This window comes from Trichomycterus rosablanca, chromosome 12 (genome assembly GCF_030014385.1).
Source record: "Trichomycterus rosablanca isolate fTriRos1 chromosome 12, fTriRos1.hap1, whole genome shotgun sequence".
Classification (NCBI taxonomy): Eukaryota; Metazoa; Chordata; class Actinopteri; order Siluriformes; family Trichomycteridae; genus Trichomycterus; species Trichomycterus rosablanca.
The window spans coordinates 37,547,934-37,620,022 of NC_085999.1; the positions used below are offsets into that span (position 1 = coordinate 37,547,934).

General features: G+C 41.7%; 4 protein-coding genes and 1 long non-coding RNA gene across 7 annotated transcripts in view; 1 reads left to right on the forward strand and 4 right to left on the reverse strand.

Annotated features, from left to right (window-relative positions):
- Positions 1 to 3,055: 3,055 nt before the first annotated feature.
- On the reverse strand, positions 3,056 to 5,548 carry LOC134324628 (uncharacterized). 2 transcript variants are annotated; one of them, XM_063006528.1, is made up of 2 exons: positions 4,982 to 5,548; positions 3,056 to 3,816 (listed from the first exon to the last, which is right to left on the reverse strand). In XM_063006528.1, the coding sequence occupies exons 1-2, from the start codon at positions 5,445 to 5,447 to the stop codon at positions 3,557 to 3,559; spliced, it is 726 nt and encodes a 241-aa protein (XP_062862598.1). In that variant the 5' UTR covers positions 5,448 to 5,548; the 3' UTR covers positions 3,056 to 3,556. The 2 variants fall into 2 exon arrangements, with proteins under 2 accessions (XP_062862598.1, XP_062862597.1); XM_063006527.1 differs by having other exon boundaries at positions 3,056 to 3,822.
- A 5,241-nt stretch (positions 5,549 to 10,789) lies between these two features.
- cytip (cytohesin 1 interacting protein) lies at positions 10,790 to 19,769 on the reverse strand. The gene is made up of 8 exons (XM_063006262.1): positions 19,551 to 19,769; positions 17,568 to 17,617; positions 17,370 to 17,424; positions 16,993 to 17,095; positions 15,459 to 15,552; positions 14,177 to 14,243; positions 13,051 to 13,117; positions 10,790 to 11,665 (listed from the first exon to the last, which is right to left on the reverse strand). Exons 1-8 carry the CDS (start codon positions 19,740 to 19,742, stop codon positions 11,235 to 11,237), a joined length of 1,059 nt encoding a protein of 352 aa, XP_062862332.1. The 5' UTR covers positions 19,743 to 19,769; the 3' UTR covers positions 10,790 to 11,234.
- Positions 19,770 to 27,251: 7,482 nt separating this feature from the next.
- Positions 27,252 to 58,654, reverse strand: LOC134324443 (activin receptor type-1C). Its single transcript, XM_063006293.1, has 9 exons — positions 58,474 to 58,654; positions 49,790 to 50,020; positions 41,708 to 41,950; positions 39,447 to 39,677; positions 38,215 to 38,382; positions 32,976 to 33,132; positions 30,972 to 31,096; positions 28,273 to 28,403; positions 27,252 to 27,652 (listed from the first exon to the last, which is right to left on the reverse strand). Exons 1-9 carry the CDS (start codon positions 58,544 to 58,546, stop codon positions 27,527 to 27,529), a joined length of 1,485 nt encoding a protein of 494 aa, XP_062862363.1. The 5' UTR covers positions 58,547 to 58,654; the 3' UTR covers positions 27,252 to 27,526.
- LOC134324444 (uncharacterized) lies at positions 35,249 to 36,891 on the forward strand. The gene is made up of 3 exons (XR_010014178.1): positions 35,249 to 35,321; positions 35,627 to 35,707; positions 36,704 to 36,891. It is a non-coding gene; the product is annotated as an uncharacterized LOC134324444 (long non-coding RNA).
- Positions 58,655 to 64,508: 5,854 nt separating the features above from the next.
- The window catches only part of LOC134324442 (activin receptor type-1-like), a 51,474-nt gene continuing 43,893 nt past the window's right edge, over positions 64,509 to 72,089 (reverse strand). For both annotated transcript variants that reach the window (XM_063006291.1, XM_063006292.1), the window contains exons 9-12: positions 72,022 to 72,089; positions 68,865 to 69,062; positions 65,837 to 65,967; positions 64,509 to 65,486 (exon numbers count right to left, since the gene is read on the reverse strand). The exon at positions 72,022 to 72,089 is cut by the window's right edge and continues 208 nt beyond it. In XM_063006291.1, the coding sequence (XP_062862361.1) occupies positions 65,352 to 65,486; positions 65,837 to 65,967; positions 68,865 to 69,062; positions 72,022 to 72,089 (532 nt within the window). In that variant the 3' untranslated portion in view covers positions 64,509 to 65,351. The remainder of the gene's footprint in view (positions 65,487 to 65,836; positions 65,968 to 68,864; positions 69,063 to 72,021) is intronic.

The window sequence follows — 72,089 nt, forward strand, 5'->3', positions numbered from 1 at the left end:
AGTGAGGTGAAGTACTATCCTTTATATTAATTATTTATCATTAATATTAATATTTCTTATTAAAGTCGCAGAATGTCAGTGAATTCTTCAACTGTTCCTGTTTGGGACGACATTATTTAGGATCACGAGCCAAAAACAAAAAGGGTCGCAGAGAAAAATAATAATAATTAAATAAACTAATTTTAACACTCACGTAAACACGAAATAAACTTGTACACAAACACCCCCTTGTGGATGATTTACGTTACACCTTGTTAACCACAGTGTAAACCAGATCCCCACCATTTTCATTAATTAAGTATATTTTGTTTTGTGTTTTGGTTTGATGTGTTTGTGTTGCCTGGGTAATGGTAAAAATCATGGACAAAATGTGATGATAGATAAGTTTACTGTTTGTATTAAGTTGCTAGAGTTAGACTTGATGAACTTGAGCCCTGGATTACAGCTAAGGTTTAAGACAGAATTAAGCTGAGGGTACATCTAATGCCAAGTTCACACTACACGACTTTCCAAGTCGTCAGGTCGCTGTACAGTTCACACTACACGACTGGATCTCTTGCAATCGGGAGTCTTTTAAGTCGTATTTCACGCTACATGACTGATCGGTGATAGGGGATTTCACACCACACCATCTATCACCAGGAGCAGTCTCAGACGAATCTGTCTGGTCTCCTAAACTACGTTTTGTCACGAAAACACACGCGAGAAGTGACGAGAGGTTTAATGATACCACGTCCAAAAATGCACGTCAACAAGTAGTGAGCGATCAAAGTTGTTTGTGCGCTGATGTGCAGCATAAAAGCAAAGTGGATCTGGGTGGATTTGGCTGCGCGACCAGCAGGGGTCCTCTGTTCTGTAGTGAGCTGGAGGTTAATAAATATTTTTTAAGTATCCTGCGTTCTCATTGGCTGTAGTTCCACATAGCACTCACTGCCACTCGCGACCTGCTCACAACACCTTTCACACTACAGGATTTTGAGTCAGCGACAGGTCCAGATATTTAACATGCCGGATATTTTTTCTTGAATCAAGTTGTTGAGTAGTTCACACATAGCGATTGAGAGATGAGTTTTGAGCCCCGAGCGAATACCGAGGTGCTTCTGAGCTGCCACATCTAGCGGCGAAGAGTCAGCGAACAAAACTCAGGGCAAAAATAATGTAGTGTGAACTAGGCATAAGGTTAGCGTTACAGCTAGGTTTAGAGTTACACACAGGGCTGATCATGGCTCACAGCTTTGAGAGTTGTGTTTAGGACTGAACTAGGCCTAAAACTCAGATTGGCATAGAGTTTGGGGGGGTCTAACCTTTTCCTAAACAGGCCAACCCTGACAGTCAGACATTGATTAAATATAACCTGTATAATTTATAAACTAAATACTGCTTAAATAAGCATGATGCCCTACATACATTACAGAAGATGACTGACTATGATCAACCTTCTTACAAATCCAAAATATAGGACTCCAGGAAGTGAATAATTTCTCATTCCTGTACCTTGTAAGTAACTATTCATCAGAGTAAACAAGCCAAGTAAACAAAAACATGCCTAAATGAAACAGTGCTGTAGAAATGAACACAAAACACAGTGTAGATCCTTCTGTCATCTATTTTACTGTTATATACACTCTGTAAACAGTAAACAGAAATACAATTTATCATTATACTGACATTATTAGTTTATTGTCGTGATTATTTTTTCCATAGTGACCAGTGATTACAGTTTGTCAGTATGAGTTTAACAAAAACCTCCCAGTGTATTTAATACAGAACGATTTCAACATTAATGCACAGTAAACGTTTAGCATTAGTTCTGAGTTACTGCGCCCTGTAGCAGCGCTACGTGTTAAACTCTTGATAATGAGGATTTTAGGAGGATTACGCACCGTCAGACTCTTTAATCCGGCCGTAATGTTGTGTTTAAATACCTGCTAAAGGAACTGAAGTTATTTTCTCACATGCTTCAGCTTAGAAACACAATTAGCCGACCATGCAGCGTGTGTGCACCTACAGTGGTGCGGAAAAGTGAAGTATAGAATATGTTTTGTTGAAAAAGGGCAATTCTTGCTTTTTTACACCACTGCATGTGTGCTATTATTAGATAATTCATTAGCAAATACATTTTAAATCTATATATTTAGACAATAATCAAAAGTTGCATTCTAATATTAAATCTACACAATCAAACAATTCATTGAAATTTGTGTATGCATTGTGTGTGTGTGTATGCATGTGTGTGTGTGTGTGTGTGTGTGTGTTGTGGTGGCACATTTCCTGAATTGAAACCTATTTTAACATTTAAAAAAAGAGTAAAATGTGGATTTAATGCTGCAAAAACTGGTGTCTTAGCAAGTGAAAATACAAAAATAACAACAGGCACATTTATCTAATATACACCGATCAGCCATAACATTAAAACCATCTCCTTGTTTCTAGAAGCACTTTGTAGTTCTACAATTACTGACTGTAGTCTATCTGTTTCACTGCATGCTTTGTTAGCCCCCTTTCACCCTGTTCTTCAATGGTCAGGACCCCCGCAGGACCACCACAGAGCAGGTATTATTTAGGTGGTGGATCATTCTTAGCACTGCAGTGACACTGACATGGTGGTGGTGTGTTAGTGTGTGTTGTGCTGGTATGAGTGGATCAGACACAGTAGCGCTGCTGGAGTTTTTAAACACCTCACTGTCACTGTTGGACTGAGAATAGTCCACCAACCAAAAATATATCCAGCCAACAGCGCCCCGTGGGCAGCGTCCTGTGACCACTGATGAAGATCTCAAAGATGACCGACTCAAACAGCAGCAATAGATGAGCGATCGTCTCTGACTTTACATCTACAAGGTGGACCAACTAGGTAGGAGTGTGTAAAAGAGTGGACAGTGAGTGGACACGGTGTTTAAAAACACACTAACACACCACCACCATGTCAGTGTCACTGCAGTGCTGAGAATGATCCACCACCCAAATAATACCTGCTCTGTGGGGGTCCTGACCATTGAAGAACAGCATGAAAGGGGGCTAACAAAGCATGCAGAGAAACAGATGGACTACAGTCAGTAATTGTAGAACTAAAAAGTGCTTCAGTGTGGTAAGTGGAGCTGATAAAATGGACAGTGAGTGTAGAAACAAGGAAGTGGTTTTAATGTTATGGCTGATCAGTGTATTTAATTGTGATATTATTATCCAAACCCTTATTCTGACCTCATTTTGGTACTATTATGCCGTGTAATGACGTCACAATACTGGCAAATAATTTCATGTCCTTATAGACACGTTTGGTACAAGGTGCCAGGACAAGTGGTAGAAGATTACAGAGAGCACAGTGTGTTCCTCTACATGGAATTAAAAGTATTAAAAGTAAACGAGGGTATCACGCCTGGGTGCATGGGGGCACTGAGAGCATCCAAGCTAGCCCATACGTAAGGCATAATGACTTATACTGGAAACATGAGGTATGGTTGCCTAAATTAAAGATATTTCCACTTGCTAAGACACCATTTTCCCAGTGAAGAAACTGCAACCTGCACAGGTCCCACAACCATGTGACCGGGTGAATTCAGAACTGCATGGACTCAAACTCCTTGATTCGTTTCTTCGTGTGGCCCCGCTGAATCTGCCGGTAGGACACAGTTCCGTACTTGGCGTGCCGGAGGTGGTTAAATGGTTTGTCTGGTGTGGCTTCCATGCCGTTGTTGGACTCGCTCTGTATGTCTGGGTCAAGTTCCTGCTCCGGTTCCTCCTCCAGACTTGCATCGCTGAGTCGGTCCAGGGCTCCGAATCCTGGAGGTTCATCAGGCCCGGAGATGCTGCTCTCATCTGCAACTTAACCAAGGAGACAGCTCTTAGGTCAGACCCGTACACAACAATTACATACATAAGATGTGATCTGTTAAAAATCCACATGTATGTGTGGAACATGAAAGGTACACCGATTAGGCATAACATTATGACCACGTTCCTAATATTGTGTTGGTCCCCCTGTGGAGGCACGGACTCCACTAGACCTCTGAAGGTGTGCTGTGGTATCTGGCACCAAGGTGTCAGCAGCAGATCCTTTAACTCCTGTAAATTGTGAGGTGGAGCCTCCACAGATCGGACTTGTTTGTCCAGCACATCCCACAGATGCTCGATTGGATCGAGAGCTGGGACATTTGGAGGCAGAGTCAACACCTCAAACTGGTTGTTGTGCTCCTCAAACCGTTCCTGAAGCATTTTAGCTTTGTGGCAGGGCGCATCATCCTGCTGAAAGAGGCCACAGCCATTAGGGAACAGCGTCTCCATGAAAGGGTGAACATGGTCTGCAACAATGCTTAGGTAGGTTGTATGTGTCAATGTAACATCCACGTGGGTGGCAGGACCCAAGGTTTCCCAGCAGAACGTTGCCCAAAGCGTCACACTGCCTCCGCCAGCTTGCCTTCTTCCCATAGTGCATCCTGGTGCCATGTGTTCCCCAGGTGATGTAAAAGAAAACCTGATTTATCAGACCAGGCCACCTTCTTCCATTGCTCCGTGGTCCAGTTCCGACACTCACGTTCCCACTGTTGGCGCTTTCGGTGGTGGACAGGGGTCAGCATGGGCACCCTGACTGGTCTGCGCCTATGCAGCCCCATATGCAACAAACAGTGATGCCCTGTCTATTCTGACACCTTTCTATCAGAACCAGCATGAACTTCTTCAGCAGTTTGAGCTACAGTAGCTCGTCTGTTGGATCCGACCACACGGACCTGCCTTCGCTCCCCACGTGCATCAATGAGCCTTGGCCGCCCATGACCCTGTCACCGGTTTACCACTGTTCCTTTCTTGGACCACTTCAGACCGGGAACACCCCTCAAGAGCTGCAGTTTTGGACATGCTCTGATCTAGCCATCACAATTTGGCCCTCGTCAAACTTGCTTAAATAAAATACTTTGAAATACAAATCACTAAACTATAATTACATTTATTTCCTCGCTCACTAATCCTGTAGTTCAGAGTTTCTTACCTCTGTCCCGTGTTTGTGTACTCTCAGAGCTCTGAGTTGAGCTCTTCAGGTCCATCTTGTCCTCAACCTGTGACTCTGGATGATCATCCGCAGCAGGCATCATGAGTGGCATCTCTGGGCATTTTAAAAGCTCTTCGGTGCAACCTGCTTCTCTATTAGATGTATTTTTCATTTCAACCGGCACTTCAGAGAGTGTAGATGGTGCATGACTCACTGCATTCTCCTCTGGATTCCTTGTTTCCTCCTGCACTCCACTACTGTCATTTACAGACTCCAGTTCCATTAGACCAGAATTATTTTCAGCTCCCGAGTGTTGGATTTCTTCTTCCTCGCTGTAGAAAACAGAATCGTCTCCGTCGGTCAGAACCAGAGCTGTCTGCTTCACCGGATCTCTTAAAGCTTCGTCAGAGTTCATATCTGCTTCTGGTGTTGAGTCATTTTCTAAGATACTCTCAAGGTCTGCCATATTAAATTCTTCTTTATTTTTTTATTTAAGCTTTTATCTGAATTCTACTGCTCTATAAGATTATTCTGCCGTACTGTTCCCTGCGTTCACACTTGGGTAAATGTTCCATGGTGGATTGTTTCAGGCTGGGCTTTTGTACTCATGTGAAATGTAATTCTCCAGCCAGTGGAGAACAGGGGATTTGTATTGGCCCAAATAAACGCCCTTTTGTTTCCTGCTCTAATACAAACGAACTGTTTGTCCTGGTGTTTTAATCCTGCCCGAATGACCACTCTGACCAAGAGGTATTCAGGAGTTCAGATTAACATTCTTAGTCAAGCTCGTAATAGTTTTTTTAAGCAGAGGAATACACACAGATCAGCCATAATTAAAACCACCTCCTTGTTTGTACACTCACTGTCCATTTTATCAGCTCCACTTATCATATAGAAGCACTTTGTAGTTCTACAATTACTGACTGTAGTCCATCTGTTTCTCTGCATGCTTTGTTACCCCCTTTCACCCTGTTCTTCAATGGTCAGGACCCCCACAGGACCCCCACAGAGCAGGTATTATTTAGGTGGTGGGTCATTCTCAGCACTGCAGTGACACTGACATGGTGGTGGTGTGTTAGTGTGTGTTGTGCTGGTATGAGTGGATCAGACACAGCAGCGCCACTGGAGTTTTTAAATACCGTGTCCACTCACTGTCCACTCTGTTAGACACTCCTACCTAGTTGCTCCACCTTGTAGATGTAAAGTCAGAGACGATCGCTCATCTATTGCTGCTGTTTGAGTCAGTCATCTTCTACTGGACACTGCCCACGGGGTGCTGTTGGCTGGATATATTTTTGGTTGGTGGACTATTCTCAGTCCAGCAGTAATGGTGAGGTGTTTAAAAACTCCAGCAGCGCTGCTGTGTCTGATCCACTCATACCAGCACAACACACACTAACACACCACCACCATGTCAGTGTCACTGTAGTGCTGAGAATGATCCAACTTTATCTGTTCCTAAAAGTCATTTACATTCTGAACTCCTCGGTTTGAAACTCGGCGTTGCCACCGCTTGACTGGGCGCCATCTAGCGGGCATAATTGGCAGTGCTTGCAGCAGACACGTTTCTGCTAGGGTGGGATGGCCGGACTGTGTGGGTGACACTGATTAGCAAATAGAGAGGCGCCTGTGCAGAGTGCACGGGTGAAAAAGGTTCTGCTAATGACACCTCTTATAGCCGTGTGGCTTCTGTTATCTAATTTGTGGATGTGTGTGCAGTCTGAAACACAGATCCCGCTCTACTAAACTTTGCTCTTTATTTTTGGTTGTGGTCGCTCAGACACACAATGCAGACAGCCTCAGTGATTCGTGCTGTTCATGCAGCTGTGTGTGTGTGTGTGTGTGTGTGTGTGCGAGGGGTTTAAAGTTTCACTGTGGGAAAGAGTGTTTAGCTGTGATCTGTAAAGTCTACATTACTCAGCTAAACGTGTGTGAGAAGGTGTAATCAGGTATTTATTTCAATTTTCATCTGTATGTATTTTTATTTGGATTTTCTTTGAGAATTTTTATTTTCACCAGTTAAAACAGGCCTGTCGTGTCCACAGTTCCTCCTCTGCATCTAGTGTATCAGCAGTGATTCTGAACTCATCAGAACCCTAATCAGAATGAAGCAATAGTTCGATAAATAATTAAAATAATAATACATTTAAATTTAGCTCTTTTTTGGGTACTTTAACAGAAGATGTCATATATAGATATGTATGCCACAGACAGACAGACAGATAGGTAGATAGACAGACAGGTAGATCCAATGTATGCAATTTGTAATGATAAACAGACAGACAGACAGATAGGTAGATAGACAGACAGGTAGATCCAATTTATGCAATTTGTAATGATAAACAGACAGAGAGACAGACAGGTAGATAGATAGATAAATAGATAGTTAGACAGACAAACAGATAGATAAATAGATGATAGACAGACAGACATACAGATAGATAGATAGATAGATAGATAGATAGATAGATAGACAGACAGACAGACAGACAGACAGACAGACAGACAGACAGACATATATAGAGACAGACAGACATAAAAACGAAGCTCGGCACTTTGCTGAATTACAGGAAGTTGTTGGCAAACTGTATATCCCGCTGCCCTCTAGTGTCTAGTCTAATAATGCTAAAGAACTTTTAATAAAAAAAATAAAAAAATAAAAATAATAATAATAATAAATAATAATACTAACAGTGCTATAAATAAAGCTTCAGTAAGCAGGTAATAAGATACAATTCATCATAATACTGGCTAAACAGGAGTAAGTTTTTAATCAGGGCAGCAATGTCTCACTGTCTTATTCACTATATCTTTCAATACTTCAAGCTTCTTTTCCTTTAAATACTTTTGGCTGATTAAATTACATATAAAAGATATTTAATACTATATAAAAGCGTGTGCTCAAGCACTGAGGAGAGGCAACATGAACCTGGCATGAGCCATCACCTACAAAAAGCAAAAAATAGTAGGGTGTAGGGTAGCACCTTTCTCACGACCACATCCTGTTTTGAACATTTCTCAGATGTATGTGTGGTTAAGTGCTGTGGTGTTAAACTCATCTATCCCATCACGCACTCTTTTCTGCAGGGCCACGTTTTATTACACCCTTAAATCTACTGTCTAATGTTTAAATGTAATGTCACTTGGATGTACAGTAGATGCAGGAGCACATTTAAGAGATAAATCCCAGCATATGTTTATCTTCATTTATTTATTTATTGATATAAGTTTAGATTTTAGATGCACATTTAAGTCACACACACACATTCTCACACGTATTACACACAGACAGGTAGCACTTGTGGCTCTGTACGATCCACCCATTAAAACATTTAATGCATTTTAATAAACCTGTATTACAGACGTGGTTTGTTTTCATATCCACAAAGACTCACAGTGGTTGCAGATTTTTAAACCAATCGAGTTCAACCTTCACCAGACTGATTAATTCGTTAGCTTTTATTTGTTTTAAACTAATGATAAGTTGTATACGATGAAGCTTCTGTCTAGTTGGCAGGAAAACCTGCAGCCACTGCAGCTCTTTGTGGGTAAGAGTTCATACCAGTGCTCTACAGAAATGTAAAAAGAGGACACCAGTACTATCCAGGCTGATCTTCCACATACATTTTACCACAGACGATTCTATTCTACCATTTCTCTGTACTGAGAAGAGAAACACACTGAGCATTCCTTAAAAAAAATAAAAAATTGCTCCACTTACCATATAGAAGCACTTTGTATGTGTGAGCATACTTGGCCAATAAAGCCTGATTCAGATTCTTTGTAGTTCTACAATTACTGACTGTAGTCCATCTGTTTCTCTGCATGTTTTTAACCTGCATGCTTTTTTAACCTGCTTTCACCCTGTTCTCCGAAAACCTGCTGACCAGGGATGAAAGCCCAAAACAAAACCCCATGAAACGAAGATAAATGTTACTGCAAAAGACTTACAGGTTAACCTGATAAAGTCTGGGACAAATGTGTCAGTGGCGACCATAAGATCGCTTAAAAATCCTGTACTTCATGGCTGGAAACTCACCGCTCTTGACCAAGCGTTACAGGAAGGGTCGACTGGAATACGTCCAAGAGTATTTGAACAGGCCTGTGGAGCAGCCCTGGTTCTGGACTGCGTTGCTTGGGGGGGGGCCCAGCACCCCCATAGCGCCGGCCCTGCTTGTGTTACTTTAGTTTCGCCCTAAGCCAGATTCGAACCTAGGGCAGAAAAATATGCACGCTGCGCTCTGCCTACTGCGCTACTCAAACAGCGGTGTGTTCAACAGGTTGTTATGCTGATATAACCTGTGCACACGGCGTTACTAAGACTAAAAGTGAACACTACTTAAAATAATAACCAAACGCTTTCTAATTCCCACGGTATTGGCAGAAGCCACTTGCCCTGTTACAAGTTCAGAGATAATTAAAAAATATATAATATAAGATATAAGATAATTTGCTTGCTTTTCAGACAACAATCTTATGCTTGGTTAGGAAATCAGTCCTGGAATATCTTGGAGTCACCTTATTTAATCATCAGATTTAAATCCCATAGAAAAAGACAAAAATTGTCTATGAAAGGCTGTTAAAGCAAACAGGGGTTCCACCAGGTACTGAAGGTGTGGGTTGAATTATTGTTAACATGGACATTTATCAAGAGAACTAAATGTTTTTTTATTTAAATTACATATTATGGACACTTGTGTCTTTAAAATTCAGCAGTCCTATACGCATCACCACGTATTTTAAGTTGAGGGGGTTGAATATTTCCAGTTACAGTCGTTTTATGCCATGGATGCTTTTCACATTACACTCTGTAAGTATATAAATATATACTGCAATATCTGTAGGTACTCTGTACGTATGTCTCCTCAGTTTCACTTAACTGCTCACTGCTGCACTTTAATTGTAATATATGTAAAATAAATTCCTATCTTGCTATTCTGGTTAGATGCTGCTTCATTTCATTGGATCTGTTCTTGTTCTTGTTCTTGCAGAAACAGTTTAATCTCAATTAATATAATTTAATTTGCTTAAGAAATTGATGAAAAGTACAATTTAGTGGGAAGTAAGCAATTTAAGCACTTGCACCTTTAAATGAGGTTGAATTTGAGAAATAAGTTTGGTCGTATAGAATAAGTAAAGAATTTACCAGTTTTTTTTTTTTACACTAGTTTGCTGGCAGTCTGACTTTGCCGGATGCAGGTTTGACCCACATTTGGAGGAAAAAAGTTCACATTACTGCTATTAATGTTCACAGCTCTTAATAGTTTACGTTCTGCATACTTTTAGACAAAGAAAATACTCGGTTAGCATAGTACCATTATAAACACTCACTGCAACGATAAAATACTTTTATTTTTCTTATATTACCCATAATCCCTGGAATAGTGTTCCAGATATTATTATAAATGCAAAGTTGTCATGTTTATTTATTAAAAGAGTGGAGCTTATTTTAACTGACTATCTGCACTATTATTCTTAACACTGCTTCAATATTTATATAATATTTAATAGATTTATTCATGCTTAGTTTCATAGAAATGATTGTATTTACTTTGTTTAGATGAATGTATAGAATGTTTATAGGTATGATGAATTAGGTCCAGTGATTGTTTTTCATAGTTCTATAATATTGATGATGATGTTTTCATATTCCAGATTGGTTATGCCTCGTGCATAGTGCTAAAATAATAAGAGAGGTTTGATGAGAACAAAAATGAAGTCAAGTGCCCTCCATTGCCTGCCGGCTCACCAAATCTAAAATTCATGAAACCCTTATGGGAAATGATGGAGCACAGGGTGAAAAGCAGATACCCACAGATAGCTGCTTTATTCCTTAAAGAGCATTAAGATTTTCATTCCACTCAGTACCGTTTGGAGAAACCCCTGTACTTTTCCTGTCATGCAGCCTGAAAGTGTAAAACTGTTTATCAAACAGAAAAGAATAAGCATTAAGACACTCAGATCTTTAGTTTCACTCGCAGCAGTGTGCAAGTGTGTGACCACGCCTTATTCTGCACCCTGCTCTGTCTTCTCATCACTTTTTTTTTTTTGACAGTGAGATGCAGAAGTGTGTAATGCTAATGTGTGACTCGATCTGTTAGACTCAAGCCATTGAGGGGTCAGTTCTACACCACTGGTACCAGTAAACCAGCCATTCTAAAATGCATGAAATATACATAAAACGTCATAACGTCTCAAAGTCTCTGGAACATCAGTCCACTTTTTACACATTCATCACTCCTGTACCGTGGTCTCAGTTGGCCTCCTCCTCGACCGAGTGGTTCAGGCCGGGTAAATACTTCAGCAGGTTTTTCCTCATGCTCGTCTTCCTTCCTCTCCGTGGCAGCGTCCCGAACAGTGAGCTGGACGTCAAGGCTCGGCCGTTGTCGTACGTCGGGGACTGGCAGCTGCTGCTGCTGCTGCTGATGCTGCGGGTTCGGGACAGGGTCGGCCTCGCCGGGGGCCCGTCCTGCTGGAACAGGCTCAGGAAGTCCGGTCTGGTGGGGCTGCATGAACCGAAGTCATCGAACACTGAAGAATGGAAGGCGGCGTCTTCGCCGTCGTCCGTCACCATACTCAGACAGCTGCTGTCGCTGGAGAAGCGCTGACCACACCGACCGGTGGGGGACATGAGGGACATAAGGGAGTCTATCGAAGGATGCTCGGAGCTGACGTTTAGGTTTCCTGGAGAGATTAAATAAAACATCAAGGATAATTAAAATTTATCATGAATTATTAGTTGCATTTTTGTAATTTTTAATTGTATTTGGGTTTTTTTACAGTGTTTCCCTGTATTTGATATAATGGTAATATTATTATAAATTTTTTATTGAATTGAATGAAACACTTCTAGGAAACTATAGTGGTCCTGAGATTGTAGTCCATCTGTTTCTCTGCATGCTTTGTTACCCCCTTTCACCCTGTTCTTCAATGGTCAGGACCCCCACAGGACCACCACAGAGCAGGTATTATTTAGGTGGTGGATCGTTCTCAGCACTGCAGTGACACTGACATGGTGGTAGTGTGTTAGTGTGTGTTGTGCTGGTATGAGTGGATCAGACACAGCAGCGCTGCTGGAGGTTTTAAATACCGTGTCCACTCACTGTCCACTGTCCACTCTATTAGACTCTCCTACCTAGTTGGTCCACCTTGTAGATGTAAAGTCAGAGACGATCGCTCATCTATTGCTGCTGTTTGAGTCGCTCATCTTCTAGACCTTCATGAGTGGTCACAGGACGCTGCCCACGGGGCGCTGTTGGCTGGATATTTTTGGTTGGTGGACTATTCTCAGTCCAGCAGTGACAGTGAGGTGTTTAAAAACTCCAGCAGCGCTGCTGTGTCTGATCTACTCATACCAGCACAACACACACTAACACACCACCACCATGTCAGTGTCACTGCAGTGCTGAGAATGATCCACCACCTAAATAATACCTGCTCTGTGGTGGTCCTGTGGGGGTCCTGTGGGGGTCCTGACCATTGAAGAACAGCATGAAAGGGGGCTAACAAAGCATGCAAAGAAACAGATGGACTACAGTCAGTAATTGTAGAACTACAAAGTGCTTCTATATGGTAAGTGGAGCTGATAAAATGGACAGTGAGTGTAGAAACAAGGAGGTGGTTTTAATGTTATGGCTGATCGGTGTGTATATTTTATATGGTTCTTTCTCCTGTTCTTACACAGTTTCAATTCAAAAATGAATGATCAAGCATTTCAAGCGTGGACTGAGGTGAGTTTTGGTCTGGAAGACTTCAGTAAACACCTTGTGGTTCTGGCTGAGCAGTGATGCTGATTTTGATGCTGATTTTTGATCTGACTGATAGACAGTAAATTCATCAGTCTGCATGAGAATAATTTCATTAACAGGAAGTCGACACGGTTTATGAGCTCGGTCCTCTGATCAACAAAAGCTCGGTGCGTTCAGCTGGAACTTCCCTAACGATCTGTTTTTGATTTCTCTTCGCGCTCGCCCCTGGTCGACTCGGCTCATTATTTGAATGAGAGCCGTTCGTGTAGTTAGAGGATGTGATTGTGGTTTTTCAGCTGTCTGCTTGTTTTCTTTTCTCACCTCGAGTAAGACGCTTTTCCTGCAGGGTGAGCGCCTGCAGTTCCACCCATTTCTCGTGCAGTGTTTGCTAAATTGAGAAGAAATCACATGCACACGCACACACACGCACACACACACACACAAACACACGTATGAGAAAATGTACCACATAGTCAAAGCTGGGAATCTGCATCAGCAGGGATGTGGTGCTCTCGCACCACATGTGATCGCTTGCATGATCTTCAGCTTGTCAAGTCAAATTTATTTGTATAGCGCTTCCAGGACACACAGACCAGAAACCCCTAGTGAGCAAGCCAAGGGTGATAGGGGCATGGAAAATCTCTCTTAAAAATACAGAAAGAGAACCTTGAGAGGAACAGTGGGGACCCATCGTCCTTGGCCTGAAGAATAATTCTGACTTTGCACAAAGCATAAATAAAGTTTGACTTTATTATTCAGTCCAGTCTGTGATAAAGTTAATAGTGAGTTCTGGACATTTTTAATGCATCGGCAGTATAACTAAGTATAAGTGTACTACACTAGGTTGCCAGTTTATTGAATACCCCTGTTTTTGGTAGTTTTTATGTTTATTAGGAATACAATTCAAATCTTGCACAATGCATTCAATCCAAATGAATTGGAATGCCCAACAGAAATCCTCCAAGCAGTAATTGCTTACCAGACCTGCTTTAGCCCACCTTCTTTAGGTTGGTGTTTTGATCATGGTGATAAGCACTGTTTTACACATGGGTCCAAAATCCGTAACAGGCTCCAGACCACATTGAAGCACCACTGGATGCCAGATTTAGCAAGGTAGTGTGGCCAGCTCCCATGCTATTATTATTAGTGTTACACATTTGAAAAAGGGTAAACGCTGATCTGGAGTCAAATGCTAATACTACTTCTAAATAGCTTTTTGAAATAAAACTATTTTTTAATATTGATTCGACCTGTAGATACTGTTATCTTTCATTTTTACCCAACAACCAGATATGTGGGTGCAATTCATAGCCCATGTGACACCTGACAATGCATCAACCCCCCTTAACCATGCCAAAAAGAAACAACCAAAGTGCTTAGGGATGGTAAAATGAGAGCAAAGAAGCATTCAAACATTTTTTGTGTTGTTTTTTTTACTCTTGTTTACCTTGAGTAAGCGCAGTTTCTTCTCCAGTTCGATTCTCTTGACCACGCTGCCGCTGACCGTCTCTATCCTATCAACACACAATGATACACAGCTCAGCGTGGGTCAGGATACATAAACCCAGACATCAATGTCATAAAATGCTTTTTTTTCTTAATGCATAGTTTAAAAATGTATATAACTTTGTTTTAAACATTATTCTGGTTACTTCGGAATGATACACGTTACACGGAACAGAAGCTCAGTGATGAAACCTCAGTAACTTTTAGGCAATAGTGATAGTGATCTGATTTCTGATATCAATCCATCAGTGTGGAAGCTGTAAACTGATGTCACACTGTCTTTACTTAATAATATCTATTGTTAAAGTGCAAAATACACCGATCAGCCATAACATTAAAACCACCTCCTTGTTTCTACACTCACTGTCCATTTTATCAGCTTCACTCACCATATAGAAGCACTTTGTAGTTCTACAATTACTGACTGTAGTCCATCTGTTTCTCTACATACTTTTTTTAGCCTGCTTTCATGCTGTTCTTCAATGGTCAGGACCCCCACAGGACCCCCACAGAGCAGGTATTATTTAGGTGGTGGATGATTCTCAGCACTGCAGTGACACTGACATGGTGGTGGTGTGTTAGTGTGTGTTGTGCTGGTATGAGTGGATCAGACACAGCAGTGCTGCTGGAGTTTTTAAACACCTCACTGTCACTGCTGGACTGAGAATAGTCCACCAACCAAAACTATCCAGCCAACAGCGCCCCGTGGGCATCGTCCTGTGACCACTGATGAAGGTCTAGATTAGATGACCGACTCAAACAGCAGCAATAGATGAGCGATCATCTCTGACTTTACATCTACAAGGTGGACCAACCAGGTAGGAGTGTCTAATAGAGTGGACAGTGAGTGGACACGGTATTTAAAAACTCCAGCAGCGCTGCTGTGTGTGATCCACTCCATACCTGAGAATGATCCACCACCTAAATAATACCTGCTCTGTGGGGGTCCTGACCATTGAAAAACAGCATGAAAGGGGGCTAACAAAGCATGTAGAGAAACAGATGGACTACAGTCAGTAATTGTAGAAGTACGAAGTGCTTCTATATGGTAAGTGGAGCTGATCAAATGAAGGAGGTGGTTTTAATGTTATGGCTGATCGGTGTATGTATATGATGTCTGTTCTGTTCTAATAGTTGATGCTACAGGCCTGGTAAGTACCTGCAGATGTAGACGTGAATTATTGTTTGACTTTTTTATATTTTATTATAAGAAAACAACTTACTTTAACATGTTGATGGACTTTCTGATCAGCTCGACGATGCGCTGATGGTTGAATTCTTTAATGCTGATGCCATTCACTGTCAGGATGATATCACCTACCACAGAGACATAAAGAGGAGAGAGAGATGGTGAGAGAGCGGATGAGGGATGAGCAACCTGATCTAGTTCACACATCCTGGACATCCTGACACGACTTGTACTTGGGTGAACATGGATTTTTAATTTAACTTAAATTACATATGTTACGTCTGTTATTGACATAAAGAACATATTAGGGACAGATTCAGTAGATGATTTTATCCACTGAAAATTCAGCCATGTTCTTTGAGAGTTGAGGGCCTTGCTTAGAAGAAGAAGAACGCCTTTATTTGTCATATACACATACACTGATGAGGCATAACATTATGACCACATTCCTAATATTGTGTTGGCCCCCTTTTGCTGCCAAAACAGCCCTGTAACTGTGCTGCTCTGTGTATTCTGACACCTTTCTATCAGAACCAGCATTAACTTCTTCAGCAGTTTTTTTACGCTACAATAGCTCGTCTGTTGGATCGGACCACACGGGCCAGCCTTCAGCCTTCGCTCCCCACATGCATCAATGAGCCAACTGACCACTGCAGACCGGGAACATCCCACAAGAGCTGCAGTTTTGGAGATGCTCTGACCCAGTCGTCTAGCCATCACAATTTGGCCCTCGTCAAACTCTCTCAAATCCTCACGCTCGCCCATTTTTCCTGCTTCTAACATCAACTTTGAGGATAAAATGTTCACTTGCTGTGTAATATATCCCCCCCACTAACAGGTGCTGTAATGAAGAGATAATCAGTGTTATTCACTTCACCTGTCAGTGCTCATAATGTTATGCCTGGTCAGTGTATGTACATGTACAGTACAGTGACATGCTTTCTCTACATGATTTAGGAGAGAAATTGTAAAGCGACCCTGGAGAAGACAGGGTTAAGGGCCTTGCTCAAGGGCCCAAGAACTGATGATATTTCAGTTGATAGCCCAAAGCTCTACCAACTAGGCTACCACTGAACCAAGTGGTACGAGTCCAACAACCCAACCAGCAATGTTCTAATCACTAGTCCAGTAAACCAGACACGAACATATTAGGGACTTTGGACTTGACTTGCAATTGACTTGGACTTGATATGACCCTGATTAGGGACACATTAGGACTATTAGGATATTGAATATAGGATATTTAAAATATTAAAGTGTGTTGTATATACAATACTTTTTCATCCCATCATACGTAAAATGTATTTCAGTCTAAAACAAATAAACAAAAAAACACCGAGACTAAATGCAGATCACATTTAAAAACAGTGGTTAGTGATAAACGCTGACCATGTTTCTGACGATAAGTTCAGTCATCGGAAAAAAAGCCGTGTGTGTAGGTTGCAGTAAATACAGTACGTGTGAAAACAGGGTCATGTAAGAGGTTATGGCACATAGGTGTGGTCATGTGGTACATCGCAAAGGAAGCGCAGCAGTTCTGGTGCTGCTCGCGTGGGTGTGTTTCTCACCGGTGGTCAGGCCCGCTGTCTCGGCTGCGCTGCCCTCCTGAACGCTGCAAACGAAGGTGCACATCTCCAGCTCGCTGCTCTGTCCGGACTGCAGCCCGTACGTCTGCAACAGGGTAGAGAGAGAGCGGGCAAATGAATACCACGATTTAATAATCAAACACATTTGAATCAAACAGGGTTTTTATTTATACAATGTATACACTGATTGTTCCATTCATTGTGCAATTATTTATTATTTCCAGTTTGGTTTAAGAGTGAGAGCACGGCCGTTCATCGACCCTACCTGTGCATGCACAGTTACAAAACCTGAACCGAAACTCTAACCTGCACACACACACACACACACACACACCCCAGAAATGAGGAACAGTCCATACCTGAACTTCAAAACCAAAAGCTTCATTATCTTGTTTTTCCAGCACAACCGTCGTTCTATAAAGAAGAAATGTGGTCAGTCACTAGCTGCTAACTTTCCATAAACAACATTTATCAAAGATAGAACTCTATATATAACTTATTAACATAAACACAATAAACATTTCTGCATCATATAGGAAGGATATGTTTATATTTACCTCTGGGGGTCTGTGTAGTCCACCAGAGAGCTGGAATACGAGCGGTTCAACTGGAAAATCACATGAATTTAATGGAAAATAAATTAGATTTGTAGTGCTTCTGATGTATTTTATTCATCCAAACAGCAATGGCTTATTAACACTTGTTTTCATAAAACACAGGGCTAAAGCTGTGTGGTTTCTCACTGTGAGCTTGTCGGACATCCAATTCTAAAACCACAGGCATTATTATTATTATTAGCTCTTGTGCAGACCAAATATGTCAAACTATCTTTATAGACCTGCACAGGGGCGCAGCTTATACACCTTTAAACAACAGACGTGGCTGAAACACCCAAACTTAATACATAGCCAAAGTGTCCACATACTTTTGGCCATAACGTGTACGTATGGCCATAACGGTCACAGGACGCTGCCCACAGGGTGCTGTTGTCTGGATATTTTTGGTTGGTGGACTATTCTCAGTCCAGCAGGGACAATAAGGTGTTTAAAAACTCCAGCAGCGCTGCTGTGTCTGATCCACTCATACCAGCACAACACACACTAACACACCACCACCATGTCAGTGTTCTCAGCATCTTTTGCTGCAGTAGTTAAAATAAAGCAGTCTTGAGATTTTAATGTTCCTTTATTTTTTTTAACATATACTGTTTTGTGTTTGAAGGCTACTGTGCAAGAAAAGGTATCTGCTTCTGCATCCATTTATTCATTTAAGTGGGCCAGTGATAGCTCAGTGGTTAAGGTACTGGACTAGTAAACAGAAGGTTGCCGGTTCAAGCCCCGCCACCACAAAAAAAAAAAAAAGTTACCACTGTAAGGGTCTTGCAAAGTTACCTGAGCAAGACCCTTAACCCTCAATTGCTCATTGTGTTCCGCTCACTGTGTAAGTCGCTTTGGATAAAAGCGTCTGCTAAATGCTGTAAATGTAAATGTAAGTGTTCAGTAAAGCTCGAATGACTGTGAGCAGTGTCACCAGCAGTGAGTCCCAGCAGTTACTGCTTGAATGCAGAACTGCTTTCTGTTGGTTCCTAAATTACATCCTTATCTAACCAACAATCTGAACAGATTTTCCTTTTAGCGTAAAGCGAGAGATCCTTACACTTTGTAATGGTTGCATTTTAGTCCTGTTCATACGGGCACAGAGAAATCCTCAGCTATATTCAATCATAATCACTTGCTCACTTACTTTATTAACCGCTTATCCAATTAGGGTCGCAGAGGGGGGGGGGGGGGGGGGGGTGCTGGAGCCTATCCCAGCTTTTCAATGGGTGCAAGGCACACAGTAACACCCTGGACAGGGTGCCTGTCATCACAGGGCAGACACACTCATACACACACACATTCACATATAGGGCAATTCGGTGTCTCCAATTAACCTGACTGCATGTTTTTGGACTGTGGGAGGAAACTGGAGCTCCCGGAGGAAACCCACGCAGACATGGGGAGAACTTGCAAACTCCGCACGGAAAGGACCCGGACCGCCCCGCCTGGGGATCGAACACAGGACCTTGTTGCTGTGAAGCGACTGTTCTAGCCATCATAATCATAATCATAATCAGCAACAAGGAATTAGGAGATCGTGCAAAGTTAAATGAGATTATAGAACACTGAACACCACCCAAATAAGAAGCATTTAAAGCATTATTTTCATTCCAATCAGTCATAGACAAAGATTAGTTGCAGGAATTCGTACATGCCCCTTACAGTGTGTGTAAACTTTTGACTTTATTTGTGCCCATATGTATTTAAAATAAATGCAAAACAATCATGTATCACCAATGCAATAACATTCAGACTACATGATACACATGCATGGCTTAAGGGCAGTGGTAGCCTTGACTAGTAATCAGAAGGTTGCTGGTTGAAGCCCCACCACAGCCAAGTTGCCACTGTTGGGCCCCTGGGCAAGCAACCCTCAATTGCATTCAAAATGCATTCAATGATGATTGTAAGTGGCTTTACAACCACTCAACTCGTACACACCTGATTCCGTCCCCGTGTCAGCGTCCCCGTGGGGTCTTCTTCACCTCTACACTGTTTCCCACGATTTAAAGACCCCCGTCTCCACCGCAGACCCTTTTTCGGGCAACCGTCTGGAAAGTAAGTGTCCAGGCTCTTCTGCTGGCACAGAGAAGCCTTCCGATTCCTGTTAGACGTCATGGTCCTGCAGTCCATCTGCCTGCACTCATAGCTGCCGCTGCCTCTCAGACCAACCTGCATGTCTGCAGTCGACTGACTGAAATGTGACAGAGTCACACAGGATGTACGGGTCACATGATTATGTAGGACCTGCGTAGGTTTTCCTGCGAGACTTTTGCATTTCCTTCTCTGTTCTTTAAATCTTGGTTTTTTGGTCTGTTGTGAGCGTCTCTCTTCCTCTTTCTGTCTTTGTTTCAGCACTGGCTCATAATCCTGCACCACTCTCACCTGTTTCCTCTCCACGCCAATGATGCTTTCACTTCTAAAACGTTTCAAAACATGTCTTATCTGCCACTCAGAGAAACACAGGGTTTAGGACAATATCATTTTAAGACCTTGATTCCCATGCCTAAGGATATACTGACCAGGCATAACATTATGAGCACTGACAGGTGAAGTGAATAACACTGATTATCTCTTCATCACGGTACCTGTTAGTGGGGTGGGATATATTACACAGCAACTGAACATTTGATCCTCAAAGTTGATGTTAGAAGCAGGAAAAATTAGTTTGGCGAGGACCAAATTGTGATGGCTAGATGACTGGGTCAGAGCATCTCCAAAACTGCAGCTCTTGTGAGGTGTTCCCGGTCTGCAGTGGTCAGTATCTATCAAAGGTGGTAAACTGGCGACAGGTTCATGGGCGGCCAAGGTTCATTGATGCACGTGGGGAGGGAAGGCTGGCCCGTGTGGTCCGATCCAACAGACGAGCTACTGTAGCTCAAACTGCTGAAGAAGTTCATGCTGGTTCTGATAGAAAGGTGTCAGAATACACAGAGCATCACAGTCGCAGGGCTGTTTTGGCAGCAAAATGGGGACCAACACAATATTAGGAAAGGGGTCATAATGGTATGCTTGATCGGTGTACTTAGTAAGTCAAGTAAAGAATTCTATTTTACATGAACATTGTTTGTAATTGTTTGTACATTTACGGCATTTAGCAGATGATTTTATTCAAAGCAACTTACAGAACTGTGACAGTATACTGTCAAAGCAATCAATGTTTAAGGGCCTTGCTCAAGGGCCCAACAGTGGCAACCTGACAGTCAGTGATGGGGCTTGAACCAGCAACCTTTCGATTACTAGTCCAGTACCCACTAGGCTACAACTGCCCTATAATTTTTATTTTAGTGTCCATGGTTTATGAATGGGATGTCCAACAAGCTCATGATCAGGTGTCTACATTCTTTTGGCTCTGTCCTGTTCCAGCATGACTGTGCCCCTGTGCACCTAGGGCAAGAAGGAAGAGGTTTTCACCATCAAGGGAGTCTGGAGCTTGCCCAAAATCTTCTTAAGCACATGATCATAGTTTTAGAAAAAAGGTGAACCGCATCACCAGCCGTCTTCCTCACTGGCTCCACACACAGTCGAACACAAAGTGCAGACTAAACACTGCGCTAATCTAAAATAGCAGATAAATAATAAATAATGTGCACAGTAGCTCCACTGATGTGACGTATATGAAACTACTGAGCTTAGATCTGTTCCCCCGACTGTGTCTTATGATGCCGTTGTGCAGATTCACTGCTTATAGGCTTGTTTTTTACAGCTTGCCACTGTGCTCAAAATTCAATCTGATTGAACTTTGGCCCTTTTCAAAGCCAGTGAGAGAAATTCTTTACATGACTAGTCAAAAGCGAAGCAGGGATTTGTCGGGAGAAAATGATTTTCACCGTGTTAACTGAAATTTGAATTAGAATCGTGGCATTGTGAGGGAAAAAATACATTATGTCGAGGAGCAAGCTGTAAACCGGGACACCAGGTATAAATTACAGAGTGCAATCCTACATTTACTAATCCTGAAACGGCTTGTTGTGGCTTTGTAGGGTTTTAATAGAGATTAAAAACATAAATAAAGAAATCACACCTTTCCTACCGAACTTCTCAAGTCTCAAGATGTCGGTACACCAAGTGTTCTTGTGTTAAATTAAAATACCTTTTTTACAAAACTGCCAATGCTGAGTCAGTAATGTTAATATTGTGTATTGTTTATTGAGCTTGAAGGTTTACAACTGAATAAAAGCCAAAGTTAATTAAGTAGGGGCGGGCAGGGTCCTTTCTGTGAGGAGTTTGCATGTTCTCCCTGTGTCTGCGTGGGTTTCCTTCGGGTGATCCGGTTTCCTCCCACAGTCCAAAAACATGCAGTCAGGTGAATGTGTGTGTTTATGTGTGTGTCTGCCCTGCGATGGACTGGCGCCCCATGCAGCATGTTACTGTGTGCCTTGCGCCCATTGAAAAGCTGGGATAGGCTCCAGCACCCCTCGCGACCCTGATTGGATAAGCGGTTAAGAAAGTGAGTGAGTGAGTATGTTAAGTATGGTTAGTTAGTCAAATATACTGTACCTTAAGCCATGAACTTTATATTATCACTCATGTGACCCCATTAACATCTCAGGCAAGCCCACACATTAACATTTGCCTGGCTGTGCTAAAGTAGGCCAGCGATTATCAACACGCGCAATCTGCAGCTACTGACCTCGTACTGATTTTCGATCACAAACAGTCTGCTCTGCATTTTCAGATGTTTATCGTGCATTATGGGAAAGCGCTTACACGTCCTTACATGCAAATTCTAATTACAGGCAACGGGGGAAACGCATCGGTGCAGATTTGTAAATCAAACAACCGCACGCTCAGGTTAGTCACACGAGCTTTTTCTTCTGATGAATTAAGCGACGACCCCGAGCGCGAGCGTCATACTGAAATTCAGTCCGTGTTGTTTGGCACCATTGATAATTTCTCTGCAGTCGCTTTGATTCAGGGAAATTCTGACTAAATCTGAGGTGGCCTTAAACGTTAAACACAAAAACACACACACACACACACATCTGACTCAGTAAAATTGTGGTGAGAGAGCGGACCTGGTTTCCTAACGGTCACAGCGTCTGAAACTGACAGTTTTGCACTTTGTGTGCATTCGCTGCTCCAGGTTTGAGTCATCAACCGACTTGGGTAACGAACCCAGGTCATGTCAGGTCAGCTGGTTTTATCTTTGCTGACTTAGTTTTAGTGTCACGATCAGTTAAAGAAGAAATAAAAACAACAGGATTATCAAGAAAATACTTTATTGTCTCACAGTTCACACACATATACAATAAATACTGAAGACGGTACAATAAAATACTATTTAGAATTCATTTAGAATCTTACACCCCTTTTGTCAAAACACACACTATAAAAGTTGCACTATATTCTTAGAGAGGGGAAGTAAAACTGTCACAGATAACACAAGTGAATTCCTGTGCCACACGGGTCAACGGCAACTGGTCCTCTTTGGTACAAGTGACAAAAAAAACAAGGCTTGCAATTCCTAAGTGACTCTACAGGTGAATAAAAGCTCTCAAACTGAGCCAAAACTCCCAAAAGCACGTCATGTGAGGATCGTTTTGTGGTAGCACACCAGTGCTGAGATTCTGAACTCCTCGGTGTTGCCACAGGTCGGCTGGGCACCATCTAGCGAGCATAATTGACAGAGCCTGCAGCAGACACACTTCTGCTAGGGCGGGATGACCGGACCATGTGGGTGGCGTCTTCAAACACTGTGTAAGGACCCTGATTGGCAGATAGAGAGGCGCCTGTGCAGAATGCAAGGATGAAAAAGGGTTCGTAGGAGGCGTGTGCAGCAATGTACCCACCTCGACTGCAATCAGGGATCCCCCAGCAGCAGAAGACAAATTGACTACGATAAAATTAGGAGGAAATGCATAAATAAAATAGTAAAAAAAAAAAAAGAATAATCTTTGCTTTACAAAGCAGTGTTTGGAAAAGCACAGTCCTGTCAGAATAACGTGGCAGAAATGATACCAAAATTAAGACGAAGTGTGAAATGTGGCTCTTTTTTTTACGAATCAGTGGAAGGTCTGTGAAATTAAGCACATTTTCCCTTGAATTTAGTACGGCTCTACTCACAACCTTAAAGAATATTGTGCCAGCTTGTCCATCCTCTGTTAATCATGCATACAGAAGATTAACATAAGCTGAAACTGAGATTTTGCTTTTCTTAATTCTGGCAGTGAAACCCACAGAGATTGAAATCACACTAGTTGGCATTTTACTACAAAACCCTGCATCAAATTCTACAGCTACAATCAAACACATTTCTGCTTTAGAATCATAACTGTTTCTCTTCTGTGACTGAGTGATTGGAACATTTATTTTAGCTTAGAGGCGGCCAAACATTTGACCATGTACTCAGTCACAAACTTTAGCTGAGCTGATTTTAAATCGAGGGCTTCGTTTGTTCATGACAGCCTTTAAGCTTAGTGTAATAAGGTGATGTAAAGCTTGCTTGACTGTGAGCAGTGTCAGCAGAGAGTTTCATCGGCTTTTGTTTCACGGCAGACCCGTTTTGGTGGTCCTTGGAGGCCTGGATCATGAAGACAAATCACTCAGTGTAATGTGACCGGGTTTTCCTCCTGATCTTGAAAGGGTTTCAAGTGACATTTAACTTGTGAAAGTAGACAATCTGCTGTCTGAGGTTTGTACAGCGCATTTTAACCTTTCTAAATGCTGTTTGAGGCCGAGTTTACTTTTATAAAAGCATAGGGGCATCACAAACAGTAGTCAATTACAGATTAGATGCACTTTGCAGGTATACAGTTAGTAAACTGTATTTAATCTGCTGCTATGTAAGATTTATTAAGTCTCTCTACACTATCTATCAATAAAAAATGAAAAAATAAAAATGATAGAGATCCTAAAAACACATTGGTAGAGTGTGTTTAGCTTGGTAAATGTTGTTTGTGGCTGAGTTTACTGTCAAACTAATCGGTTTTACATAGGCTTAGAGACATCACAAACTGTAGTCAATTACAGATTAATTACTAATTAATAATTGTAGTTCTTTATGGGTATTTTTGACCCAGCTAATTTTGTCATAGCTTATAATAATTAAATGTAATAAATATAAGCCAATATTATTATTATGTTGAATAATTATTAAATGTTATACTCACTCACTCACTTTCTAATTAAGGTCACGGGGGGGTTCAATGGGTGCAAGGCACACAGTAACTGCAGGGCAGGGCAGACACACATACACACACCCATTCACCTATAGGGCAATTCAGTGTCTCCAATTAACCTGACCGCATGTTTTTGAACTGTGGGAGGAAACCGGAGCTCCCGGAAGAAACTCCACACAGAAAGGACCTGGACCGCCCACCCCTGGGGATCGAACCCAGGACCTTCTTGCCGTGAGGCAACAGTGCTACCAACTGAGCCACCGTGCCGCCCTGATAATTTAGCTCTTTATAGAAAATAAAATTAAATATAACTAAAAAAATTCAGTAAAATAAATTTTATTAGTTATTTTTAAATTTATTTTACACACTTATTTTCCATAAAAACCTAAATTATCAGCCAATAAGGTTAAATATTAGGTATTACAAAAACAATAAAAAAATTTAGATAATTTAATATTTAATAATTATTCAACATAATAATAATGTTTTTAGTTTACAAATAATTAGTTAAAATAATAATTAAAAATAGTATAATACTTAGACTATATAATGTATAACTTAAAAGTACCTTAGGAGTTTGTAACTAAATCTCAGCTCTTTAACAGGGACAGGAAACCTCAAACTTCTAGCCAAAATAACTCAAGTAAAGGTGCTTGCATGGCCCAGCCAATCTTCAGACCTAAATTTTATGGGTGAAAGCAGGCTAAAAAAGCATGCAGAAAACAGATGGACTACAGTCAGTAATTGTAGAACTACAAAGTGCTTCTATATGGTAACTGGAGCAGATAACATGGACAGTGAGTGTAGAAACAAGGAGGTGGTTTAATGTTATGGCTGATCGGTGTATATACATAATATGAGAATTTAGCAAATAAAACAAGAATACTGAGTGTTAATACGACTTATTACGACACGTTCATGTTAAGACCAAGACGATTTTATACAGCAACTGTATTCGGCTACTGATTTAACATACAGCTGGTTTAAAATTAGATTAATTAAAATACGTCTCCATATTATAGTCAAGAAGCTAAAAGATCTAATTTTCTAGTGCAAATCAGATAAAGCTGCTTTAAATCACATGAGAAAAATAATATAAATATAATTATTCAGATAATAGTTGCTTTGATTCATTCAGTTGATTAATTAAGCCATTAAATTACTCACTCTGTTTCCTAAGTCGTTCGTTCTCTCCCTGGGTCTCGCTCAGTAACAAAAACACTTCACATACAGTTTATGTATACATTATATATGTACAGAACATCAGCATTATGGCACAAAGCACAAACTGTGCAACTTAAAGCATTTGGCACTTGAATTAAACACTTGAGGTAGCGGTCTATCTTTACATTCAGAAAGGTACCAGGAGTAGTGATTCAATATTAAAGCATTCATATAATACAAACGTAGTTAAAGCAGACGTGCAACACATTTTACAGCGGCTCTTCATTTTTAAAGCACTTTCCCACCCAGTTTAGCGTTAATCTGGTCAGAAGTAAAGCTGCGGGTCAGCGAGTGTAGGATAAAAAGCTACCGTCAGTGGTATCAGCAGAATATATCAGGGTTGTCATAAATTGTGGCTACACCTCCTCCACGACCATTAAGACCATTATGTATGTAAAGTTTACTCTTAATGATTTCACATTTTAACTACATTTTCTGTTTTTTCCACCACCTAAATAATACCTGCTCTGTGGTGGTCCTGACCATTGAAGAACAGCATGAAAGGAGGCTAACAAAGCATGCAGAGAAACAGATGGACTACAGGCAGTAATTGTAGAACTACAAAGTGCTTCTATATGGTAAGTGGAGCTGATAAAATGGACAGTGAGTGTAGAAACTAGGAGGTGGTTTGATATATAACGTGCTTCGTGAACGTCCACTTGTCCCATTAAATTTTGCCTGGTTATTAAAATCAATATTTCTGATTAGTAAAGATGGTTCTATTAATAATTAGTGTAGCTTCAGTGTAGTTAAACTATTTTTGCTGGGTCGCTTGTAGCTAAGTCTGTCACATTTATCCACTTTACTGTACCTGAATTACATTTTTAAATAAACAGTGGCTATGTAATTACAAATCTGCTAACCCAACACAGCTTATAATACGTTCACAGTCTGTATCTGTATGTTAAAGTGTTGAAAAATAATATAACTCCTAATAAAAAATATCAGTTTGATAATATAGTAATCTAGCATTTAATACAATATAAGAAGATCCTTTAATCTAGAAATCTAATTAACTATATACAAAACCCTTAAGAAACTCTTTTTATATCAATGTATCGGTACTATACATTGTGTAGTTGATAGTATACGATACTATACGATAGTGTAGGTGAAATTAAGTTTGTTTTTCTCATGTTATATAAAATAGAATTGAAATAAAGTGCACAGAATTACGTCATGCATTAGTATCAGTAGTGTGTGATACTATAATGATATCTTAATCATAATTCAGTTTGGAAAGCGTGAGCAATCTTTACTTTGCCATTTCTGTGCTGCAGCCCTGTGTACCAACATGAGAAGCCACAGGAGGAGTGTTAAGAGAAGGAGGTTAAAGAGGAAAGCTACGAGTAAGCAAGAAGGCAGTGAACAAGGTATAAAGTCATCCAGATAAACTGGAACGGTCAGTGCACAGTATATCCTCCCTGCACCATTACACCACAAACCCAGTTAAAGGACTGGAAACCCAGCTAAGCTGTTTAGTTTTCCCGTCAGAGCATCTTAAGACGTCCTCAGAACTGAAATGTGGTCCCTTACTGAATCAGACCAGAGTCCGCCGGTGTGCAGAGCGCGCTACTCCTTAACGTCCTTCGCGACGGTCACCTGAGAGACGGTCTTCTTCACACGCAGGGCAGTAAGGCGAGCGGCGGAGTTGGAGTACCAGCACTCCCTCATGATCTTCCCCATCACTCGCAGGGCCTGCAGGACACACAAATCAACATCTAACAAGGTTTTACTGGTCAGGTGATCAGCCTGAAGGCACCAGGGACGATGGCTAGCTAACGTCTCCTGTAGGGTACAAGGTTGTTGGTTGTCTAACACAGTGGTCCCCAGGTACCAGGCCACAGACCGTTATCCATAACATGTCATTTATTACCAGGCCGCACAAAAAAATAAATAAATAATCACACTGTGAAAGGTGTTTTATTTTGAAAAAGCGGATTCTCAAAATAGTTCGAGCATTACTTCCCAATAACAAATGACTCACAAAATGCGAAAGAATGGATGTGTGACAAATTTGCAAACATGCCTGCACATAGGTATCAGAAACGCAGATTATTTTTTATTTGTTACGTTATAGACAGTCTGTGGCCCATCATTGTATATTTTTTCTATATTTGGCCACCAAAAAAAGAAATTTGGACAACCCTCCTCTAACCCTTTCGACTGAAAAATAAAAACATTTACAGGTAGTGTAGATTGTAAATTACCTAAAAATCAAGGGAACAAAGGGAATTAAAGACTTAAGAATTCAAGTTTGCTCATGATACTACAGAAACACTGTAAACAGAAGCTCTTCTGAGTATAACTGCCCTCACCTCACAGCTCTGCCACTGGTTGGGGATGTTGGGTCGTAGTTTCTGCTCACACACCACCTTCCTCATTTCATCCACTGACGGGTCTGAAGGCACCAGGTCAAAAAAAGGCAGCTGGAAATCCTCATGCAGACCTGAGAGGGATCAACATTGAGTTAAACTTTATCCATCAGCAAATCAGTGAGAGAAAACAAGTATTTAAACACATCTGTCTTTGCTATTTATTGTCTTTTGGACTTATTTTTATAAATACGAACAAACTTACCAATTTACAAACATAAATAAAGACGTCTTAAAACTAAACAGACAGAAAATGTAGATGAAACATGTACTGTATACACCAGTGAGCCAAAACATTAGGACCACCTCCCAAAAAATTTAATGGCTGAGTTGACGTTTCTCAACCTGTGGTAAGAACCCACAACCAGTGATCCGAGAAAGGGCAAGCCACAATCCGCCGACAGGCTGTTGGGTGGTCAAGACTCATTCATGCCAGAGGAATAAAAAGGCTATGGCGACTGTTATGGTCAGGCAGAAGGGCTAGTGTGGCTCAAATTATAGATAATTTTTAATACTATTAATAAGATGAATGTGTCACAACACACATTGCATTGATCTGTTGGTAATGTCCTGGTACCAGATACCACAGAACTCCGTAGGACGTCACCACTGTTCCTTCCACTACCACTTCTGATAGATACTGACCACTGCACACCGGGAACACCCCACAAGATCTGCAGTTTTGGAGATGCTCTGACCCAGTCGTCTAGCCATCACATTCTGGTCCTCGTCAAACTCGCTCAGATCCTCACGCTCACCCATTTTTCCTCCTTCTGACATCAACTTTGAGGATAAAAGCTTCACTTGCTAATATAGTGTAATATATCCCCCCCACTAACAGGTGCCGTGATGAAGAGATAATCAGTGTTATTCACTTCACCTCTCAGTGCTCATAATGTTATACCTAGTCGGTGTAAGTGAAACCCCAAAAACACAAAAACAAGACAAATATACAGAGATGATGGATGCAGAGCTGTCGATTATGTAAAAACAAAATAAATGCTATATATTAGGTCTTCAATCATTAGATCTTCATTTTGGATAAATATCTCGAATCTGTATGAAGAACCTTAAGTGCTTTAAACTGTCAAAACAGCTCTGTGAGTGAAGTTCAGCTTCAGTTCAAACTACTTTCTATAAGAACTGAGTGAGTGAATGATCAGAATAATGAACTTCTAATTTTAAAATCAGCATTCACCACCCAAAGTGCAGCCAGAAATAGAATACAGTAGAATCAACCTGTGTGTGGATGAATTCAGTGTTTATATATAAAGCCCTGAGCCTGATTTAAACCCGAACGTGCTACGCTCTTCCTGTGAAGCTATTAGTGGACATCCAGCAGGTCTGGGCACAAATTGGCTCATCAAAATGTGCTCACTAGAGATTACCATTTAAAAACCATTAAATTCACTCTGAAAGCATCCACATGTATCAAAGTTTAGCTGTATTTTTCCACACCGTGTGGTGATACGCTTTTAAACTTGTGTTATACAGCTCGGTGTGCATTATAACTAAAGCCCGACCTAATTCACGGCCGTGAAAATCGTGTCACGGACCGTGAAACGAGCCTTTTCCTCTGTAATCTGCAATTTGCTATGAAATTTAAACTTTAAAGTTTGTGTTTAGCGATTTAACGTTTTTTATTCATGCAGCATTGAAGTGCCTCATGTTTACTGGTTAATCTGCACTATGAGGCGTCCTAGCGATCCTACGGCAATTCAGTTAGCAATCGCTTAGTCAAAATGCCCCGTGTAAAGCAGTCTTTGAGACCGTCGCTGGATGTTCTAGGTTTACGTTCAATCGTTAAGGTAGCTGTGGTGTGTATTGTAGCTTCTATTTATTCTATCATTTAATTTATAAGTGTAATTTAATGACTGCAGTAAAATGAGGTCCATAAAGTAAATGTAGTATTAATCCCTTCATTGGCCTGCTATACTGCTAGCAACAATACTTAGTAATCTAATACAGAAATCTAATACTCAATCAGGACTATGGGATGCAAAATGGACTATTTTTGCCCTTAATTGTTTTTACTAGGGATGTAACGATGCACCATCGATATTCACTTTAAACAGCAGAGGGTGCTGGCACTATTCAGCTCGCCTGGTTGACGTCACTACAGGGTTGCCATGTTCTGAATTTTCCAGCCAAATTTATTTATGCGAGGATACTTTCTTTATTTGTGTTATTCATTTATTTATATAATGTGGGATTTGTTTTTTTTAAACAAAAAGAGAAATGTGCAGCATTGTTTTGAATAGTTTGTACCTACCTCAGAAATAAAAGGGCATTCATTATTTAGATAAATAAAAGATAAGCACAAATACAGTATTTAATTTTTTTTAAGAGAAATAATAAAAGGAAACTGTCAAAATTGAATTTTGTTTAAAAAATCGAGAAAAAAATCATATCGTGAATCGCATCATGGGTATGTATCGAGTGTATCGTTACATCCCTAGTTTTTAAAGCACAAATGTAAATAAGATGGTCCAAATGTAATCGTATTTGGATGCTGTTGTGTATATTTTATGATACATGATTTGCTCACATACTTTAAAATGTGTCTTATTATAATAGTAAGATCAGTAAATTGCTGTCAGAACATACGGATTAAACTGTGTCAGGTTCTTGTTAACACGCACCTCTGACGGAGCACCTTCGCGCCAGCTCCCAAAACACCAGGCCCATGGAATAGATATCCGCCCGCTTAAACGACTCGAAGCTGCTCATGTTAATGCTGTCGTCCAGAATCTCAGGAGCCATGTATCTAAATACACAAACACACACACACATTAAACCCCAGGTGTGAGACGTCCTCCTATAGAGGAGAGTACACATTAACATCTGTGTTACACAGAGTCAACAGGTTTAATGGGTTCAGAGAATCGCCGGTGCTCGTCTGAGACCCTGAACACACACATATAGAAACGAGAGTAAACATTTAACTTCTACGTTACACACAAACTTTCACAGAACTGAGCAAATTCAATTTACTAGGATAAACACTCCACAGAAACCAAGCAACACACACACACACACACACACACACACAATCAGCACTAACATCTAAACTATAAAAGACGGTCGGGGTGCCCAGGTAGCACAGCGGGATAATCCGCTAGTTTCTGTACAGCCTGAGTGCTACCGGTTGGCTGGGCGTCCCCTAGCGGGCACAACTGCCAATGCCTGCAGCATTTAAAATTGGTCAGCAATCTGCTGGGTGGGAAAGACCGAACTAATAAGTCTAACCCTGATTAGCAGCCTGAGGCGCCTGTACAGAAAATATCCAGCCTAATGAGTGTATCCAATAAGAAGGGGTTGAGGGACCTTGCATGCGTCAGAGGGGGCGTGGGGCAGGCGAATATACCCTCCTCAGACACGATCGGGATCCCCAGCAGCACACAGGCACTGTCATGCTGGATTCATTCATCATATGTAATTGATTCTTCAAACCTACGGACCACACAGACCGAGGCACAATATGCAATATGAGGCGTCCTAGCAATCATACGGCAATTAAGTTAGTGTAAGAGACGTTTCTGTGGTGTCGTGTGCTGATAATGTTTGATGTGTGTGTTCTCTCCCTTCGTAGATTCCATAATCAATGTAAAAGTGTGCTTCTCTACACACGTGATCATCTCTGTGCTGCGCCTCAAAAGAGCAAACCAGTAAAGTATTCTGCTCCCGATGGTTTGTTTATGTACAGTTTATTTCTTACTTACTCGGCAAACTCTAAAGACGCTCGGTTACACTAGCAATACTACGGCAATTCAGTTAGCAACAGGTTAGACAAAATGTCCAAGAGGTCGAAGTCTAAAGCAGCTAAAAACACGACTCAGGTACGTAAGTTTGGAAAACTAACAACCGATTCTGTGGACGCACTGTAGCTTCCATTTATTCTATCATTTAATTTATGAGTGTAATTTAATGACTGTTGTGAAATGTGGCTCTTTTCTTTATACCTGTAACCTTAAAGAACCACTGGAAACTGATCCCTGTATTCAGAAGCCTCACGTGACCTGCAGTACACCGCAGGTCAGAATAATTCAGTAATAATGAATTGATAGTCCGTCTTCAACGTCACCATCACGTAAAAAGCAAAGCCGCCATATAAAGTAAACGCGAGGCACATCTGCCGTTCCCAAAAATAAAACTCCATATCCATGCATAAAAATATGAGTTTGATTCTAGGGCACAGGAGAGAGAGTTTGATATTAATGGGGTGACCAAAATAAGAACTATCAGCTTACTCTGACATTAATAATATGATTAAACTAACTAAGGACGCCTGAGAATCACTCCTCTGGCACGGTATGCCACATGATTTTGGAGCGTGTTGATGGAAAGTTGTGCCTCGAACCTTGGTCGAGAAGGTCTGGTTAGATGTATAATGGGCCGCTGGAAAATCTGCGGTCATAAATTAGGAAAAATTTAACTGTCTAACAATGTCCTTCACTGACACTAAGGAGCCCAGCCAAATCCCTAACACGCTGAACCAACAGAACAGTCCAGTGGTGGCGTGCTTTACACCACTTTAGCTGACGCTTGTAAGCCCAACAAAGCAAAGGTGTCCAAATACTTTTGACCATATAATTAAATCCTACATATATAAAATAACCCTACATTTGTTAAGATCATGGTCTGACCTCTTTGTGCCCACTCTGTGGTTGACTGGAATGTCGATGGTATTGGTAGAGGAGTCGTGCTTCACGGCCAGTCCCAGGTCAGCGATCACTGCCGTACCGTTCTTTTTCACCAGAATGTTCTTGGACTTTATATCTCTGTGAGTGATGGCTGGTTTTCCTGAAACACACACACACACACACATGCGAGTATTAAAAATACGTTACTGTAATATTTGGCTTGTTAAATTTAGCACTGATTTATTTTCCCTTGACCTAAATACTTTTGCACAGTTACACCTTCATTCACCTGATTACTGTGTACAAATCAAAGTAGTTTAGGTCTAATTTAGGTCTAGTTTAAGGTGAGAAGCTCTAAAAACAGAGGCTGTCTATATGCACCTATACATCATGATGTGTGATCAAGCATTAATAAAGGAGCATGGAATAATAAGGAACACAGGATTAATCAAAAGAATGTACAGAAAGGCTCCCAGGTGGCGCAGCGGGATATTCCACTAGCACACCAGCGCCGAGATTCTGAACTCCTCGGTTCGAAACTCGGCTGGGCGCCATCTGGCAGGCATAATTGGCAGTGCCTGCAGCAGACACTAATTGGTCACTGTGTCTGCTAGGGCGGGATGATCCGGACTATGTGGGTGGGGTCGCTGTGTAAGGACCCTGGTTAGCAGATAAAGGTGCCTGTGCAGAATGCATGGTCCGCACGGGTTGGAGGAGGCGTGATACACTCTCCTTAAACGCAATCAGGGATCCCCAGCAGCGGAACACAAATTGACTACGCTACAAATGCATAAATAATAGAAAAAAAATTATAATAATAATAATGTACAGATAATATAGGTTATATATTTACAAAGATGAGTCACGGTTCACCACTTTGTCCCAAACTCTATGAAAGAATTGTAAGTCAATGTAAGACAAGGCTTAATGTGTGTGACCTTTCAGCTTTCATGGGAAAACATCAAGCTACTGTGATAAATATAGCCACACGAGCTCTGAAGTACTTCAGAAATCCATTGTCAGTTAACACGGTCCACCACTACATCAAGAAATGCAACCGGAAACTCTGTTATGTAAAGAGACAGCCGTACATTAATCTAATGCAGAAATGCTACTGTGTTTTCTGGGACTGAGCTCATTTCAGATTAACTGAAAGACAGATGAGTCCATGTTCTCTTTGGCAAATATGACGAGGGCCAATCAGACTGCTATCAGCAAAAGATGTGAAAGCCAACATCTGTACTTCTTGACAAAATCATGTTGTTTCATGATTATCTGTAAGGAAAATGTTTCGCTTTAGTATAAAACTTTGGAGTTGATGCTACAATGCGTTCAAGATTCAAGCCAATATATTCCTTCACCCTACAAGTATTAGTGTCTGATTTGGATTTATTACTACGTCACATCCAAAAAACCCAAAGAACTTTCCTATAGAACGCAGTGTATTATATGTGTATGGACTAATATGGTTAAAAGGGTTGATATTTGTTTCCTTTAAGTACTTTGTTTTTCTCCCACCTAGCAAAACACCCGATTGAGAGATCAGCTATTCTAAATTGTCCTCGGGTGAAAGAGTAACTGGATTAGCGTGTTCCTGTAATCACCCAGTATTTCCAGGTAGATTCACCACGAAACTATTCAGGATAATGCAGTTATTGAAGAGGAATTTTGGGTAGAATTAACATTTGACTATATCAACCTTGCAAACCCAAAGTAAAAATAAAAATAAACACACACACACACACCAAATAATAATTTGGCTTTTCTTGTTGTCATGTTATGTTCAGAGTAAGTATGAAAGTGTGAGCATCATAATATTACGCTGATTAAATGCAAATGGTACATGAGCACCGCACATAATCAAAGGAAATAATAAACACAGATGTACCGGGACATATTAGGACAGACAGAAAAGACAAAGTTCCTTTCAACAAGACAAAAACCTGACCATAACGCCAAATTAAAACTGCTGTCTTGAGAAGAAACTAAACGTGCCTGCATGATCTTGCCTTCAACAATTTAAGGAAGAAACTTATTTGTTCTTTTGTCTGTTTTTCTGGTAATTTTTAAGTACATTTATTTGTTTTTCTGAACAGATTATTAGCACTTTTATAAGCTCTAAGAAAATCCACTCATGTTCTGAGAACAGCTCTGAGAACAGTAACATCATCAGAATAAACAGATCTGTCGCTTGTTCAGGGGGTCGGAGCCGGTAATCAGGCACAGCGGTTTAATCTTTGGGACGGGTTATTCTGAGAAGAACAACTGGTTTACTGGAGCTGATTAAGGACGGACACGGACGAGTTAGCCGAAAGATTTAATCTGAGCCACGAGGATACACTCTAAGAAGTAATGTGTCATTTTTTTCTACACAGCTACTGTGTCCTGCGGTCTGTAACACGTTTTGTGTCATTTTTGGCCCCTTTTTACACAGACACGTGTAAAGTAACTCCAATAGTTAGTCGACACATTTATGTGTGTAGAACTGTGAGAAAATACATTGTTTAAAAATATATATTTATTCAATTTTACTTACATTTGTTGGATAAAATAATGGCATTTATGACTAAAAACATAGATTATTTCACATGTAAGATTTAAAATAAATTAATAAATAAAAATATGCGTTAACCAATCACATTTCTCCTATCAAGTATATCTGTGTTTCACGGTTAATTCCCTCTTTCTGGACCATGCAAGGAAAGGCAGCAGGACCCGTCCTTATACCCTTATTGGTAAGTTGCAAAAGGAACTAGTATTGACTTTGTTTTATTAATGTTTATGTAGATCATGTTTATCAGTGTTTTGTTGTGTGTTTTATGAAGTCAAGCAAAGCTATTTAACCCTGTGACCTGTTTTAACAATCGACTTTAATTGACAACTGACTTAGTTAAGTAAAAAAGGAGGCACTGAATTACATTAATATAAACCTAAGTTTGCTTTTCTGTTCCTATTGAGCAATAAATGTTCTGTTAAACCTAACTAGTCTTTCTTTTTATTGGTATTATTTATCGTTAGCCAACTGGCTAACCGTTAATTGGACTTTTAGTTAGCTCAAAATGGCACCAAAACAGACTGACTGTGGATCAAATTACCTCAGCAACCCTCTGTGTTTTCAGTGTTCTCAAGGTAATTTACTTAACTGACTATGTGATTACAGTGATTGAGTAACATTATTTAAGTTAAATCTCATTATGAGAAGCGAATTTTAATCATTTTAACATTTGTTTTAGCTTAGTTTAGCTCAGTTCGTTTTACTGAATCGGTCATCTGTTTAAACGAATCGAAAAACTGAATCGATTGATTCATTATTGGTCCTAATGCAGTTGGGTCGGAAGTGCAGAATCGGTTCGGAAGAATCGGTTCTTTAAATCGAATCGTTAGCAACATTGCTTATTGTTATTAGCATTAAAGTAGTAGTGGTGGATATATTTAGGGTAAAGCACAACCCTTTCAAAATGCATCATCTGATTTACTTTATTCTGGTAAAGGAAACATTTTAGCTTGTATTCTGTAACTGTAGCTTTCAGGTGACTTGTTTAATAATTTGTTAAACAGCCTATGTGGAAAAATTAGACATCTGATGACAAATTTGGAGGAATATTAGTAGTTAGCTGATTACTCATAATCAGAATGTTATTCAAAATATGAAATGTTGTAAATGTCTCAGTTAATATTTTGTATTGTGATTACACAGTACCTTGTAATGATATTTTTTGTCTTTCTTTTAGGACAGAGGAGCAGTCGTTTTACGAGTTTTTGCAACCATCTTTAAGAATGGAAAAGAAAGTTCAAGGAAGATATATTTTGTAAATTTACTGTTAAACTGTTTGTAATCTTGTTTTAATGTATTGTCACAAAAAAGAATGTTATTTAAACATTTGTAATATTATACAGTAAAATAAAATGGCTACATGTGTATTCGTCTTTATTTGACCCATTTTCTTGATTACACATAATCAACACACACTGTGTGAGAACAACACATTGTGTGTGTTAAGTATCCTAACACGGTGGGTGTGCAAAAACAGGATGACACATTTACTGTGTTTAAATCAACACAGTATGTGTCGTCCCTGAGCACACTCCGTACATGTGTTGAAATTCCACACAGTGTGTGTCGTTTTTAACACATGACTTTTTAGTGTATGCACGACCAATATATATTATTTGCCTCTTTCTTCTTTTAAATTACCCCATTATTAAAGTTACTGATATTACAGCATATTGATCTAATATTATAATGAATTACTGAATAACAAAGTTCTTTAGTTCAGATGGAGGAATGTAAACCTGGATTCACTAAACGCTCTTTATCATCATCTACAGTTTTATGGGGTCAACAAAATTGTCTAACCATCTGATGTTATTTAGAACAAAAACTGTCTGTCTGTCTGTTTATCTATCTGTCTGTCTGTCTGTCTGCTTATCTATCTACCTGTCTGTCTGTATATCTGTCTGTTTATCTATCTGTCTGTCTGAGTCTATCAATCTATTTATCTGTCTGACTGTCAATCTATCTATCTGTCTGTCTGTCTGTCTATATATCTGTCTGCCTATCTATCAATCTGTCTGTCTGTCTGTCTATCAATCTATCTGTCTGTCTGTCTGTCTGCCAATCTATCTGTCTATCTAATCTGAAAAGCCAGTAAAGCCTCCACAAGGGGAAGTTTGTGTACAAGTTCACTTTGTGTTTATGTGCCTGTTAAAATGAGTTTATTTATTATTTATTATTATTTTTGTCTGTGATTTTTTTGGGTTCACACAGGGTTTAAAAACCCCTGGTGTACGGGATGTGAAAAGACACGAAGCAGCAACAACATGCAATCATACGACCTTTATATGTCTTAGAATAGTAAATTACAAGGTCTGAATTAATGCATGGGGTAAAACCACACCCACACTCAAGTGTGAGTCAACAAAAGTAAAACTATGTGAGGAATCCTGTTTAGATCCACTCACATTTTTACTTTTTTAGTCTCCCAGCTGTGTAATAATCTTCTACACAGAGAGATGATTATATAAATCAGGCTCCAGACCAAAAGCATTAGACCAAAAACACCACGTTGACTGAAATAACCCAGCCGAGCTCTTCACTCCATCAGATTTTTGCGGGTGATGGTATGGCTTTTAGAATAAGTGCACCCGGTACTTCACTCCCTAATAAAGAGCGGCGCTATTCTGAGAGCCTCTCTGAGAGGACCGGGGTAAAAGCAGAACCGAGCGCCGAGTGTCGTCTCACCCTGGGTGCCGATGATTTCCATGTGGAGGTGAGCGAGGCCGCTGGCGATGGACAGAGCCAGAACGATCATGCCGTCCACCGACACCGTGTACCTGTTCAGGTAGTCGAACAGCGAGCCGTGCTCGTGGTACTCGGATACCAGCCATAGCTGAGTCCATGAACCATTATCTACAGAGAGAGAAACAGAGACATCTAAGTGTTTACATCTCAATGCTTCCAGTTCTGAGAGGAGAGGACCGGGTTTAGATCAGAATCAGTGCATTCTATAATCAAGATGATACATATGAGCCTCTCTGAAGATAGACAGACAGACAGATAGATAATAGACCAACAGACAGACAGTCAGACAGATAGATAGACAGAAAGACAGATAGATATACAGAAAGGCAGACAAACACAGCCAAAAGGATAGATAGACAGATAGACAGACAGATAGATAATAGACCGGCAGACAGACAGACAGATAGATGCAGACAGACAGAAAGACAGATAGATATACAGAAAGGCAGACAAACACAGCCAAAAGGATAGATAGACAGATAGACAGACAGATAGATAATAGACCGGCAGACAGACAGACAGATAGATGCAGACAGACAGAAAGACAGATAGATATACAGAAAGGCAGACAAACACAGCCAAAAGGATAGTTAGATAGACAGATAGACAGACAGACAGCTAAATAGACAGACAGACATACAGATAGATAGAGAGATAGATAGATAGACAGACAGATAATTATACATACAGACAGACAAACACAGACAAAAGGATAGATAGATAGACAGACAGACACAGAAAATAGACAGACAGAAAGACAGATAGATATACACAGACAAACACAGACAAAAGGATAGATAGATAGACAGACTGACAGACAGATAGGTAAAAAGACAGAGAAAAATAGATAGATAAATTGACAGATAGATAGACAGACAGACAGACAGATATGTATACAGATAGACAGTCAGATAGATAAATAGACAGACAGGCAGATATTTATACTGACAGACAGACAGACAGATAGATATTTATACAGTCAGACAGACAGACATATAGATATTTATACAGACACACAGATAGATAAATATTTATACAGATAAATAGACAGACAGATAGATGTAAACTCCACACTGGGAATCGAACCCAAAACCTTCTTGCTGTGAGGCAACAGTGCTACCAGGAGTATGTCGCCTCAGGTAGATGTAAACTTATGGAGCGTACGTTCTCACCCTTGTTATCAGCCGCGATGAAACCCAGGATGTTCTCGTGTCTCAGCATGATGGTCTGATAGATCTCGGCCTCACGGAACCAGGAGCGCTCGTCTCGAGAGGAGAAGATCTTCACGGCCACGTCCTCGCCTCGCCACTTCCCTCTCCACACCTCCCCGAAACGGCCTTTACCTATGCTCTCCTGCAGCACGATGGTCCTCGCTATCGTCCTCTGTACCAGCAGGGGGAGCCCTGAGAAACAAGTCAAAGGCTTACATGATTAATTCTGCTGTACACACAACTCAATACCTTAAAACCCCTATACCTATAACTTAAAACCCCTATACCTATAACTTAAAATACCTATAACTTAAAACACCTATACCTATAACTTAAAACACCTATACCTATAACTTAAAACACCTATACCTATAACTTAAAATACCTATACCTATAACTTAAAACACCTATACTTATAACTTAAAACACCTATACCTATAACTTAAAACACCTATACCTATAACTTAAAACACCTATACCTATAACTTAAAACACCTATACCTATAACTTAAAATACATATACCTATAACTTAAAACACCTATACCTATACCTTAAAACACCTATACCTATAACTTAAAATACATATACCTATAACTTAAAACACCTATACCTATAACTTAAAATACATATACCTATAACTTAAAACACCTATACCTATACCTTAAAACACCTATACCTATAACTTAAAACACCTATACTATAACTTAAAACACCTATACCTATACCTTAAAACACCTATACCTATAACTTAAAACACCTATACCTATAACTTAAAATACATATACCTATAACTTAAAACACCGATAACTAAGGCCCAACCTAATTCATGGTCATAAAAATTGCATCACAGATCGTGAAATGAGCTTTTTAGCGTGTAATATGCGATTTTCTGTGAAATGTAAAATGTAAGGTTTGTGTTTAGCGATTTAACGTTTTTCAATTGTTTAGCATTCAAGTGCCTCACATTTACTAGTTATTCTGCACTATGAGGCGTCCTAGCAATCCTACGGCAATTCAGTTAGCAATCGCTTCGTCAAAACGTTCAAGTGTAAAGCAGCTAAAAATACGACTCGGGTAACTGAGCATAGAAAACTCCCAACCGACTCTGTAGACGTGGTGGGGGGTCAAAACACGGACAAGAATTTACGTATTTGAGACAGAACATGAAGCCTCGCACCGTCGCTGGATGTTCTAGGTTTACATTCAACTATTAAGGTAGCTGTGCTGTGTATCGTAGCTTCTATTTATTCCATCATTCAATTCATGGGTGTAATTTAATGACATTTTGTAAATCATAATACACATCAGATCTGTTTTTATGCAATTTTCCTCCCAACATGGTCACATCCAATCACCCGATTGTAATTCGCCTCTACTGCTGCAGACCTCCGCCCCTGACCGAGGAGGGTCGCACCCGTCACAGGCCTCCTCCGACCTTCTTCTCACTATCTTGATTTGGGCTCATGTACATTCACACCGGTCTCCGTTATCCCCCGTCTTACTGTGTAGGTGCCATCGCAGCAGTTATAAGGAACCCCTGTTCAGTCATTGTCCCGCCCTTTACAGACACCCGGCCAATCGTGTGTCTGTGTAGGCACCCGGCCGGCTGATAACAGAGCTCAGATTCAAACTCAAGAGCTTGATATCCCAGCACTGGTGGGCTAGCGTGTGTTACCTGTGTAAGACAGCACTTCAAAAAAACTCAAGGGGTCTGAAAATCTAGTGAGCTGCCTTGCTGCCTAACGCCTACTTGGGCAGCTGCCTGAGTAGAGAGGATTCTAATAAGACATGGAGCTCATAAGGCAGATTATTTAGACACTCTACTCATACAGAGATTACGTCACTGCAGTTTTAGCTTGCTAAGCTAACACAGTTAGCCTCAGGCCATTGAAACCGAGGGGCTGAGGTGGCACAACCGCTAGCACGCCAGCTAACGTCTCCCTAAACGTTTCGTGTACCGAAAACGGGGAATGCCCTCAGCGCTGAGGAGGCGTCAGATGCTCCGTCGTTATTCAGTCAGATCATCACTCAGAATTAAGGCGCCTCAGTAGGAGCATTTTAAGGGATCTAAGAATTTAGACATGTCCTCTTCTCGGGAGTGTAGGGTGATGTAAAATACGTCTGTGCAGAGAGATCACTAAGTTTATGGACAGAACCTATAAGTGACTAATGGACTGCAAATAAAAAAAACACGTATTGCTTCTTCTCAAACTCATCTAACCTGATCCAGAGCCAGACGTGCTCATGTCATAAATCAGCTCTTTCAGGCATTTTTCCGACGAGACGAGACTCTGGTCGTCCAGCGGCTCCTCCGGGTCTTGATTCCGGCTCTTGCTGTGCAGGGAGCGCTGGTTCCTCATGGCGCACAAACTCAGAACCACGCCCACACACAGCAGGCAGGACGGCACCAGGATCAAAGCTGCCATCTCCAGTCGACCCCAGTGTCCTCCGTCGGTGTGGGTTTCTGTAAGACGGGCAACCACAACATGTTACTCACTCACTTTCTTAACCGCTTATCCAATCAGGGTAAGGGGGGCTGTGCTGGAACCTATCCCAGCTTTTCAATGGGCGCAAGGCACACAGTAACACCCTGGATGAGGCGCCAGTCCATCGCAGGGCAGACACACATACACTTACACACACATATTAATTACAGGGCAATTCAGTGTCTCCAATTATCCTGACTCCTGGAGGAAACCCACGCAGACATGGGGAGAACAGGCAAACTCCACACAGAAAGGACCGGACCGCTCCACCTGAGGATCGAACCCAGGACCATTTTGCTGTGAGGTGACAGTGCTACCCACCGAGCCACCGTGCCGCCCCCTTTGTGGTCAGTCTGGAACAAATTAAATACTAATAAACAGTGTTTCAAAACACGTAACCCTAGAACCCTAGAACTTTTATTTCTTTAAAATAAGGACATTAGGTTAACGTTCAGGTTTTCTTTAAGCCATAAACAGCAGGATTAAATTAAACGTTTGGCTCTCAGTACACCGTGTCTCCTGACGTAACTTTTATAGCTCCTTTATATAGCTGGATCAATAAAAACACACGAATCGTCTTGTCCGGGTCTCTCAGAGACAATTTAAACATTTAATTGTGTTTGTTACAAGCAGCTGGGACTCAGCCATAACATTAAAACCACCTCATTGTTTCTACACTCACTGTCCATTTTATCAGCTCCACTTACCACATAGAAGCACTTTGTAGTTCTACAATTACTGACTGTAGTCCATCTGTTTCTCTGCATGCTTTGTTAGTCCCCTTTCATGCTGTTCTTCGATGGTCAGGACCCCCACAGGACCACCACAGAGCAGGAATTATTTAGGTAGTGGATCATTCTCAGCACTGCAGTGACACTGACATGGTGGTGTGATATGAGTGGATCAGACACAGCAGCGCTGCTGGAGTTTTTAAATACCGTGTCCACTCACTGTCCACTCTATTAGACACTCCTACCTAGTCGGTCCACCTCGTAGATGTAAAGTCAGAGACGATCGCTCATCTATTGCTGCTGTTTGAGTCGGTCATCTTCTAGACCTTCATCAGTGGTCACAGGACGCTGCCCACGGGGCGCTGTTGGCTGGATATTTTTGGTTGGTGGACTATTCTCAGTCCAGCAGCGCTGCTGTGTCTGATCCACTCATACCAGCACAACACACACTAACACACCACCACCATGTCAGTGTCACTGCAGTGCTGAGAATCATCCACCACCTAAATAATATGAATGAAAGGGGGCTAATAAAGCATGCAGAGAAACAGATGGACTACAGTCAGTAATTGTAGAACTACAAAGTGCTTCTATATGGTAAGTGGAGCTGATAAAATGGACAGTGAGTGTAGAAACAAGGAGGTGGTTTTAATGTTATGTACATGTGTACAGTACAGTGAAATTCTTTTCCAGCGTATACCAGCTTGTTTAGAAGCTGGGGTCAGAACGCTGGGTCAGTCACTGGAGCAGAGGTTAGGGGCCTTCCTCAGGGGCCCAACATTGGCGGAATGGCAGAGCTTGGCTTAAACCCTTAATGTTAAGGTGCAAGTGCAGAAAATCAAGAGCCTGAAGACTGACTGTATCGTGCACCTTCAGTTTCTTTGTCTTCTTACTCCCTCTATAGGTTTAAAGATGCAAATAACATGTTTTTAATTTACCACACTAAAACATTGATGCATTTATGAATAGATGATAACACACACACACACACACACACACACACACACACACACACACAGTGTTTCAGCCACTGTTTATCATGTAGCTCATTGTGCTCTGACACTTCTTCGCGTTTATTGTTCTTGCTCTACCTTCTTTTATCTGCACTGTTAGGATGAACGACTGTAACTACTGTCCCTCTCACCAAACGTTATTAAGTACTAGTCAAGAAGAGGTTTATATGAGCCTGTTTTTGTATTAGGAGTAAATAAAAACATGAACCCAAACACTATATCTGACACTATATGGACAAAAGTATTGGGACACCTGTTCTAATTTTTGAATTCATGTGTTTCAGCCATAATATTCGCTTACAAATGTAATAGATCAATGATATAAAGAAATGATATGCTTCCAACTTTGCAGCAACAGTTTAGGGAAGGCCCTATGCACAGAGCAAGCCCTATAAAGATATGAAGAAAAGTTCCCAGCGAACAGCTCTGGAATGAACTGGAACATCGACCGAGTGCCCAGGCATACAAATGCTCTACTTACTGAATGGGCACAAATTCCCAGAGACATACTTCCATGATTTGTGAGAGGTCTTCTCAGAAGAGCGGCTATTGTTATAAAGGTCGGTCTATTTAATACAGTTTGATTTTGACATGGGACGTCCAGCAAGCTCGTGGTCATGGTCAGGTGTCCAGATATTTTTGGACCAGCTTCGGTTGAGGTTAAATAAATGAAGATGTGATTCTGCGCAGTAAATAAGTGCATGATGAACCTTGTGATGGACTGGCGCCCTGTACAGGCTGCATGTCATGGATTAATGGCCTAATATGCTATTTACACCACGTTGCTTTGCATAAAATATAAGATTTAATATAAAAACGTGCAAAACAAGCATTAAAAACAACGATTTCACCATAAATCCCAATCATTTGTGTAGAAATAACCAGCTGAGCTTTCGTAACTCTTACAGTCGTACTGTAGTGTGTCAAAAGTGAACGTATTGCTGGTCTCTTGACGTCTCCCTCTCCCCGAGGGGCGCCTGGTGTTGCGTCTGCACAGGGTCACTGGCGAAAAAAAAGGGCTTAAACGTTTCGACACACATGGCCATACCCTTTCTCCCAGAATACTCTGTGAGCTGGGTTCATCAGCGCCGCCCGGGAGGCAAAGAAAACACTTCGGTCCGTCAAAACAGGTCAAAGAAAAGCAGCCGCTGGATCAATAATACAAAGGAACACTTAGTGCACTTAACAGTGTGACGATTAGATTATCCTGGGTGTTTCCCAAAAGCTACGTTTTAGGGCTAGGACGTGACGAGAGGGGCGGACACGCACGCAGAGAGGTATAACAAAAAAGGTTTAATGAAAACCAAAGACAAGACAAGGATACACAAGACAAAACCAACACACGACTTACGCTAATGCTTAACGCTAACGCTAATCTAAACATGAACAATGCTAAAGCTAATGCTAAACATGAAACAGGAACCTAAACGCTAAGTTAAGCTAATAACATGGGACAACACAGAATCACTAAACGAACATAAAAAAAGCTTACCAAGAACTAGACTCATCTCATCTATTGCTGCTGTTTGAGTCGGTCATCTTCTAGACCTTCATCAGTGCTCACAGGACGCTGCCCACGGGGCGCTGTTGGCTGGATATTTATGGTTGGTGGACTATTCTCAGTCCAGCAGTGACATTGAGGTGTTTAAAAACTCCAGCAGCGCTGCTGTGTCTGATCCACTCATACCAGCACAACACACACTAACACACCACCACCATGTCAGTGTCACTGCAGTGCTGAGAATGATCCACCACCTAAATAATACCTGCTCTGTGGTGGTCCTGTGGGGGTCCTGACTATTGAAGAACAGCATGAAAGGGGGCTAACAAAGCATGTAGAGAAACAGATGGACTACAGTCAGTAATTGTAGAACTACAAAGTGCTTCTGTATGGTAAGTGGAGCTGATAAAATGGACAGTGAGTGTAGAATCAAGGAGGTGGTTTTAATGTCATGGCTGATCTGTTGGAGAAAACCGGAGCTCCCACACAGACACGGGGAGAACATGCAAACTCCAAACAGAAAGGAGCCGGACTGCTCCACTTAGGACTCAAACAAGAAACATATTGATGTGAGGGGACAGTGCTACCCACCGAGCCACCGTGCCACCGTGTACTAGATTACATATTAATTTCAATAATTTAATAATTAGTGGGTGTGTATTTAAATGATCTACTAATTTAAGTGCAGCGCAGCACTCTGAATCGCCACATGCAAATCCATCACACACCTCCGTCTGTACTGTTAATAATAATAATAATACACGTTCAATTAAACAGTTTGCATACAGTTTTACTTAATAACAACTTTTCACCATTAATCTACACGACCTGTGATGAATTGCAGTAATTTCTTTCATTTTTACACTATTTTCACTCTCCAAAACATCCGGACCTCTTTCAGCTCCGGGAAAAAAACAATCCATGGTAACGATAACCATGGTAACAGACAGAACGGTCCTGATGCAGCGAGGCGCTGCCAAATAGACAGAGGAGCTCCTCAGTCACGCCCGCACACTCGGTCATAGATTAAAATCTATTAGAGCTCAGCAGGATGTTTGAAGCGCTTTACTCGGGGATCTCGCGTCCAGAAGACTTCTCCTCAACAGAGCGGAAAAGTGACAGTAAAAGAGTCATGTGACTATAGTTATGCATAATGTTCAACTCGTCCAGTATATATTTATCCAAACTGACCGCTACAAACTTTAAACAGTGTGAACATTGACCCCATCTCTGAGCTTGACCGATGTTAATGCTTTACTTTACCCTGTCATAGGCAACCACACACACTCATCACCATCACATGATATTATTATAGCAGATTAGCCAAGCAATTCAGGGTCTTTCAACCTGTAACATTAAAACCACCTCCTTGTTTCTACACTCACTGTCCATTTTATCAGCTCCACTTACCATATAGAAGCACTTTGTAGTTCTACAATTACTGACTGTAGTCCATCTGTTTCTCTACATGCTTTGTTACCCTGCTTTCACCCTGTTCTTCAATAGTCAGGACCCCCACAGGACCACCACAGAGCAGGTGTTATTTAGGTGGTGAATCGTTCTCAGCACTGCAGTGACACTGACATGGTGGTGGTGTGTTAGTGTGTGTTGTGCTGGTATGAGTGGATCAGACACAGCAGCGCTGCTGGAGTTTTTAAATACCGCGTCCACTCACTGTCCACTCTATTAGACTCTCCTACCTAGTTGGTCCACCTTGTAGATGTAAAGTCAGAGACGATCGCTCATCTATTGCTGGTGTTTGAGTCGGTCATCTTCTAGACCTTCATCAGAGGTCACAGGACGCTGCCCACGGGGCGCTGTTGGCTGGATATTTATGGTTGGTGGACTATTCTCAGTCCAGCAGTGACAGTGAGGTGTTTAAAAGCTCCAGCAGCGCTGCTGTGTCTGATCCACTCATACCAGCACAACACACACTAACACACCACCACCATGTCAGTGTCACTGCAGTGCTGAGAATGATCCACCACCTAAATAATACCTGCTCTGTGGTGGTCCTGTGGGGGTCCTGACCATTGAAGAACAGGGTAAACAAAGCATGCAGAGAAACAGATGGACTACAGTCAGTAATTGTAGAACTACAAAGTGCTTCTATATGGTAAGTGGAGCTGATAAAATGGACAGTGAGTGTAGAAACAAGGAGGTGGTTTTAATGTTATGCCTGATCAGTGTACATCATAACATAGCAAATGTAAATGTAAACATACTGCGTCATAGAAAAAAGGGAGAGTGGTAGCCTAGGCTATCAATCTAAAGATTGCAGCCACTGTTGGGCCCTTGAGCAAGGCCCTTAAACCTGTCTGCTTCAGGGGCACCATACAATAACTGACCCTGCGCTTTGACCCCAGCCTACAAACAAGCTGGGATATGTGGAAAAATAATTTCACTGTACTGTACATATGTAGATGTATATATGACAAATAAGGGCATTCTTCATCCTAGAAGAAACCACAACAATAATCTAAGGAACTTCAGGCCTCACAGGCCTTAGATAACTGCAACCTGATGCACCCAGATGCAAGACAGGTATGTGAGTGTATTTAATGTATTAAATGACGTAGCTTGGTGGGTAGCGCTGTAGCCTCACAGCAAAAAGGGCCTGGGTTCGATTCCTCAGTTGGGAAACAAGGGTCCTTTTGATGTTGAGTTTGCATGTTCTCCCTGTGTCCGGGTGCTCCGGTTTTCTCCCACAAGTCCAAAGACGTGCAGTCAGGTAAACTGGAGCTAATAAGAACCGCCCTTATTGTGAGTGTGTGTGCGCGCTGTAATGAACTGGCAACCCATGAAGCATACAATCCACCTACTAACGTGTTTAAAAAGGTGAAAGGTAATCTCAAGACCAGATAATCAGCTGAGAACTTAAATCTGTCTCTCCGAAAAGAGGATTATATTCATATATTCATTCATTCATTGTCTTTTTTATCCTAATCAGGGTCGTGGTGGGTCCGGTTCATTGGATAAAAGGTAAGAAACACCCCAGACAGGTCCCAGACACACATTGAGCGACCGTGCCACCTACAATTTTATTTCTTTATTCGACTGTAGCAAAACAGACATCAAACGAAACTTTTCCGGGACTTTCCAGCTCTAATTCACCCTCAGACTGAACTATAATCACTTTGTTTTTAATTATGGCTGTGGTGCATTATCTCAGACCTGCGAGGCCACTTCTGAGTCAGAGTCCATTTAGTCTCCATTAGACCTGAGTAAGATATTAATAACTCTCAGCTGGTAGATAGACCCGGTCTGTCTGCGATGAAGCTGCCAGGATATTATATTACTGCAGCGCTCACACACACATACACACACACACACACTTCTGACTGCATGTCCTGTGAACTTGTGGACACAGGGAGAACATGCAAACTCCACACAGAAAAGGAATTGAACCCATGCTGTATGTTAGGTGTACCTATTAAATTGGCACTGTTTTCCCCGTGTAATATGCAATTTGCAAGGTGTACGTTTAGCGATTTAACATTTTTCATTCGCGTAGCGTTCAAGTGCCTCACGCTTACTGGTTAATTTGCACTATGAAGCGTCCTAGCAATCCTACAGCAATTCAGTTAGCAATCGGTTATGCCTAGTTCACACTACACGATTCTTGCCCCGATGTTCGTTCACCGGCAGCCTGCCAACAAGCAAATCGGCGTCCCGGCAGACTCAAGAAAAATATTCAGCATGCAAAATATCTGAACCTGTCTGAGACTCATAATCATGTAGTGTAAAAGGTGTTGCGATCAGATTGTAATCGTTTATATCAGAATACATCAGCACACAAACAAGCTTTACAGTATTTGTGACCTTATCGTCCACGCCATTTTTTTACTTGATTTTATTTGACTTCCAACTCTCTCTCTCTCTCTCTCTCTCTCTCTCTTTGCAGATGCATTTATTTTTCCCTCTTTGCTTTTACGTTGCATATCGGGACCCAAACAACTTTAATCGCTCTCTTCATTCTGACGTGCATTTTTGGACATGGTATCATTATACCCCTTCGTGACAAAACAAAACAGGACTCATCTGAGATTCCTCCTGGTGAAAGGTGGTGTAGTCTGGGACCCCCTAACGCCAATTACAAGAGATCAAGTTGTGTAGTGTGAACTTAGCATTAGTCAAAATGTCCAAGATGTCAAAGTGTAAAGCAGCTAAAAACACGACTCGGGTAACGTGAATTTGGAAAACTAACAACTAGGGATGTAACGATACACTCTACCCACGATACGATGTGGTTTCAATCATGGAATTTTTGAATCGGTTATTAACTGTATTGTGGTGAATCGTTACATCCCTACTAACAACCAATTCTGGGGTCAAAACACGGACGAGAATTTTCATATTTGAGACAGAACATGAAGCCTCGCACCGTCGCTGGATGGTCTAGGTTTACATTCATCTATTAGGGTAGCTGTGCTGTGTGTTGTAGCTTCCATTCATTCTATCATTTAATTTATAAATATAACTTAATGACCACCATGAAATGTGGCTCTTTCCTTTATAAATCCGTGAAATCTGTGATTTTTGAAGAACGCAACAGAAGAAAGGGCGCGGTACCTGGGCGCAGGTGGAGCGTCTCATTGTTGCAGAAGTCGGTGAAGCAGCAGTTGCGTTTGGACACGTCCTTGGAGCTGTAGCAGAACACTTGGCCTTTCAGCTCACTGGGAGACAGGCAGGACTTCAGAGCCTCCTCCTTCCCGTTGATGAGCATCACCGAGTTCCAGCACGCGCCATTGGCCTCCGTCTCACAGGTGTGATTGGCACACAGCTGGCACACACACTTAAGAGCTGAAATCAGACACACAAAAACAGAAGGTGGTACATTACCCAGGGGTCACTGGGCACAAGCAGTAACACATCTCGGACAGGATGCCAATCTATCACGGGGCCTCAGCCACCACCACATGCCCTAATCCCACTGCTGGGAACTCGAACCCTGGACCCTAAATTACGCCCACCCGAACGATTCTTCTGTTAGCTAGGGCAGCATCAAAAGACCAGAAATTGCCGCTCAGGTGGCGCAGCGGTAAAAAAAAGAAACGCGCTGCAACCAGGGCTGGATTCTGAGAAGCGTGGTATCGAATCCAGCCTTGCTTTACCGGTTCGAAGCTGAGTGGCTATATGAGCAACGATTGGCCGGTTGCTCATGTGGGGGGTGGGACAAAGAACCGGATCTGGGTCTCTCTCTGTCAGAATGCGATTGCGTTCTCTGCCGGCTGATTGGAGGCGCTTACACAGAGATGGGAGGGGGTGCCCTTAGGGTGTGTCTCTCCGCATGCAACGCTAGGTGGCGCCAAACTCGTCAATGTGTGGGTGGCAAAGATGCATCTGGCTGCTGCTCGTGTTTCGGAGGGGATACGGGTTAGCTTCAATCACCTCCGTCAGGGCAGGGTTCGGCATACACAGAGAGGAAGCACGATGCTAATTGAACAATTGGATGCGCTAAAAGGGGAGAAAAAGGGGTACAAATTAAAAAAAAAAAAAAAAAAAAAAGACCAGAAATTTGCCCAACTGCTGAGAACTATTACTGTATAATGAATTCAATTACTAAATTACACAATTCTATGCTGATGATGTCAAACTGTTTCATTTTAATAAACACTGTTAAATCAAAAGTACGTGGACACCAGATCACAAGCTTGTTGGACATCTGTTTACATTTCCAGCATTTAGCAGACGCCTTTATCCAAAGCGACTCACAGTACTGGGACTGTATAAAGTCTAAGCAATTGAGGATTAAGGGCCTTACTCAAGGGCCCAACAGCAGCAACTTGGCAGTGGTGGGGCTTGAACCAGCAACCTTCTGATTACTAGTCCAGTGCCTCAAATTTTAGCGGACGCTTACAGTTATGACTAAGGGTTGAGAGCCTCGCTCGGTGGTAAAACATGCCAGCACACCAGAGCTGACATCTCGAACTGGGCGCCTACACGAACAACGATTGGCTTGCTGACCTCCGCTGGCTGATTGATGGTGCTGCACAGAGTCAAGGGATAATGTGATCAGGGTGTGTCTCTCCGTACACAAAGCTGATCCACATAAGAACTCGCCTCGTGCAGGTGAAATGATGCAGTTGGTACTGCTCACGTGACGGGGGAGGGGGGGCGCGTGTGCCAGTCACGGCTCTCCTCAATCAGAGTGGAGATCAACATCAGTAGAGAGAAATCGTAATGCAATCAGGTGCTCGGATACGACTAGACTGGGAGGAAAATTTGGGGTAAAACAATAAGTGTGGCTAAAACACATAACCTTATTAATTATGCTGGGTGTCCAGACACTTTTGACCACATATTGTCATTTTTATGTAGACGAAATGTAGATAAAAGGCAGAAAAATACGTAAGATTTCATACATCACATTTAAAATGAGAAACTATAAAAATTCCATCATGCTCGGATGCACAGCGCAGAAAATAATGACCTTTCCTGGAACTAAAGGTGGACATGCAGCGCGGTCTAATAAAAGCTAACAGACGTGAGACATATCCAGGGTGTTTAAAGCAAAGTGAAAGAGTCGGACTGAGAGTCGTAAAATAGTTTTTTATTCCCAGAAGCAGTACATATAATAAAATAATAATCAGATTAATAGGGGATTAAAATACGGGGCGAAAATACAACAATACTGAAGCACGCTGGACGTGTAGATATATTCACCGATCAGCCATAACATTAAAACCACCTCCTTGTTTCTACACTCACTGTCCATTTTATCAGCTCCACTTACCATATAGAAGCACTTTGTAGTTCTACAATCACTAACTGTAGTCCATCTGTTTCTCTACATGCTTTGTTGCCCTCTTTCATGCTGTTCTTCAATGGTCAGGACCCCCACAGGACCCCCACAGAGCAGCTATTATTTAGGTGGTGGATGATTCTCAGCACTGCAGTGACACTGACATGGTGGTGGTGTGTAGTGTGTGTTGTGCTGGTATGAGCGGATCAGACACAGCAGCGCTGCTGGAGTTTTTAAACACCTCACTGTCACTGCTAGACTGAGAATAGTCCACCAACCAAAAATATATCCAGTCAACAGCGCCCCGTGGGCAGCGTCCTGTGACGACTCATGAAGGTCTAGAAGATGACCGACTCAAACAGCAGCAATAGATGAGCTATCGTCTCTGACTTTACATCTACAAGGTGGACCAACCAGGTAGGAGTGTCTAATAGAGTGGACAGTGAGTGGACACGGTATTTAAAAACTCCAGCAGCGCTGCTGTGTCTGATCTACTCATACCAGCACAACACACACTAACACACCACCACCATGTCAGTGTCACTGGGCTGAGAATGATCCACCACCTAAATAATACCTGCTCTGTGGTGGTCCTGTGGGGGTCCTGACCATTGAAGAACAGGGTGAAAATAGGGTGGACTACAGTCAGTAATTGTAGAACTACAAAGTGCTTCTATATGGTAAGTGGAGCTGATAAAATGGACAGTGAGTGTAGAAACAAGGAGGTGGTTTTAATGTTATGGCTGATCGGTGTAATGTCCCAGTCATACAAAAACATACCATGATATACCGTGATACCAAGGTCCAGCCCTATTCTCAATATGGGTTTTCGTTTTCTAAATATGTGGACGGCGTCAAAACAAAGCGTTGTGTAAGACCCTAATCCTCTTTAACTTTCCACATGAAGATTTATACCTGCGATGCTATTTCAACACTTGGCCAGATCCACTCTGCACAAAGGGAACGAGACACACGAGTGAACTTTCTTTCTTTCTTTTAAACACACCGACTGTCCTCAGGTTGCACCACACTAACCACTAAAACAGAGGACAGGCAAAATCTGGTTAAGTGTATTTAGTCCCAATCTGTCCTGTGTTCGGCCGCTGGCTGTCTGAGTAAAGCTTTTAGATTACGTAAGAGGATGGAATGCACAAAAGAAACCTGGGTAATGCAGCTTACGCTAACACCACGCTAATCCCAACCTGCTCGTTTTGTACCTGTCCTGCTGTCAAAGGGAGCTAAAAAATACAAGATCATAAAAAAAAATACTACTGATTTACAAAGCATCGCATACACCGACCAGGCATAACATTATGAGCACTGACAGGTGAAGTGAATAACACGATCTCTTCATCACGGTACCTGTTAGTGGGGGGGGGATATATTACACAGCAAGTGAACATTTTATCCTCAAAGTTGATGTTAGAAGCAGGACAAATGGACAAGCGTGAGGATTTAAGGGCCAAACTGTGATGAGACGAGCTGCTGTAGCTCAAACCGGTGAAGAAGTTCATGCTGGTTCTGATAGAAAGGTGTCAGAATACACAGAGCATCACAGTTACAGGGCTGTTTCGGCAGCAAAAAAGGGACCAACACAATATTAGGAAGGTGGTCATAATGTTATGCCTGATCTGTGTATTTACTTCAATATTTTATAATCATTTACACTTAGGGTCAATTACCCACGAGCCACCGTGTTGCCCCACCCTCCTGTTCTTATCTGGGCTTGGGACCAGCACTGAGAGTGCACTGACAAACACACCTCCCGATGGCTAGGTTGTTTCGGCCACCCTCCTCCCCCTTTCTGGGACATAATCAGCCGATCATGTCAGTGCAGTGTAGATGCCCACTCGGCTGATAGTACTGCTGAGGTTCGAATCCTGGATCCACAGATCTCAGCAGTAGTGGGCTAGCGTACTTTACCGCTGCACCACCTTTTAGTCAACCCTATACGAGGGATCTTCAAAAAGTTTCCTCACTTTTATATTGTGGTTATAAGCGGTGAGGGTGTAATAGGAGGGGTAATCGGTCGTGTCTGAGAGACTGAGAGACGCTTATAGTCCAGATTTAGCTCCAACTGATTTCCACCTTTTTGGACGCTCAAAGAAGCTTTAAGGGGAAGAAGATTTAAATGTGATGATGATGTGAAAGCAGCGCTGCATCAGTGGCTACGAGCTCAACCAAAAACAGTTTTTGCTGACGGCATTAAAAAGTCGGTACGACGCTGGAAAAATGCATCGGAAGGAAACTGTGTTTATTTGTTTTTGAAATTCTTAATAAATAGAGTCAACAGTAAAATACACTAGCACACCAGAGCTGGGATTTCAAATACATCGTATCGAATCTCAGCTCTGCCATCCGGCTGGGCTGGGCGGCTATATAAGCAACGTTTGGCTGTTGTTCATACAAGGTTAGGGAGCCGGATGGGGACCTCATAACTTATGCAATTACGACCTCTGCTGGCTGGTTGATGGCGTCTGCACAGAGTCGAGGAACAATGCTGATCAGGGTGTGTCTCTCCGTGCACAGGGCTGATCCGTAAATGAACTCGGCTAGGGCAGGTGAAAAAATGCAGTCGGCTACTGCACACGTGTCGGAGGGGGCGTGTGTCAGTTTGCTCTCCTCAATCAGGGGCGGGGATCAGCACCAGTAGAGAGGAAGCATAACGCAATTGGGTAAAAATTGGATGAGCTAAGAATTGGGAGAAAATGCATAAAAAAATAAAATAGAGTAAAAAAAAGTGTGGACACTTTTTGAAGAACCCTAGTATTTATATAGGAAAAGTTGGCTGTGAAAGGTCAGACCTGATTCTCTGTTGAAGGATGCCCAAATTAAATAAGTAAAAGCGACTAAACTCGGCTGCGTGAGCATTTCCAAAGCTGACAAAGCGAAATTCTTCAAACATTTTACGTTTTCTTTTTTCCTGCATTGATCTTCTGTTGTGTTGTACAGAAAGCTTCTTGTCTTCTAAAGATTTCTTTTCAGAGATGAAGTCGTAAATTCCGCGCTGCTATAAGAAATATGTTTCTCCACTTCAGTGCTGTGAGCTGCTTTCAATCAGACGAGGACCTGAAATCTTCTGTTCTTCTTCAGAGTAAATCTCAGAACAGGCAGGACTACAATAATAAAACGGGCGGTAATTATTTCACCCGGGATCGTTTTAGTTCATTTCAGGATTTTCGTCAAGGCGAACGTGAAAGAAAAACATTTTTGTCCTGAATTTCTCCATGACGACAAAGAAGGAAAATAAAACGATGCTCAGAATCACGGTGCGGCACGGTGGCTAAGTGGGTAGCACTGTCACCACACAGCAAGAAGGTCCTGGGTTCGATCCCCAGGTGAAGTGGTCTGGGTCTTTTCTGTGTGGAGTTTGAATGTTCTTCTCGTGTCTGTGTGGGTTTCCTTATGCACCTAATGTGCCAGACCTAACATGAATGGATGAATGGGTATAAAGCATGCTAAGGCAACACAAGGACATTAAATACCACCACCAGTGAACATGCACTTTGTTCTACTGGGCATTTCTTGGAGATGCCAGTTTCAGCGCCAACTTTTGCAATAACTGCTTGTAGGTTTGAGTTCAGCTTGCAAAACAAAAGCTTCAGGGAAAAGCTGCAGACTTTACTAAGTTTCTTTGACGACAGACATTTACAAAACACTGGGTGGGTAGCACTGACGCCTCACGGCAAGAAGGTCCAGGGTTCGATTCCCAGGTGGGGCGGTCCGGGTCCTTTCTGTGTGGAGTTTGCACGTTCTCCCTCGTGTCTGTGTGGGTTTCCTCCGGGAGCTCCGGTTTCCTCCCACAAGTCCAAAAACGAGCAGTCAGGCTAACTGGAGATACTGGAAATTGCCCTGTGTGTGTGTGTGTGTGTGTGTGTGTGTTTTCAGATTTTAATGTCCTTGTGTTGCCTTAGCATGCTTTTGGCATTCATTTATTTATTCATTCATTCATTCATGGTAGGTCTGACACACAAAGCAGCACAAAGTAACACATTCACTTACTTGCACCTAGTGGCAGGTTCAAGCTGCAAATACACCTTCTGCATGTTGGAAATTGCCCTAACTGTGAAAGTGTGTATCAGTGTGTGTGTGTGTGTGTTTTTGTGTCTGTGTGTGTCCTGTAATGGACTGGCGACCTGTCCGGAGTGTTTCTGACTTTTACTCAATAAATCAGACCCACTGCGACCCTGACCAGGATAAAGCCGCGGTAAAACAGACGATGACTGATTTCCTATAAATAAACATGTTCCTGAAAGCAGCTTATGATAGAGATCCTCTAATGCTGGTGGTGATGTGGAATAAACCAGTTAGACATGAAAAGTCAATAAATATTACTTTATAGGGAGTTCTAATAATCCAGGACACGACACTGTCAACCATCCCTTGTAGCAACCAACCAACCCCATTCTCCCCTAAATTTCACATCACACCCACCGTGTATTGATGCCATGATCAGGTCATCTGAATTTACAACATTTAGCATTGCTATCTTAATCTATTTTTCTGGTCATTCAATCTTAAGAACACCAACTAATTACGGAGCATCACACATCCACCTCATTCTAGCTGCTGCCAATCCAACCACTGGGATGTTTTTGTAAAATGAAATCACAGAACCAAAAGGAACCCCATGTGAACAGTGTGGGAAATGTCTGTCTGTCTGTCTGTCTGTCTATCTATCTATCTATCTATCTATCTATCTATCTATCTATCTATCTATCTATCTGTCTATCTGTCTATCTATCTGTCTGTCTGTCTGTCTATAGGGGTTTGTTAATAAGCGATGAGCCGAGTCACATGTACACAAGAAAAAGGTGTACGTCCCAGATATAAATTTATCCTGTTTGTTTGTTTTTATCTCAATACCAGCTGGTGTTTTATATAGATTAAAAGGATCCCTGCACAGCTGCATTACATAATATCGCTCTTATTTAGAGCTGCACAGGGTCCAGAGTTCGGCTGCCAGGTTATAACGAAGCAATTAGCTTCAGCGAGCAACTTTTACGACGGTCAACGGGTTCACAGACGCATAAATTCAAGCCGGGCTGCTCTAGGATACTGAGTGTACAGAGGCAAGCACCAAAAAAACCACCATTCTTCAAAATAAAAATGTAGATTTACTTTTTATACACACTATATGACCAAAAGTATTTGGACACCTGACCATGAGCTTGTTGGACATCACATTTTTAAAAACACATGGTATTAAAATAGGGTGAGAACAGCCACTCTCCTGAGAAGGCTTCTCATAAGACTTTGAACTATGTCTGTCAGAATTTGTGCCCATTTAGTCAAGAGAGCATTTGCATGGCTGGACGCTGATGTTGGTCAGTAAAGCCTTAGTTGATGTTCTAGTTCATCCCAAAGCTGTTGATTGGGGCTGAGCTCAGGGCTCTGTGCAGGACACTTGAGTTTGTTTGTTTTTTTGCTCATGCTTGCTCATGCTGGAACAGGAAAGGGCCTTCCCTAAACTGTTGCTGCAAAGTCGGAACCATATCATGTTCTTTATATGATTGATTCATTACACCTGTTAGCAATGAACTCAAAAATTAGAAGGGGCATCCCAATACTTTTGGTGTGTCATGAATTGGCTATTTAAATATAGTTTACACTGTCCACAGTCAAACAAGCTTTACAGTACGATATCCAGCAACAAGTGTTGCCTGATGGGTCCTGAGCTTGTTTGGAAAGATCAGAGTGGGTCATAACATTATTATTATCGTTTTATTATAATTTTTATTATTATAATTTTTTTTTATTGTATTATTGTTATTATTAAAATAATAATAATAATAATAATTATGATGATAATAATAATAAATAATAATAATAACAATAATAATAATAATAGTAATAATAATAACAATAATAACAATAATAATAATATAATAATAATAGGGCCAGTGATAGCTCAGTGGTTAAGGTACTGGACTAGTAAACAGAAGGTTGCCGGTTCAAGCCCCGCCACCACCAAGTTGCCACTGTTGGGTCCCTGAGCAAGGCCCTTAACCCTCAATTGCTCATCGTGTTCCGCTCATTGTGTGTAAGTCACTTTGGATAAAAGTGTCTGCTAAATGCTGAAAATGTAAATGTAATAATAATAACAATAATAACAATAATAATAATAACAACAACAACAACAACAACAACAATAATAATAATAGTAATAATAATAATAATAGTAATAATAATAATAATAATAATATTAATAATAATAGTAATAATAATAATAATAACAATAATAATAATAATAATAGTAATAATAATAGTAATAATAATAATAACAATAATAATAATAATAATAGTAATAATAATAATAATAACAATAATAATTATAACAATAATAATAATAACTATAATAATTATAATAGTAATAATAATAATAATATAATAATAATAACAAATAATAATAATAATAATAAATAATAATAATAAATATGTATAATAATACTAATGGTAATAATAATAATGCTTTATAAGCTGTTAAATACACAGATGTAGGAGTGGTTACCTGTGATGAGGGAGGTGAGGGTCACCGCCAGCAGCAGTGTGGTGGTGGTCAACCTGAGAAGCAGATGATCCATGTGCTGGACCTACATCCGCTCTTCTGGCTCATACACACCTCACACACACACACTAACAGCAGCGGTCCGTCAGATCCTGACCTGCTCTGTACAGCGGTGGGGGCATTGTCCGAGTTTCTCACTGCGTTACAGCTCATTCAGTAATGCTGGACAGTCTCACACTCTCACCCTGTATCTCTCTCACACACTTCCACACACTCTCAGTTCTGTCAGAATGAAGTGATTCAGCTCTGTGAGCGCAGTTATACAGTCTGAGAGGAGGAGGAGTGACCACCAACCGCTCCGCCCCCACCGAGCCTCCGTCTGAAAACTTCTCAACACACACACACACACACACACTAAAAATACACAAACAGGCACACTTAACATACACACAAACACAAGGAACACACAAAAATAAACACACACCCAACACAACACACACACACAGCTGCAGAAAAAATCACAACACACTATAAACACAACACACACAAGCACAGACAATCAAAACATTATACACACATACATACACACACACTAAGCACAACACAAACAAGCAATTATATTCGCCTGGCGCACGCTCCCTCTGCCACCTGCACAGTCCATGAACCCTTCTTATTCGCCCATACTTTGGCGGGTTAACATGTGAGGCCAGAGAGTCACGCGCTGATCTCCGCATTTCTCCACTTCTGTACAGGCACCTCGAGCTACTAACCAGGATCCTTACACAGCGTCGAAGACCCCGCCCACTTTTTTAGTCCGGTCTTTTTCCACACAGCAGACTAGCGGGCAAATTTGTCTGCTGCAGGGACTGACAGTTGTGCCCAGTAGGGGGCACCCAGCCGACTGGTAGCAGAGCTGAGATTTAAATCGAGGAGATCCCAGTGCTGGTGTGCTAGTGTAATATCCCGCTGTGTTACGTGGGCGGCATACCGGTGTAGCTTGGAAGGAATGTGACTCTTGAGCGGTCTGACCTTGAGAGACGAGGCCCGTTAGCACCGGACGTTTCAGAGCAGAGGTTCAGAACGTCAGGCGTGGAGAGTCAGGGACCAGTGATTTGGTCATTTCTCTCTTTAAACACACCTGACCAGCTTATTAGATATTTATGAGGTAAAGTGTGTGACCACACTTTCACTTTCCTGTTGGGTCAGTCGTGATCTCGGACAGGATTACGTCTGAGGAAAGTTAAAGCTATAAACATGAGGAAGAGGGTTTTTATTAATAATGTAATTAAAAAATGACGCTAGGATTGGATCTGCTTACCTCTAGGCTTAAGAGAGACCTGACCGGTCACAGGTAATTTCCTGCCCTGTGTCCAGTGTGACCAGGTTGTGGATCCAGTGCAACCCTGACACGTGGACACCGATCACGTTTTCAACCATAAACTATTACAGTATTGCAAATCCCTTGGCGTTCTCTGTCTCTAGGCAGCCTAAAACACTTTGCTCCATTTTGGGCAACAAGAATGAGGTCAAGGGGTGTAAGGGTTGTGAAGTGTGCCAACCAACCCTGGAAAAGCTGATTCCATCCACAGTAGCCACTTCACCTCCATTAAATACAGCACAGAACGCTAAAGAAAGGCACGCAGGCTTGGTTGGAAGATAGGGCAAAAATAAATATATATAAATATTCTCTAAGTGGAAAAAAATACTAAACAATATTTTGGCTCAGAACCGTAATTTTGATCATTTTCAGCATTTAAAACAAACAGCTTCTTGCTAAATCAATTTAGAATTTGGTTAGTTGTTCATTTAATATGTGCCAATTGGTACTATTTGATTTGCACAGCGTAAAATAGCACACATAAAGTCTTTAAACTGCACATTTTAGGCTCACTTCTTTAGTTTGTTTTTTGTTAGATGTTATTACATTCTTATTTTATGTATTATTATATTTTTAGATTTTTATATCTTATTTTAGCATTACATTCCTTTTTCATTTTTCTTTATTATTTCTTTATTTTTTTGCAGTCGAGGTGGGTATATTGCTGCTCACACCTCCTTCAACCCGCGTGCAGCCCTTAACAGAACCCTTTTCCACCCATGCACTTTCACAGGCGCCTCTATCCACCAATCAGAGTCCTTACACAGCGTTTAAAGACCCTGCCCTAATATTCCGGTCATCCCTCCATGCAGGCACTGCCAATTATGCCCGCTAGATGGCGCCCAGCTGACCGGTGGCTATGCCGAGTTTCGAACCGAGGAGTTCAGAATCTCGGCGCTGGTGTGCTAGGGGAATTTCCTGCTGCGCCACCTGGGTATCAATTTTTATTTTTTATTTCTTTGCACTACATTGACGTGTCAGCTGTCAGTGACGGGGCAGCTGTAGCCTAGTGGTTAGGGTACTGGACTAGTAATCAGAAGGTTGCCGGTTCAAGCCCCACCTCTGCCAGGTTGCAACTGTTGGGCCCTTAAGCAAGGCCCTTAACCCTCAATTGCTTAGATTGTATACTGTCACAGTACTTTGGATAAAAGTGTCTGCTAAATGCCAAAAACGTAAATGTAAATGTGTCATTGTGTGATGGTTGTGTTAATTGTGAACTGCTGCTGGGGATCAATCAATCAATCAGTTCTATTTTAATTGCACGTACTGGCAAGTTTATCAGGTTTCCTCACACTATATAACAATGCAAAGAAAATTAAAATAAATAAAGACTGGTAGTGAAATAGTGATGTCTGTGGACTGATATCTTTATTTTGTAGAGTTTATATTATTGTATATCTTCCCCTTTTCCTCCAAATATATGAGTTCATCACCATTTCTTTCCTCCACCACTGCCCTATAGGTGAATGGGTGTGTGTGTGTGTGTGTGTATGTGTGTATGTGTGTCTGCCCCATCCAGGGTGTCACTGTGTGCCTTGCGCCCATTGAAAAGCTGGGAAAGGCTCCAGTACCCCCCCCATGACCCGAATTGGATAAGCGGTTAAGAGAGTGAGTGAGTCTTTGGGGTTTTAGAGACCCCACAGCTAGAATACATGATAAAAATCAACAGATTCTAATATACTTTTAGTTTCTGTTCGGTGTTGAGGAGACAGCTGACACACACACACACACACACACACACACACACACACACACACACACACACACACACACACACACACACACACACACACACACACACACACACACACACACACACACACACACACACACACACACACACACACACACACACACACACAGACACACACTCTCCTCTCTTGAGTTAATTTGGTTAGTTATTTTACCCACACAACACCGGGGTCTCTTTGACCCCAAAGAACAGGGCAGTGAAGTCGATGTCAGCACAACACAAGGATCAATTAGCTGTTTTACTAAAAGCACATTCACAGCGATGCTAAAAGCATTTTGAGTGCTCAGCATTTTTTTATTATCATTTCTTTGACTTTGTACTTTATTTCTGTTCAGATTGCAGTTATTAGGTGAAGCTTCACTTGACTGGAGCGCCCGGCTCATTGTGCTGTAATGCATTTCCTGTGAATCAAAAGGAACTCCTGAAAGTACTCGCGACTCGAAACACTTCCCACATGGAGAGGCTCTCCCGCCCAGTTCTTTCAATTACATCAGTATTATGTGAAGGTGAGGGTTTTAAAATAACCAACACTGGCATCGGGGCAAATCTACTCAACACGTACAAAAGACCTTAAAACGTTTTGACTGCGGCGGTTTTTCCCAGGAAATGTTTCATGCCGTCAACAAGGAGAGAGAGACAGGATGAGGTGATTTAGCGGATTCGAGAAAGAGACCCTGTGATGTGAAAAAGTGTGGAAGAATAAATCCTGAGGAGCAAATATTTCACATTAAAATCAACTTTGTGATTCAGAATCAACAATCAGACGATAATTTATGTTGAGACTCTTTTCATAATCCTAAAATCTCTAAATAATAAACTTTAAATACTGACTGTCCATCAGTTTATTTTTTATTTATGTTAGGTGTTCAAATATATTAGTCAATGTAAAAATGAATTTCCTGTCCTGTGTCCAGTGTGACCAGGTTGTGGATCCAGTGCAACCCTGACACATGGACACAGATCACGTTTTCAACCATAAACTATTACAGTATTGCAAATCCCTTGGCGTTCTCTGTCTCTAGGCAGCCTAAAACACTTTGCTCCAGCTTTGGAGCAGGGAACGTGACATCTATTTGGGCAACAAGAATGAGGTCAAGGGGTGTAAGGGTTGTGAAGTGTGCCAAGCAACCCTGGAAAAGCCGATTCCATCCACGGTAGCCACTTCACCTCCAATAAATACAGCACAGAACGCTAAAGAAAGGCACGCAGGCTTGGTTGGAAGATAGGGCAAAATAAATATGATTCTCTAAGTGGAAAAAAATACTAAACAATATTTTGGCTCAGAACCGTAATTTTGATCATTTTCAGCATTTAAAAAGGAGCTTCATACACGAACGCCCCCTTTTGGAGGCTGTGCGTTACTCCTTGTAAACCACGGTGGGACCAGATTACTACCATTTTCATGAATTAAGTATATTCATTATATTAAGCATAAGATCCAGGTTCTAAACTTTGTGGTGCTTTTGGACAGCCAGGCATCTACACAGACCTGACCGACTATGTGTGAGGGTGGCAGAAGTTGGCTATGTTTTGATTGGTGCCCTGTCCAGGGTGTTCTTTTCACCCAGTGTTTCCAGGTGGAACTGGACCTGCCGTGACCCTGACCAGGACACAGCGATGGATAAAAAAATCTTGTAACAGCAACCAGATGGACTGAAGAATTAAACAGAAGATGGTCAGAATCGACTTAATGGCACTTAACAATAATAATAATTTTAAAATGTACAGCGATGAGCCTGATAGGCTATTAAAACAGCTCTGACTCGCTGAGACATGGACTCCACAAGATAAATGAAAGAGTCCTGAGGTATCTGGTCTCCACTTCCTGCATTCCAACTGGAGTGGGTTTGACAATGGACAAGAGTTCCTTGTTTTTTTTTTATTTTTTTATTATAATTATTTTATACATTTAGACATGCCCAGTTCTCCCCCCTTTATACTGCAGGCACCTTGACCAGACAGCGAAAAGGCCATACCCCAGCCGACCTCCTCTCCCTCAGACGTGGCCAACAGTGTCTGAGACTCAAACCTTGGTCTCAGTGTTTGTGGGCTAGCATAACAGTCTGCTGCGCCTAGTCAGTGTGTGTGTGTGTGTGTGTGTGTGTGTGTGTGTGTGTGTGTGTGTGTGTGTGTGTGTGTGTGTATTTAAACATTTTTTACGACAAAAAAGTTTTATTACATGATATTTTAATCCATTGCTGTGTCCTGGTCAGGGTCACGGCAGGTCCAGTTCCACTTGAAAACACTGGGTGAAAAGAACACCCTGGACAGGGCACCAATCCAAACCGGTCTGTGTAGATGCCTGGCCGGACAATAGCACCACAAAGGTTCGAACCTGGATCTTAGAGAAGGTGGGCTAGCACAGTAGATCACTGTGCCACTCACTCACTCACTCACTCACTCACTCACTCACTCACTCACTCACTCACTCACTCACTCACTCACTCACTCACTCACTCACTCACTCACTCACTCACTCACTCACTCAACCGCTTATCCAATTAGGGTCGCTGGGGCAGGGGGTGGTTCGGGGCCTATCCCAGCTTTTCAGTGGGCGCCAGTTCATCACCACACACACATTCACCTGTAGGGCAATTCAATGTCTCCAGTTAACCTGACTGCATGTTTTTGGACTATGGGAGGAAACCGGAGCTCCCGGAGGAAACCCACTCTGCACAGAAAGGACCCGGACCGCCCCGCCTGGGGATCGAACCCAGGACCTTCTTGCTGTGAGGCGACAGTGCTACCCATTCAACCACCATGATATTTATTAGTGTGTTTATAATGATGTATAATATTTAATATATGAATACAAAAATGAACAATATTCTCACCACATGCTCAGTGTTTATGTAACCATGATCACAACGAAGGTAGAACACATTAAACGAAGATTATTTGAGTAAAGAATCTTTTTTATTTACTCTTTTAGCATCTATACTCAATAAAGCTTATGAAACAAACAAAAAAAACAAAACGCTAAATGCTTATTAATACAAAAAATATCTGTGAGACGTAACATCTCGGGCCGGATGTACGACTGGAAAACAGAGTTAAATAAATTACAGCTCGAGTGATGTCAATAAATGGATGAATGGATGAATAAATGAAAACAGAGATGCTTTTTCCCATGATACTGTAAATGGCAGTGCAAAAGGTAAACAATAAAGATAACAAAACACAAAGTAAAACTAAACAGAGCTCGCGTTACCTGTGATGGATACTAGTTAAGGATACGGTGCTAGTGGAATATAAAATACAGCCGTTTTGGCATTTCGTCATTGTCTTTACGCTCGGGATTCTTCTGTAGCAGAGCAAGTAAGGAATGCCAGCAGCGCCTGCCAGTGCAATGAATCAAAACGAAGCACGGACAATATTGCTAAACGAAATACGTCGTCTCTGGAAAACGTTCCAGAGATCGAAGCTGCATTAGAAGGTAAACTTTAGCTCTGAAGCGACGTCCGCCTGGTGCTGCTAGTGTAACAGTCTCTTCTTTTTAATAATAAAAAAATGTGACTGCGTGTGAAGCGAGGTCAAGTCACACATCTACAGTCTGTTAAATGCCCTCTGTGCCATCTTTGGATGCCGACGACAAGTCCCACGGTAGCTTTTAAAATAAATACATTGTGCCACTAGGAGGGCACCGTGCCCTTACAGTCTCTTTTTTTCTCTCTCCCGGATCTCCGGACGTCCCGTCTTGCCGGACGCGATAAAGGCCTTTGTGGATGTAGATCTTCCGTGCTCGAAAGTTCAAATGTCCGCTTTTATTTTGTCCAAGCAGTTATCGATTTTGGTCAGAGTCTTTTTGATGCGCAGGGCCGTGAGCCTCGCTGACGGGTTCTGGTACCAGCACTCCTTCATCAGCTTGGAGATGGACGTTAAAGTCTGGAAGAGAGGACAAGAAAATAAATGAGTGACCACAAGAGCTGAATCAAGAGGTTACTGAGCTAAGCTACTGAGTTACTATACTAAATATATAGGCTCTCAGGTGGCTACTAGCCCCCTACCACAGGGTTCCAGGGTTCGAATTCCCAGCGGTGCTATCAGTCAAGTGTTTAATATAGTTTTGACCACATACAATGCAAACAAAAGATGGTTAAGGGCCTTGCTTGGGTCCCAACAGTGGTGGCAACCTGGTGGTACCAGGGACTGAACTGCCCGACCTTCTGCCCGACTGGCCCATTATCTAGCACACACACTGAACATTTCTCTAAATGATTTAAACTTGTCCTTACCGAGTCTGAGAACCATCGGTTGGGGATGTTGGGTCTTTGTTGGTCTATACACACCACCTTCTTCATGTCCTCGAAGCTGGGGTCACTGGGTACTGCATCATGGAAGGGAGGCTTGTAGTCTTCTACAATACCTGCATAGACAAAACAAACCAGACTTTATTCACCATGCTGTGATTCGAAGTGAATCGAGCGTTGATACCAAATCAATATCAGCCCTAAACGTCTGACTGGTACCAGATCGGACCTGAAATACTTTCCCACCTGAATCACTGGTATAGTTTCATATAAAGGAATGAGTGGCGTGTTGACTGGAAATCAGTAAGACGTATTTAAGCACAACGCAAACACACTGATGTTTAACATGCTTTCTCTGTTGTCAGGGCTGTGTTTACAGTCTTAACAAGATCATAAACCACTTAAACTCGTAAAACTTCTTAAACTTTTTCTCATAAAGCATTTATGGGCGCTTGGATGGCACAATGGTTCTCGAACAATGATTGGCTCGTTGGCTAAGGGGGGAAGGACGTAGGGATTCCCTATACTTGCTGCAATTACAAGCTCTGCTGGCTGGTCGATAGCGCCTGCACAATAAGATGGGGGATAATGGAGATCAGTGTGTGACTCTCCATGCACCATGTGGATCCCTCTATGAACTTCTTATGGCCAACTGCAACACATAAGTGCATAACGGGCACTGCTTTCTGGGTGGAAGGTTTGCTATGTTCCTGCCGGGACAGCTAAGAGCCTTCCCAAAACAAGGTTTGAACTCTTGGTGTCGCTGTAGATAGATAGATAGATAGATAGATAGATAGATAGATAGAGAGAGAGAGAGAGAGAGAGAGAGAGAGAGAGAGAGAGAGAGAGAGAGAGAGATAGATAGATAGATAGATAGATAGATAGATAGATAGACAAGACAGACAGACAGACAGACAGACAGATAGACAGACAGACAGACAGACAGACAGCTAGATAGACAGATAGACAGACATACAGATAGATAGACATATGGACAGATAAATAGACAGAAAGACAGACAAAAACGAAAACTACACACGAATGCAGAGGATTTCAGGCGTGCTGGGGAAATGAATATATTTTCACTGAGTTAGAGGGAAGTGGGTATGTTCAATTTAAAGAAATATAAGAATCTTCCCATTAAAAATATAAACTGGTGAATGAAATCAGCAAAACACTGTGGACGATGGATCATCAATCACTCAAATAAAGGGAAGTGGAATTGTTAGTAATCAGGTAGATCTGTAGGTAGGTTAGAGTCTGTGGCCCCTTTATGAAGACTATAGTGCAGGTCTATCATGAGCTTCGTGATTACAGATCGACTGGCTGAATATTTCTGCTTTGTGGTTCATCCTATAAAGCTACTGTAGAATAGTACTGGTCCTTATACTGTATAGTCTACGTATATCTTCATTTCTACCCTATTTTTATCTGTATTTACTCTGTGATGTAGCCGCTGTGATACTCACATATCCCCCACAGGGATCAATAAAGGAATCTTATCCTATCTTAAGATCCTAAATCATTTAAAGGTCTGTATTGTGTTATAACAACACAAGGTATTAACTGAGAATCAAGCCAAGAGTTTTTATGCTGCGATCAGCCGTAAACAACGTCCAGCCTTTCTGATCTCGGCACAAAGGAGAACTATAATTCACTAATCACCAGCGTGCAAAAATGCACCGAAAAGGTTTGGCAGAGAGCAGCGGCATTCCACAAAACCGGTAGAGAAATGTAACGTTTCATTTAAAACCAAAGCAATCATTCATTTCTGGATTTTTTTTTGTCATTTCCAAACCCAGATTGTAAATCCGCTGCCAAAAATAGCCGGACCACCACACACCCCCTCAGGTATGTGTCCAACCTGCAGCCGCTTCTCATCGCCTGCCAGTGTTGGGTTCCAACACTAAGCACTAAGACTCCCCAACCAAGCGCCCCTCATACCAAACTCTAACCCCTGAACCTGTCTAAGCTTAAAAGATAAAAAGACACAGTCCAAAAACTTGTGGACGGCCTATAAATATAACAGCAAGGGAAAGTCACCTCACAGTACTACCTATCACCTGTGGATTTGAATCGAGAGGTTCAAGAAGCTCATACTCATGTGTCCTCATACTTCACCATAAAGAGGTGGCAGAGAAAATAAAAGTAATTAATTTATTTGGAATTTACTGCTGTGTTTAGCACATATGTTTAACGCCTCACAGCAAGAAGGTCCTGGGTTCGATTCCTAGGTAAAGTGGTCCGGGTTCTTTTTTTTCCCTATTTTATTTATGCATTTGCTCCCAATTTATCGTAGTCAATTTGTCTTCCGCTGCTGGTGGATCCCTGATTGCAGTCGAGGTGGGTATATTGCTGCCCATGCCTCCTCTGACCTGCGTGCAGCCCTTAGCGGAACCCTTTTTCACCCATGCTTTCTGCACAGGTGCCTCCCTATCTGCCAATCAGGGTCCTTACACAGCGTTTGAAGACCCCACTCATATAGTCCGGTCATCCCGCCCTAGCAGAAACGTGTCTGCTGCAGGCACTGCCAATTGTGCCCGCTAGATGGCGCCCAGCCGACCAGGTGGCTGGTGTGCTAGCGGAACATCCCGCTGTGCCACCTAGGCACTGTCTGGGTCCTTTCTGTGTGGAGTTTGCATGTTCTCCCCGTGTCTGTGTGGGTTTCCTCAGGGAGTTCCGATTTCCTCTTACAGTCCAAAGACGTGCAAGTGAGATGAACTGGAGATGCAGAATTGTTCATGACTGTGTTTGACATTCTTGTGTAACCAGTAACTACCTGTCCTGTCATGAATGTAACCAAAGTGTGTAAAACATGACGTTAAAATCCTAATAAATAAACACCACATGTGTCATTTTATTCTGTCTGCTTATTTTATCTTGTCTTTATATTTTGGGTCAATTTTTATAGCTGTGAGCTCGTGTCAGAATTACTTTTAATGCACCAGGCACGTGTACTAGTTGTCTTTCCTTGGTGTATTTGGATCATTCTAGTAAAGTAAAACTGACTCACCATTACTGACTGTACGTCTGGCGATCTCCCACAGGACGAGTCCGAATGCCCAGATGTCCACTCGCTTGTATGACTCAAAACAGTCCACCTGAATGGAGTCGTCCAGTACCTCCGGGGCCATGTAGCGCTTGGTGCCCACTTTAGGGTTATTCCCTACGTCCAGCTCGTTCGTGTCCTGGTAATGCATCACAGCCAGACCTGAGAATAAACAAAAAAAGATACACCGATCAGGCATAACATTATGACACAATTTTAATATTGTGTTGGTCCCCTTTTTGTTGCCAAAACAGCCCTGCGACTGTGATGCAGAACCAGCATTAACTTCTTCAGCAGTTTGAGCTACAGCAGCTCGTCTGTTGGATCGGACCACACGTTCCAGCCTTCGCTCCCCACGTGCATCAGTGAGCCTTGGTCGCCTATGACCCTGTCGCCGGTTTACCACTGTTCCTTCCTTGGATCACTTTTGATAGATACTGACCACTGCAGACCGGGACACACCCCACAAGAGTTGCAGTTTTGGAGATGCTCTGACCCAGTCGTCTAGCCATCACAATCTGGCCCTCGTCAAACTCAACTAACATCAACTTTGAGGATAAAATCTTCACTTGCTGTGTAATATACCCCCCCCCCCCACTAACAGGTGCCGTGATGAAGAGATAATCAGTGTTATTCACTTCACCTGTCAGTGGTCATAATGTTATGCCTGGTCGGTGTATACATAAATAAATGTTTAAAACGTGTATTTTAGGGGTTTAAATCTCAGCTCTGCTACTGACCGATCAGTCACCTAGACAGACATGATTGGCTGGGTCTAAAGGAAGACGGGACAAAGGGATTCCTCATTGCTGCTGCAATTGCGACCTCTGCTGGCTGATTAATATCAACCGCAAATAGGGGGATAATGGAGATTAGTGTGTGACTCTCCATACGCGATACGGATCCCCGGAGGAACCCGATTCATGCAGGTGAAAAGAGGTGGTCGGAATTGGATTGGATCTGACAAGATCGGGAGGAAAATTGGGATTTAAATGCATGAAAAGGCATTTTATTAAACTGATGTTTGTTTATATAATAATAACAAGGCTACTAAGCGGAATTAAGATGAGCTGTGGGAGTAAAACGAGCAATTAAACACAAAACTACAATGATAAAAATCAAGAAAATGAAAAACGATAGCATAATTGCAAACAAAAAGCAGGTACTTGGACACATACATATAAATAATAATAATATTAATATAATAAACAATAATGCATAAATAATGATTAATTACACCCAGCACAACCACAAACACGATTAATCTGATCCCTTTAAAAGCTTTAAAAATCAGTTTAGTCAGAATGTATATAAATACACACACCAATAGTTGTTTATCAAAAACATCCGACCGATTGTGAACAGCGTGGACCGTTCCCATCCCGTCTCTGACCTCAGACCGCCCAGTGTTTACGCCGTGCTCAGGACATTAATGGATTTTTCATTAAGGTTTCCGAGAGAGCCTAATGAGCTCCTGATGAGAGCCAGAAGAGCCTCGCAGCATTTTTGTTTGAGTTTTTAAGAAGAATAAGTGTATTAAGTGTTCTCGTCCTCTATTCTCCTCCTCATATATATATATATGGTTTGGTTCTTATTATGACCAGGATTGTGGATCTGTAACATCAACAGGTTGATGAATAAAAGGAAACAAAAACCCTTTTAAGAATTTAGTTTTAATGACCTAGTTTTTACGCATAATCATATTTTTTTTTGCCAAAAAAATTGCTCAAGCAAAATCCAAATATTTATTAGATTAACGTTTATAATATTACAAGTACTTAAGATTAGTCAGAAATCATTAAAAATCTCGCTGGACCTAAATCAGAAATTCACCCTGAACATGGTGCCTGGTCACCACAGGAGCCTACAGGTTCATTCCTCATACCTGGGGGTATCATTTAGCCCAGTAGCCCTAATCCACTAAACATGTTTTTGGAAGAAGGTGGAAGGAAAGTGGACTAGCTTCAAACAAAAACATGTGAACACAGGATGTAAATCTCCTCACAGAAAGTGACCGGAACTTTCTATGAACTCCCGACTGCTCAAACGTGCATATTTTTGTTTGCTTTACATATACAGTAATACCTCCACTTCTGTCATTTTCGGCTTAATTACGTTTACCTGCTAATAAAAATACAGAAAAGAGCAGCTAAAAATATTAAAAAATCAGCAAAAACAATAAAAAGGCAAAATCACTTAAAATAAACGTTCAAATATACAATATTGTAGTATATGTCATTTATAAAACATTTTAAATGTAATTTTCATGATTATTTACATGACATTTGGCAGCTATAATTCACTGCAGTCTAATAAAATTGTGTTTATGTGGATCTTATTTGCGGTCACCTATCGGATACAAATAAATTTTTTTGGTTTTTGTTAACATTAGATTTAGTCAAAATGTATAAAAGTAGGGGCGTCACAGTGGCTTGGTGGGTAGCACTGTCGCCTCACAGCAAGAAGGTCCTGAGTTCGATCCCCAGGCGGGGTGGTTCATGTCCTTTCTGTGCTGAGTTTGCATGTTCTCTCCGTGTCTGTGTGGGTTTCCTCCGGGAGCTCCGGTTTCCTCCCACAGTCCAAAAACATGCAGTCAGGTTAATTGGAGACACTGAATTGCCCTATAGGTGAATGGGTGTGTACGTGTGTATGTAAGTGTGTGTGTGTATGTGTGCCTGCCATGCGATGGACTGGCGCCCCGTCCAGGGTGTTACTGTGTGCCTTGCACCCATTGAAAAGCTGGGATAGGCTTCAGCACCCTGTCTGCGAACCATTTTTTTGGCTCCCCATCGTAATAGATGTCTGGCAGATTTCACAGGTTGGCGGGTTTTCTCCGTTTATCAGGTGTTGGTGGGTCATTCTGGTGTGAAGTTATGGGTTTTAACACAGAACTGACAGAATTAAGCTCCAATATTGTTACATATTTGTACTAAAGGTTGAAAATGCTTGACTGAGGGAAGCACAAAGCTTTTCGGTAGGTCATTATAAATTAAACTGTCTGTCTGATACTATAAACGTAGATGTAAGACAGTGTAAATATTCACAGCTCTACAGGATTACTAACGGTCCTAAACACACGCTTATTTCACACTGATTGGTTTCAGTCGAGGTTCATCCTTACCGAGGTCGGCGATGCAGCACTGGCCGTTCTTATTGACCAGAACGTTCTTGCTCTTCAGGTCTCGGTGA

Coding starts and splice junctions, on each gene's coding strand:
- LOC134324628 (XM_063006527.1), bottom strand. CDS start 5,447: ATGGCAGACCTTGAGAGTATCTTAGAAAATGACTCAACACCAGAAGCA. Junction 3,823..4,981: donor TACACAAACACGGGACAGAG/GTAAGAAACTCT, acceptor TCCTTGGTTAAG/TTGCAGATGAGAGCAGCATC.
- cytip (XM_063006262.1), bottom strand. CDS start 19,742: ATGGACTGCAGGACCATGACGTCTAACAGGAATCGGAAGGCTTCTCTG. Junction 13,118..14,176: donor AGAAACTGCGCTTACTCAAG/GTAAACAAGAGT, acceptor TTCTCAATTTAG/CAAACACTGCACGAGAAATG. Junction 11,666..13,050: donor GGAAAAGCGTCTTACTCGAG/GTGAGAAAAGAA, acceptor TAATCTCTCCAG/GAAACCTAAACGTCAGCTCC.
- LOC134324443 (XM_063006293.1), bottom strand. CDS start 58,546: ATGGATCATCTGCTTCTCAGGTTGACCACCACCACACTGCTGCTGGCG. Junction 38,383..39,446: donor CATCGCGGCTGATAACAAGG/GTGAGAACGTAC, acceptor CTCTCTCTGTAG/ATAATGGTTCATGGACTCAG. Junction 31,097..32,975: donor CACAGAGTGGGCACAAAGAG/GTCAGACCATGA, acceptor TTGTGTATTTAG/ATACATGGCTCCTGAGATTC.